The sequence below is a fragment of the Lagopus leucura genome, unplaced genomic scaffold (assembly GCF_019238085.1).
Source record: "Lagopus leucura isolate 7727_CA_CO unplaced genomic scaffold, USGS_WTPT01 Super-Scaffold_806, whole genome shotgun sequence".
Taxonomy (NCBI): Eukaryota; Metazoa; Chordata; class Aves; order Galliformes; family Phasianidae; genus Lagopus; species Lagopus leucura.
The window spans coordinates 9,699,487-9,770,210 of NW_024962260.1; the positions used below are offsets into that span (position 1 = coordinate 9,699,487).

A 70,724-nucleotide genomic window follows, 5' to 3' on the forward strand; every position below is an offset into this window, starting at 1 on the left:
GAACATAGGATACTCAACAACAACAAAAACCACCACAGTAAATAACTCAGTGTAGGTTGAAATCGGTCCTCATTTATATGCAGATATTTCAAAATTAATTTTTTTCCAAAGTCAGACTTCACTAACTTGCATTGTAGATTGATGTTTTTTTTCCCCACAAAGTTTGGGTTAGTGGAGGAAGAGTGTAGCTAGATGATCTTGTTGTGTTACATGAAATAAATGCAGAGCTTGATTCCCAGCTAAAATTTTAGTTTACTTAATTGAGTGTTGCCTTAACAATATGTTGTCTTTCTAAAGCCAGCTCTTCATGTTTTTAGTTTAAGTTAATTTACAGAATGAACTCAATTGTTTTGGTCAACAGCTTAGCTGTATCAGCATTACTAAACGTTTTGCACATCCTGAATGTCTTTGGCCTTGAAAACACAGGCAAAGAAGGGGAATAAAAAGAAATTTTTAAAATCCGTATTTCTGCTTTGAGAGCCTTTTAATCCAAGCAGACTAAAATCTCCAACATACAGAGGTTATACAGAAGTCTGACTTCTCACGTCTTTAACAGTTTAATTCATTGTCTCACTAACTTGTTGTAATGCTATAAGATGATGGGGAAAGCACAGCAACAATAGCAGGGTGACAAAATCTTTAGACAAAGGAGGAGGAAAAAAACAAAAACAACAACAAAAAAAAATCCAGCTGCTTACTTTTTGAAGGCTCAGGGAGGAAAAAAACCTCCAGCAAAACATCCTTGCTTCCACTGCCGACCCTTAAATGAGGCCTGGGAGTAGGTGGATCCTGGTTCCAACTCTTCAGGTCACTCAGGTACATTGTATGCACCTGAACTCCTCTGGGCTGGCTCTGCTTTCCCACCAGGTGTTCTGTCACTGCTTCAACCTGTGACTTATCATGTGCACTGTGTGTCATTATTTTTTTGCTACTTAGGCTTTTCTGTTCCGTTTATTATTTTTGGTGGTTTTTTAATAGCCTTTTTTAAATGATTGCTTCAGATGTGAGTTTTCTTTCTTAGGAAAAGAAAAATGTTGATGGGAGTTATTAATATTTGCTACTGACTGAATTACCTTTCTCAACTTTCATGTTTTATGTTTTCTGCTAATTTACATGAAGAAACAACAGTATTTTGTACGTGATATTTTTTTCTCATTAGAGTAACTTCTTCTCCTGCGGGAAGGTGGAAATTCCAAGGTAGGAAAAAAAAATGCCATGAGCATTGCTTTTCCAAGAATGCCACTTTATATATGTAATGATAGACTTTCTGTAACTTTTTGTACTCTTTTCTGTGAAGAAGTACGATTTTATTTCTTTTTGCTGATATTGTTGAAAAACTTACTTTGTATAAAGTATAGGACTTTCAGAAGACTCAAGTGTAACTTGATAATTTAAATTGTTTTGTCTAGGTTTGTGTTGGCATAAGATGTTCTTGCAGCAAAATAGCTCTAATTAGTATTATTCTTATTGGCTTGAGTAGAAGCCTAATACTAAGCTCAGAGTAAGAGAGGAAAATATTATTTTCAGTCTACTTTGTAAAAGGATACATATAGTTTCTCAGAAAGTTTGCTAATGAATTTTTGAAGAGTTGTTAAACACTGGAAACTAGTATATACTTTCTAACGTATGTGTAATAAGAGATATGCTAAAAACAGGAAGGAGGAAAAAAAAAGTGGGAATAGTCAGATATGTTTACTAGTTTCCTCTATGTGTATGATTTGAAGTTGCTTGAGTGTTGTATTAAATACTGTAACAAATTATACATAGTTGAATTTTAGTCTGTGCTACGAAGATGTGTTGCTGCACCTGAACTCTCTTCTTACTGAAATTACTCAGACACTGGTCTGTGCCCTATTGGGGTGTGCCATGTGTGCTATCCAACATTTCAAAGAGAAACTACTGCCTTTATTTGGGTTATATGTAAATGCTCTCTATGTGAATCTGGTCTTTCCCTGAAGAAGGTTTTACAGTTGTTGGTGGTATTTTTGTTGTTGCTTTGATTTCTAATTTGCGAAATTTATCTGAAAGATTTTGCTGCCTAATAGCTTTTCTGAAGTAATGTTGTTTGATAAATGGTGAAATAGATAATACGACCTCTGCCTTCTAAACCAATAGACCTTTATAGGCATTTTTAGAAGTATACTTTTTTTTTTTTTTTTTTTAAACAAGACTTTATGTCTGTACCATCCAGGTATATCACTTGCTTTTTCTTTTCTTTAAATGTTAAAATGAACTGCAATTTAGAAGATTGAATTAAATGACTACTGAGTGGTAAGCTGATTAATAAAGATGTTTATTGTTAATTGTGGGATTTTGCATTTATTTCCTTTTTTTTTTTTTTTTTTTTTTTTTTTTTTTTTTTTTTTTGTTACAACTTCAGATAACTCCTTCCCGTAGTAAAATCTATTAAATTCCTCAACATTTTCTGTAAATTTTGAGTCAAAATGGAAATTAGTTTGGAGCTGGTGGGTTTTGCTTTCTGAGCATAAAAAGACAACATTGCATTTTACTTGACTCTTGAGTAGATTTTCTTTGATAGTGAAAGTGGAATGCAGATAAGCATTCGTTTATGTAAAGCCTTTACTTGCAAAGAAGAAATAATCCGAGATGTTACTTGAGGAGTAATCTAGCCATAGACTCTGATATTATCAAGAGTATAATAAACGGTATGCATGAGGAGGACAAGTAGGATAGGAATAAGACACAAATAATTGTACCATCTTGAAAACTTAAGAGCAACAGGTATATAATATTCCTGTATGGTCCCAAATTTTGTGATGGCAAAAGTCTTCAAAATGTCCTGGTGTTTAGCTGGGTTCTCACCTGTATATGAGGGCAGGAACTTGGCTTCTGTGTTGTTTGTTTTTCATAATAATTTTTTGGTTGGTAAGATTCTTGAAAGAAAACATTGGCGCCCATGGAATAAGTGGACTGCTAAATTAGGAAGATCTCTGGATGCCAGGCAGGGTTTTCTAAGTACAGTCACTTTGGAGCCCTGTTTCAGTTATTCTAGATGGACTGTGACTTTGTTCTTGGCAAGACAGAACTTCATAGAAAACGGCCTTTCAATTCTATTTGTGTATATTTTGGGGAAAGTGGCTGTCCTCCTTGGCATCTTAATTCTAGATGATCTTTCATTTTCCTTTGTGTTAATTCTAAATCTATTCATTCTTTTAACGATTAACAGTCATTTGCCAATGATGTGTGTGATACCTGTGTGTAAGTACTCTTAAAAGCTGCAAGATTTTCTATTGCTTAGAAAAAAACCTTTGCTTGGCTTCAGTGTGTCTCACAGCCCTCGCAGCTAACACTGCATTGAGTTCAAATAATGTGAACACTAAAATCTGACTTGCTTACCCTGGGATTTGAGCCTTAGACTTCTCTTAGAATATATGTGTAACACCAGTATTTGTTTGCATCTATGAAATATTCATCTGCTATACAGAGATTGATGGGTAGTATGACTGAGTGTGTTTGCCTTCAGGAATTACCTGATTTGTATTCACCTGTTGATGGAGAGAGCTTTCTGAGGGAGGCACACCATCACTTTCTATTTTACCTACTGGAATAATGTATGCAGGCAGGATGACCTGGACTGAGTATCCAAGAACTTGTTTCTTGTAATTTGACTCTTGTGGAAAGACAGGAACTCTTAAAAAGAATTTGATGGAGACATTGAGACAATTGCCAATTCAAGCTTCTGCAACCTGCCCTGACAATTCTTGTGCCATTAACTGCGCCACAGAGGGGATGTGAGTAATTTCATCTGCTACATTGTGTGTTGTTAGATTACAGCAGTTGATATTTCTTACTTTATTTTTATTCCTCAAGTAGCATGCAGCAATGTAGCATTCATGGGAGCTAGTAGAATTTGTGGATGCTAATCATCAATCCTGGCCTTTGGGATTATGCCCACTTCACTGTACATGTTCAGAATAGCACCACAGACATAGTTGTCAACAATGCAGTCACCTGCTTTGCTATGGTCACCTGTGAGCTCCCATCAATAGGCCATCAGGCAGATATGGGTAGGTGGGTATTTTCTCCATAAGGACACAGCTGCAGTAGTTCAATGATGTGTTAGTTTTCGTTGGTATGTGAGCTAATGCACTGAAACTGAGGTGTGCCTGTAAGCAAAGCACAGGTGGGGAAACTTGTCAAGGTCCTGTCATCACTGACACAGAACAACTCAAACTCACTACAAACTGACATTTATGGCACAGCAGGAGCAGCCTAGGATCCACATCCAGGTGGATTATTTGTTATTGGCTGAATCCCTGCTCTTGGCTCCTTTGCATGGCTCTTTACTGAGCAGTGTTTCAACTGCTTGTCCAGCTCAGTGCAGTTGAAAGTGATGGAGAGGAAGCTCATTCTTAGGACTCTGAAGCACCTGAGTGCTCTAGCATTTTCAGCTTCATATTTCTGAAATTGTTTCCTTTCTGCATAGATACATAAGCTAAAGAAACATTTTTTTTTTCAATTGCCTGCTTTACAGATGAGGGTTTGGGACATCATTGAGGTCTTATTCACCTCTCAAGGTAATGTGCATTCTGCTGGGTTTACAGTGGCAACCTGCCAGAAGCCTGAGGGCTTCATGTGTGACCAAATGAGATAAGATGAGCAACTCAATCAAGGCAACTTTTCACTGTGATGTATATAGTAGGATATCACTTATTTTCTAGTGTCATTAGACACCAGCAGCCAGTGGCAATGACAGAACAATGGGGTTTGGGTGCATTAGATTGCAAGGAGCTAAGTCCTTAATTCAGAAATGAACTTAAATATAAGCGTATGTTTGTGTTGTTGAGAATCACATTGAAACCTTTTAAGTTCTTTCCACTGTTATGGTTAAGCACATGTAGACATACTTTTTGAGTCAGTCCTACCATGTTAATGATCTTCATGAATCTCTAGGCGTGTCTGCTTCCTTGGATCTCATGTGTCAGGATTTAGAAGGTAAGTACTGAAAGAATACTATTTGAGAGAACCATTAATTCCAATTTACCCTTCCATGGATCAGTGATAAATTATGGAATTGATAACATTTGGAAATATTTCTTAAGCATCTACAACCTTTCACATGTCTGTTCAGAACTACTTAAAATGAATGTTCTTAAGGAAAGGAACTTCTGAAGACAGTCTCAGATGCTCTGTGATTTGTTTACTCAATTATTCATAGGCCATGTGGTATAAATATATAATTTATTTCTATTTTGACTCTCATCAACTGTTCTGCTACCTTAGTACCTCTGTTGTAGTATGAAAGAAGTATGAAGACTGGAAGGTTGCTGGGTAAAAGAAAAGTGTCTGTGTGAACAGCTGGAAGCGATAATATATAGAACTAGTGGAAAGAAGAATTAAAGATGATGTTGAGATAGGCTCAATATTGTCTATTTTCCATTCCCATCAGAAATATCAACATAAACAGCTGCTACCTTACAAAGTCTCTGAAGTGAATTCTGCTGCTTTAAGTAACTGTATTCTCCAGAAAACAGATGGGTTATGCGGTCTGTGAGCAAACTTCCGGGAAACATCTTGGTCTTTAGGAACGTGTCCACGTTGATGCTCATCATACCCTCCTAGCACAAGGGGGAGAACAAAAGGCTTATTTTTCCTGCTGCTGTATTTATATGATTCAGACAAGAGCTGGAAGGTTGGATTAAGTGCAAGCCAAATACACCTGACAATAATACCACAATGTCCTATGCAACTATGAAAGGAGATGACTAGAGAGGAAGTGATGTCTGAGATAAGCAGTATAAGAAATGCTGTTTTGTCGCTTCATAGCTAATCATTTGAGGAGACAACATACAAACAAGTCAGAGAACCCTGACTAACCACACCAGGACCATGCCACTCATTTACCAGAGTCTTAGTATCACCAGCAAGTGCAGCTGCATTGTTTTTGAAAAGAGCAGTTGGACAGGGAAGGTACAGACCATTCCAGAATGTTCGACTTTATATTACAAATGAAGATGGATTCAGTCTGTGTTTTGTGTTTTAATCCTATGGCCTATATTTGGCTATCTCTGTTTTGATATTATTGGTTGAACACAGAATTTCCACTCTCTTAGCAACAATTTGTTCTCTCGCTTTGTGAATGAGTATGATCAGTCACAGTCCAGACAGAATCAAAGGATTTCTCAGGTTGGAAAAGACAAATCCAAGCTCCTGTTTACAGGCACAAACTTGGCAATATCTGCTAACTGAACATACTTCTTGCATTGGGCAACACAGTGTATGTTTTCTCAATAACATTCTGGACTAGGAAAGAAGCATGTAGCTTTTTAAAGATCTTCGGGAGGGCAGACAAAATCTGTGGTTCTTTCATTTATTTAGCTCTCACATTCCAGCATAACCAAAGAAACAAAAGAAGAGTTGCTTATTAGTAGTAGTAATTATGTTTCATAAAATGACAATAGATAGAAATGCACAAAAAGTTTGGATTTGCCCTGATAATGCAACCTTACTTGATCCAGTGTTCACACCAAGCTCTGGTTGAATTTCAGCAAATGATTTGCAGATAGCCAGTACAGAAGGGGGAGAACTCTGACACTTACTTACTTCCTGGGTGCAGTATTTCTTGGTGCAGAATGAGGGTGACAAATAAAAGCCACTGCTTATCTGGACCTTCACACATTCTTTTGAAATTAATGCTTCATCTAGTCATATTACTCTATGATGAACACCAAACATCTGCAAATTATGGCAACAAAATACTAAATATATATTTCAATTACTACTTTCTATGTTTTCACCTTTCCTTTTTTTCTTTTCATTTTCTAAAGATACATATGTGGCATAGCATATTTTGCTGAAATTGATATTGCTTTTGTAGATGTTCTACAATTTGCTGTTGTAGATATCTTGTAGGCTTATAGAAAAAGCAAGAGTACCAAACACCTTTTTTTTTTTTTTGGTAATCTGGGCAGATCTTCTTAAAAAATGTGCATCTCTAAGAAGATTAACTATACTCTAAAAAGACAGGATTACAAATTCCCTTTCTTATTTGTTAAGGCTGCCTCTGCATAAGAGCTTTTTCCCTTTGCTTAATATGCCTGACGCAAGAAGTATCAGTTACACTGAAAGCACTGGCATAAAGGGGCACAGCTATCTTAATCGCTGTGTCATCTAAATTTATTCTAATGGCAGTTAGCAAGAAATGCTTACATATTGCTTCTGTTAGCTCTGGTAGGAATATTTTTAAAGGTGGTTTAGACATACTGTTCTGATGACTTTGTGTAAATCTGTGTAAATCCTACACTTTATTCTATGTTGTAATCTCAAAAATCTGGAAGGTTTTCTCAAAAATCTGGAAGGTAGCAATGTGTATGGCTGTTGAACCTCTCTGGGAAACATCTGTGTTGGTGTCTTGAAAATATTACTTAAGACTGAAGTTCCAGAGAAGCCAGTCTATTACTTTTAGGTTGTATATATCACAAAGAACTATGAAGTGTGGAGAACTCCTATCGAAACCTGTTTCACAAACAACTCTCAACTGAGAAAGATGAGAGTAAGAAAACTAGTGATTTCATCTTCAGCTTTCTGTAATCCTACAATGTAATGGGAGAGGTAAAAAGAAAAGTGGGTGGGTGCTCTGTTACCTAAGATAGCATTACACGGTCTACTAAGAACCTGTTTTTGAAGAGGGTAAACTTGAGAAAAATAATGCTCTTTTCAGGAGGAGGTTGAGGATTTCTGAACCTATTTGTCTCTAAAGTTAATGCAGAAAAGCATACAGGTTTCTACAAAAGCAGGAATTTGTGCATAAAGTGGAAAAAGCATTTCCTTAATAATAAAATTAATGCAAAAGGGTGTAAGCATTGATCAAAGATTTTATTTTTCCATGATTTGGGTTCATTTTTTTCACAGATTTACCAGTTAGCCTGTCTAATTAAACGTCTCCATTCTTTGGCTGCCTATTCTCATGAAACTTGCAGAAATCTATTGTCTTTGAGTCTATTCCTCTCCATCACATGGCTGAATTTGGCCAGTGGTCTGGAATCTTGTTATGATGAAAAAGAGCAAACCGGAAAACATAGTGGAAGCATAACCATAAACGACTTGTCTGCTCCTGGAGATGAGGGAGAATTCATAGCTTATGTTTTTAGCAAATGTTTCTTTCCAGGATTAATTGAAGAGGATGAATATTGTAACGGCCCTACAGAAAATGAAAAGTCTGTTTACCATCTGCGTGTTTTACTGCTATCAAATATAATTAGGTTTATGATTTTCTTGGCTTTATTCTGTTTCCTGGAAAATAGAATTATGTTAAGAAAATGAACACTGAAGTTTCCTTGTCAAGGGTCTATTTTGAAGTAAATTGCTGAAAGGCCATAACAGTCAATATAGTCAGTATTTCCTAATTCACTTTATTAATCTGTGATTGGAAAACATTGGTTCACTAAATCTTGCTGTAGGGCAGAGGTAATAACCAAAGACCTCTTTAGACCATTTCCAGCCTTTTATTCCAATAGTCTATTTATGCATGCTGACTAGTTATTCTGCTGAATGGCATTTAAGCCCATTTAGGCTAAGATTCTATTTTGTCTACTTGTAGGTACAGTTAGGTTTCTGTCATTCCAGAACTAGTGAAATTAGTGATAGAAGCGCATTTGATTTATGTTAGTTACCACCTTTCTTTTCACTGGTTGTATTTTCTAAGAACATATAATCTGTGTCCATTTCATGGATGTATTGCCTGTGAAAATTCTCTAAAGGAATTCAGCTTCAAAAAAGTTTTGTGCAGCAAGCAGCCCTGATCCCTCTATCTCAATTTTGAAGACAGATATTGATTCTCACACCCTTTCTTCTGCTTTGTATCACTGACCAATAGATCTCTGTTTTTACAAGGCTAAGATGAGGAAGTTGCAATTTCAATTGCCCAATACATTACCATGCAAGCAATTCAGCATCTGCATTGCAAACCTGGAGAATGCAGATGTCCAGAGAAGAACCAAATGATGATGTTGAGACAAAGGGAGCATAAATGTCACTGCTCTATGCAGAGAGAGACAGAAATGGCTTCTTTAAATGAAAACATTCCTTGGAGGAAAGACAAGTGTACTGCTTGCAAGTCACAAGTGAATTACCATCATGGCTTTAGCTCTGTGGGGAATCTGAAGACCCCCAGCTTGCATTGCTATTACCCCTCAACACTTCTATTCATTTTTACATAAAATACCATTAGAATTTATCATCTCCAGCTTAGCTTTCCATACATAGGGAATACAGGATGGGACTTCACATACCAACCTATAAATTCATGAAGAAAGTGTCTGTAGTAAATCCACCATAAAAGATTTCCTTTCAATGCTATGTGTGTAAAAACTCATGTCTCTGCTGGAGAATAAACTAGAAGGAATTTAAGCATGAAACATTCACCTATTAAACAGTGCTGCAGCAATTATATATATATATATAATATATATTATATATATATGAAAACTTTCAGATTATTTTTTGAAAAATGCAGTATTTACTGTTTTCACCAACCTGCTGCCAGGAATGTGCACAATGACGGGTGAAAACCACAAAACTTCGAACACTATCAATGTTTCAGAGCTGATCAGGCTTCAAACAAGCCAACCTATATGCTCAGCAAAGCAAGACGTTAAAAGAACAGTTCTTTAAACACAGAACTGGATGGAAAAGGCAAAAATTAGGAGGAAAACATGAGTGGACAATAGAGTGCCAAAAACAGATATACAAAGTAAGATGCCATTTTTTTTTTTAATCATGAAAAGGATGGGATGCTGTAATTAGCAGGATTTGGCCAGTGGGCATGTGTATGGGAATTGTTGAGTCCTGGTCTGAACCACTGATTGAGCACCTGGGGAAAGGACCATCTCAGCCCTGTGAGCACAGGTGAAGGCAACTCAGCTATGTGACTTTATAAAGCAAAAAAGCCCCATCTCCACCTTGGCTCGATTTTTCCTCGGTGCCTGCCACCAGCAAGGGACGTAGAAAGTGGACTTCCTGAGGGATTTGGCTGTACAGAACCACAGAGCTATTGAGGTTGGAAAAGACCCCTAAGGTCATTGTGTCCAACTATCAAACCGCACACACTGAACTACATCTCTCAGTGCTACACCTCCATGTTTCTTGAACACCTTCCAGGGATGGTGACTCTAACACCTCGCTGGGCAGCCAGTTCCAACACATTATCACTCCTTCTGAGAAGTATTTCCTAATTCTTCCTTCAGCGGCACCTCTGCCCCTGTGCCTTCTACTCATGGTTCCCCAGCACCTGCAGCCCTCCAGGTTCCCCTTTAGGCTGCGCGGGGCGTCCCCCATTTGATGGGTCGTCGATGGGGATCAAGGTTTTAAAATAACAGAAAGCTCTGATTTATGGCTTGCATCGGACCCCTCACTCCTCAGTTACTCAACAACTTTCTAATTCACGATGTCATCTCGTGGAAAGATCTGTGTTTCCACTTCAAAGCTCAACGGCGGGGGCTCCACAACACCCGATAGCCGTCCTTCAGCTCCTGTCAGCCCCTCTCCCTTTTTGGTCAGCGGTGGCGGGTAGCGCTGAAGGCAGAGCAACACCGCTATCGGACCCTGCCTCGAAGGGCAGCCTCCGTACCACCGGCGGAGCAAGGAGTCAGCGGGACAGACCCCCGCCCGCTTCCGCCGTATGGAGCCGGGGAGTGGGCTGGGTCTCGGGGCGCTGCGGAAGAATATCGCACTTTGACGATCCGGAACGGAGGAGCCCCCTGTCTTGGCAGTCGTTTCCCCACTGCTCAGCGGGAGCTATGTGGGATGGAAAGGCGGTGACGGTCTGAGAGACAGGCGGGAGACAAGGGGGTGAGAAACGGGAGGGAAGGTGCGGCGGCACGGGACTATTTGAGAAGACCCTGGCGGAGCTTGCGAGGAGCGGAGTGATCCCACCTCCGGAGTGAGCGGCCCCGCGAGGCAGAAAAGGGCAGCGGGGCGCATTCTCTGTGTGAATATTGCGCCTGCGTCGCCCTTCGTTTCCATTTCTTCCCCCTCCCCTTCCCAGCTCTGTTCCCCCGCGCTTCTCCTCGCCTTGTGCGGGGTGCAGCTGTATCCTCTCATCCGCTTTATTTCCATCTCTTGTTCCTCGCACCCATCCCCGGAGAGTTTTCCCCTAGCCATGGCCCAGATCCTGCCTATTCGCTTCCAGGAGCATTTCCAGGTGAGCTCAAGGGAACGGGGAACACAGGGTGGGGGCTGTTCCCGTCTGTCTCCCCGTGCACCTCGGAGAGGGGCGGCCGCGGCCTAGTCCGGGGTGAGGGGAGCGTGCGGTGCGGACCGCGGGGCGCAGCGCCCCCATCCACCGCCGGGCGCGATTTGTGCAGAGTCACTCGGGGCCGCTCCGAGAAGGGAGAGTGGCTCCCCACGCTTCTGAGGGAGCCGTCGCCTCTCGAGGTGCGCGGGGCTTTACTCTTCCTCACAGCGACCTTCAGCCTCCGGGTTTCGGGGAGCCGTGTGGCTGCGGGTTGGGGGTCGAGGGCCCGAGGGCTTCTGCCTCCCTCCCGAACACAACGATACAGAAAAGAAAGAAAGCCCTTCTTCAAAACGGCGCAGTTCTGATGGCCTATGAGTAGCATCAGTGCTGGAAGAGGTCCATCTCTAATGGGTGCCGTGCAGCCAAGCCGGTTTCTCTGTTCCTTTCTTAACTTGGTGCTAAAGAAGGGTTAGAAACGGAGTGGGAGAACAACAGGCAGCGAGCATGTAGTGTAAGGCAGGAAGGAATTAAAGGAATTCTCTAAATGAATGAGGGAACGGGAAGTGGAGTTGGCAAGTCATCCTGCTGTCTCTGCCCAGCCTTCTTCTGTCAAATCAGTCTTTCATCTCAAAAATGAACTGTAGACCCATCCTCTGGGAGACTTGGTACTACTGCAGTTCCTTTTTGGGGAGGGATTTCGTGTGACTGTGTGAACTGCCTTGGTCATTCTGGGAGGAGACCAAGGCTGGAAAAAATGATTGGGCAATGAGTTCCAGAAATATCTGCTCTGTGCCAGCGTGAGCACACACCTGCCTACTCACTGGAGCTGAGAGTTTAATATAGTGAAGAATTATTCCTCCTCCCCCCTTAACCCTACAGGATAGTAGCGATTGCTGTAATACAATTAATTCATGGTAAAGGGCAGCTGTCTGAGTAAGAAAGTGAAGATTCAAGGTATTTTTAATGTCGGGCTCACCTTAGGAAGAAGCATTTGGTTCTCACAACTTAAAGCTAGCAGGTGTCACTGATCCTGCTGGTTGTTTTTGGCTGTGCAGTGATAAGTGGATGTTATGGTTGATGTTATAGGTGTAGTGTCCTGCTTTGCATGTTACATGACTGTTTCTGAGGGCTAAGTTCTGTCTTACGACACTGTCTGTGTGAGCATTAGAGCACTTCTGGTTTGAGTCTGGGGCTAGTAACTTCCCCAGGGAGTCCTACTGAAGTCACATGCTATTTTTTGCCACCACCTGCTTTTGCTCCTAAATGTTATGATATTACTGGAAGGACTGAGCCTGTGCTGGAGCGGACTGCACAGAGGAGTGTGGGAAACCTTAGGACCATGCCACTGATGTGTTGAACTGGATTGTTCCGTGGGGCTCACGCCTCCCCACTCCACTTCCACTCCCTCAGTCTGAGAGCAGTGGCTCCAAAGCAGTGTTCCACACAAGGAAACTAAGATTAGCGAATGGGACAGGAATTCATCGGTCTCCTTAGTGTTACTTCAGCACCTGTTTTTACATGACAAGTGTAATGGGGAGAATCAGAAGACGTGTGGGAGCTGGTCGTGTTTGTTTTGGCTGGATATATGAAGTATGGTTTTATCAACTCTAACTTACATTATATGTGTCTACTCTAGATGCGTTAGCTCCTTGCTCCTTGTTGGCCAGTAGGGAGTTTTCTTATGATAAGAGTAGGCCTTCACTCCTGTTCATAATGCTTCATTATCATCCAGCTTAATTTTTTTTTTTTTCTTCTCGGATTTCTTCCAAGGAATAGGTTTGGCTACAGTTAAATTGTCATATTTGAAATGAGTAGTATGACAGATCTACTACACTGCTTTATGATGTTAAATCAAAAACAGTTTCTTACAACTGCTGTGTATCAGTAGTTCTATATTGATTTGTTCTGCATCTCAATTCAAACTGTACTGCTTATCTGTAGATATTTTAATTAGTATGTTTGTAAGTAGCTAGAGTAGCTGGTTACTCAATTTCAAATTTAGCCTGGTGCTGATGGAACCGTATTTCCCTTATACTAAGTCTTCTCTATACTCAGCTAAAAGGAGAAAGGAAGTACGCAGGAAGTGGTCTTTGGGGAAGCTAAACAAGTTGTGGTGCTAAGTACTGAACTCTCCCAGTCTCTACCTGGATGAACAAGTGTGGGGAAAAAAAACTGTGATCTTGGTTCACATAAAATTGAAGGAGTATTAGGTAGACTGCTTACATTCCTCATGCAGCTTGTTTTGATTTATGTGGTTAATTTTTCTAACTGAACTGTACCTCCAAGGCTGTGCAGGAGGAATGTACGCTAGTCACAGTGCGTGTGAAATTAGAAGTTGTTACAGCTTGCACCTTCAACCCTGGTATGAGCTTATGAGGAGACAGTAGCTACTGTAAGAGATACAGAAATTGATCAGCTTAATACTGCCTCAAGTTTTACTGTTTAGGTCCACATAACGCAATTAAGATACTGTTTTTAGTTGTAAACTGTTCACAGTTCCCCAAAGAACTTGCTTATTCTTCCCTCAGAGAATATAATAGTTTAAGTCCTACAACAAGGATTGGCAATAAGCTAGTAGCTGATCAGCTGTAACAGAAGTATAGACTACTGCAGCCCTGCTGTAATGATGAACTGCTGGGATGTACTATTAGGGTATAATTGGATTCTTAATTCCAGTGCTTCTGTTGGAGCAGTGGATTATAAATTATTTACTGGATTGCAGTTTACCGTGTGTTTGGTTTGCCATTGGGCTTGATGATCTCTAAGGTCTTTTCCAAACCTCAATTCTATGATTCTATGAATGGGAATGCCATAAAAGACTAAATACAAACAGAGTGGGACTGACATTACTGGAATTCAGTGAACAAAATGTTCTAGGTCTGAAGTCGAACTTTCCTTTACTTAATCATAGGCTTGTTCTTAAAAGCTTAATTTCATCCTTTATTTTTTAATTTTTTTTTTATTTTTTATCTCTCACTATTAAAAATCTCAGCTAGCCCTGTAGAGAAAACAACAGTTATGCAAAGTCTTGGATTTCTTGGCTCTTTGTCCTGTAAATGGACAGGCACAGTGATCAATAGGCAGGTTTCTGCTTTCTCTGGAGTAACTAATACAAACTCTTAAGCACAAACAGCTGAAAAAACCTGTGTGCATGTTTTGTATCCTTTATGTATAAATTCTATACATTTTAGTTTGGTACTGAGAAGCTAAAATCTGGTCTTAAAGTGATATAGATTTACTTCTGTCACTTCATGGGCAAAACCACTTTCTTTTGATTAGTCTGAGATCTCTTAAGGATTACTGTCTATTGTGGGCATGAAATAGCCTGAGGCAAAAGGCATGATTAAGCTGAGCTGTAATGGATTTCCAAAGTTTGCTTTGGCTAGACATATGTGAATGTAAAAGCATTCAGGATGATTCCAGCTGTAAATAACTTCTTGGACTTGTATTCAGAAGGTAGAGCTAAATATTGTGGTGACTCAGCTATTTAGTGTTGAGGAGACCATATTTGCCCGAAGGATTGGGAAGTACCCTGTGTGTGTAGAGACTCTTTGAACAGATGATCTAATCACCATCAATGACATAAAGGAATGGGTTTGTACAGGGAGTGACTTTTTTTTTTTAAGAGAAAAGTGTAATTGCAGCTATAACTAAACACTGTGATCCTGTGGTCTTGCATGTTTCAGCTGACGTGTGCTTCCTTGATGTCCCTTGCCTACCAAGATGGGGAGCAACAACAGGGGGGCTGGCAGTGGGGACAGGATGTCTGATGGCTATATACAGTTCCTTACTGGGCATGTTGTTTTAACTTTATATAACTACACAAGCTACATAAGTGCCCTGAGAAATTACTACCATGTTCTTAGTTTGTATTGTGCTTTAAATGATATGTTCTTACAGAGCTGCTAGTGCTTAATATTTAGATACCCATAGCCTCTGCCCAAGTCTTACTCTTCTGTAGTGGGATTGAAGCAACTGTTAATTGAAACCTCTGAAAAGTGTTTCTGTTAGAGCTGAGTGGAACTAAGCTGAAGTGGGATATTTTCTGAACCCCATCAAGTTATGTGAGCTCCAGCATTTAGCTGATGGTATGTCCCAAGTATTTGGAGATAGTACTAGGCAGACAGTAGGTTGGTCTTAAGAACTTACCACTAGAGAGAGGGGTTTAGCTTGAAGACTGTGTCAGTGTCTGAGTTGGTCGTTGCTGGTTCGGTATAGATCACTGTTTTTCTGCAGAAAGAGAGTAGCACTAGAAAGCCCAATGCTTATTAAAATTCTCGTATTACAAGCATCAGTAAACTGGAAGGGGAAAAAAATTATTAAATTTCAGGTGAATAGTCACATTTTATCCTACTTGTGGCATTTAAATAATATATCTCTGGCTAATTTTTTTTATCATTACAGGGGTTATCAGTATCTTAACATTCTTAAAATTGTTAGATAGGCAATGATCTAATCTAGTCTATAGTAATATTAGATGAGTTATCTGGGTCATTCAGACTTACAGTGAAAGAAGCAATGCTGGCTAAATATTTGTTTCTTATGGTTGTAAAGAGTATCTGCTCCTGTTCTTATGTGTAGTCAGAAGGAACATGCTTGTTGAACAGTTTCCATGGAGCACTGCCCTCTAATATGGATGCTTACTGTTGCACTGATGGAAGTAAATCTTCAGTGCTTTCAAATTGCAAAAATAAGAAGCTTTTTTTTATTAACTGAGGCAGTAATTACATGACCATCCTTTAGGAAATAGTAATATTTTTGCCTTAAGAAGTTTACTTGCTAGCCTAATAAGAGGATGGCGGCAATAGTTACGCACCATGTATAGTTAATTTCTGAAACTTTCTGTAGATGTTATGGCAGTTAGAACAGGAAGTTATGCCAGAATTTGAGGCAAAAACTTATTTCTTAGTAAAGATACTTAAAGCATTATGGTTCTTCAGTAGGGACCAGGTTTTGCAAGGGGTAAGTTTGGGCTTAAAAGCTGAACTTGAACTAGACTAATACCTCAAGATTCTCACTGTACAGAGTGTCAAGTGGCTGTCATGAAGAGGATGTCAAGCTGTAGCACAGTATCTGAGAAGAGGCATTGGAGAGGCTGTGTGCTACTTCAGTGCTCTGAGTTAGGGCTAATTAAAGCAAGACAAGCTTGGCTATCCTATGGTTAAATCACTTGTGATGCTTCACTTTATCATCTTTCATAACAGGTTATATTTTGGCACATGAACTGATTTCATGCCCAACACCAAAGCGTGAATGCGTAATTTTCAGTGAGTGGATGTTCTCAAGTCTAGAGCATATAATCAGGAACACTGAATCTAAGGGACTATGGCTTATCCTCCTTGTTCAGGGTCATAGATGACTTGGCTACTACTTGAGCGTTTATTGAGTAACAAACTTTCCTATTGCATGAATCTTCTTAATGTGGAGACGTTTTACCTTATTGATACAGAAGCCTGTAATAGCTACATGCTCTCTGGACAGTTCTTGAAGCTCTAGTTACAAGTTGCTTCTGATACTTTAGTGTCTAAACTTTGATAACCTTTTGGCATGAATGGCACCTACTTCTGTTTACTAGCTTGTATAGAAGTATGTATCTATAAGCTGAGGATACAGCTGAATGGGTCTTGATTATTGTGCTGATGTGTTTGTTCCTTCTTCAGATATCATCTTACACATGCATACATTTAGCTTGTATTGCATTTCTGAAGCTTATGTATGTCAAGATTAGCAACTACTAAGCTGAATAACTCTTCTTTAGTAAGCTGAAAACTATTCCTGAGATTTTTCTTGGGTATGGCTCCAATGCAGTGCTGCATTATCTCAGTTACGTACCCAATTTATGGGTTAGTAGCTTTACATAAGCTGCAACAAGCCATGGTCAGTGTGTTGGGGACCTAACAGCCTCTGACTGAAGAATGATCCTGGGATGAAACAGCGTTCTGTTTTAAGGGAACTGATAGTTGTAGCTGTAGCTGCAAGTATCTTGTTTTGTAGATAGAGCAGACCTTGGTAGTTTATCTTGTTTATGCAAAGGCTTGTTTTGCAAACAGTTGTTCCTCTTGGGCTCTGTATTATGTGTTGGCTGCATGGGCACAGCATGCAATGGAACAAACCTTGAAGACCCTGGGGAAATCAAAGCAGGAGAGCGATTGCAGAGGGGATGAAAGGCCAAGTGCCCTTTGAAGCAGGGGATGCCCAGCTGGTGCTGCCTACAGTGTGCACTGCCAGCAGTCTTTCTCTCTCCTTTTGGTGGTTTGCTGTCTCTCAAGGGTCAGAAAGTAATAGTGCACTTGCTTAGGGAGGTTCTGCTTCCTGCTTGCAAGGATTATCTAAAAATGAATGCCTGTGTGTGTATATGTGTATATGTTGACTAAAACTTGTAACCCTCTGTGCTGCTCTGAGTGCATAGTTTGCTTGCCTCTGCTCCTGAGACATCCTGTCTCAGATTGAAATGTGCCCTGAAACACTCAGCCAGATCAGAACATACTGAACAGCTTGTGACACTAGGTTGGTCCTGAAGTCCATGAAAACTACAAGAGATTCAGTGAGCATAGTAACAGTGTTTGGGAGAGCAAGTTTGGAACTACAGAACACCTGTTTTCAACAAAATCCCAACCAGTAGCTGTGCATCTTTGCCAGTGATGAAGAGCCTGCATGCTATGCTTGTGAAAGTCCGCACCTGTGGGTTTGAACCACTGCTGCTGTTGTCACTGCTGAAATGCACCACCCACTCCCACACTGTGCTCACATAAACTGGTCTCGATAAATGTTCAGGAAGCATTGATTAATGCTTTAGTGGGTGGTGTTTTTTTTTCCTCCCTAGAGGACTTGAATTCCTCAACTTTGCTTCATACGCACTTCCATGTCAGACATCATTTTGTGAGATTGCCCTTCTACTGCCATCTGTCGCCCAGCAATGAAATGTAATGGAATATTGGCAGGAAGGTTCAAACTCTACTACCATGGCACCAACGTCTCCCTCTAATGTTGTGGGCCAATATAATAAAATAGGAGGCATTACTTTTGGAGCAGCCCTCTTGAAAACTATTCCCAAATGTCTGTATCAAAACAGAAAGCAATTTTTTTTTTTTTTTTTTTTTTTGGCTTATTTTTCACTTTTCCCAGGACTGTGTTTAGCCGATGTATCAAAATACAAAGTTATTTGCCATAAGTTGAGTTAGCACTACACTGCATCCTCCCTATGGCCTAGACAGTGCCTGTTGCACTCTGATGTTTGGCTGTTGCTGAGGGATGGGTGTGTGCCTGGGGCAGGGCCAGGCTGTTTGTTCAGCAGAGAATAGCTGCTGCCATGATGGTGCAGGGCAGAGTTTGGACTGTAGGATGGGGTTAATCTCTTAAGAAGCTTGGGTAAAACTGATACTGCTGTTCCTTTGCTTGAAAATCTGTGCTCTGGGGCATGAAGCAGGTCCTTGGGCTTGTCACAGTTACTGTTGCATGAAATGTAGCTTACGACCATACCAAGTTGCCGCATTAGGCACTGCTAAATCTGAGATATTACAGACTAGTTGAAACACTGATCCACCTTCACTGCTGCCTCTTCTGACTAATCTGACACTGGAAATGGATGGAGACAAAGCTAATGAAGATGAGTGAAAGTGAGAAATCCAGGCATCTACTCAAAGATATGGAATGACTTGAAGTTGCTTTAAGAACAGCTAGTTTGTCATGTGCTTGAACTCAGGTGATTGACCATAAGTGGTGAGGAGGCATCTACATTGAAATCCTTGCTTGTGCTGTTAATCTAAGTGATGTGACTACTTGGGCAGAGAAAGATGGAATAAGTGGTTATTTTAACACTTTTCTTAGCTTGCAATAGTAAGAGTAAGTTCAGAGGAGTGAGATGAACAAGTCCACTTACAAAATTAGGCCATTGAAAATAGTGTTGAACTGCATTATTTTTGCAGTCACCCAGCATTTCTACTAAAGCTATTAAATAACCTGGAGGCTTTAGTGCTGGTTTCTTTGGGAGAAAAAGGAAGAGGCTGGATAGCAGGAAGTAGCTGCAAATTAAACAAAAAAAAAAAAAAAAACTAAACAAACAAAAACACCCAACGGCAGCAGCAAACAAAACATGCACAAAAACCCAAACAAAAACATTTGGAGTTGGTATGATTGTAACATAGGATTACAACATACAACACATACAACATTCCTATTGTTGTATTGACTATGTCTAGAGGTTTATCTGAAACCTAAATTAGCAAATATCACTACGGTAGCATTCACATTTTGGTTGATGTAACAGAAGGTATATTTTAACAAGCCATGGTAGCTATTACCAGGTAAAAAAAAGGTAGCATAAATGCTGTATAAACACAAGCTATGACTGCAATTCCAATGCATTCAGGTTATTGTGTGCTTCAAGGAAAGTACTTGGTGCTATACTCTAAGCAAAGGAGAAAAGATGCGTCTGAGATATTCTAAACTGAATTGGGGATGCTTGGACCTGCTAATCATAGAATCACCAAGGTTGGAAAAGACCTCTGAAATTATCCTGTTCAACTGTCAATGTATTGCCAATATTTCCCAGTAAACCATGTCCCTCAGTACAACATCTAAATGTTTCTTGAACACCTCCATCATTGATGGCTTGGCTATCGCCTCTGCCAGCTCCTTCAGCACCCTCAGGTGGATCCCATCTGGCCTCATGGACTTGTTGCAGCCCAGTTGGAGCAGCAGGTCTCTAACAGTTTCCACCTGAGTCAGGGCATTTTTATTCTGCTCCCCATCCAAGTCTTTCCAGTCAGGGGTTAGGGTACCCTGAGGATAACTGGTCTGGCTTTTAAAGATGGATAAAAAGAAGGCATTGCTAATCATGCACTTTGTCTGCAGATGAAAATAAGAGTTGGCTTACATCCTAATTTTTAGTCCTGGCAGTACTGTGAAGATAGAACCTGGTGGTCTAGATTTGCCAAGGTAGACGTGGTGTGGTCTCTGCAGTGAAGGACAGGCCCTGGAATGAAGTATGTTTTTCATCTATCTATTGCTCTCTCAGCTTTCCTTTTCCTAAAGAGATGATGTGGAGTTGACAGTTGGGAGGGAGGTTAAAGGACTTAAGACTGCTTCTTTAATTGTATTATAAAAGCTGTAGATGTTGCAGTCGGTGTTTCTGATGTCTTCAGGCCATTCCTTGGGAAGGAACTCAGCATTACAACCTTACCTTGGTATGCTTGTTACAGTATCTGTTTGAGCAGAGAAGCTGAAGTAAAACCTGTGAAGATAAGTGGTACTAATTCAGTACTTACCAGTTCCTGAGTATATTCAGATCAATGTAACAGTCTGTCTTAGACTGGTAATTGAACTACTGATGCCTTCCTTAAATATTATGGGAATTCTGCAATATCGATCCCTTCTAGAGGGAGAAGAAAATAAGTCTGTCTCTACGTATGATGCGAGCAACTGAAACAAGGGATCAGGTGAGATAGCAGGAGGGGATCTTATGTACAGGAACTTAAGTTAGACAGATAAATCTTCATGATAAGAATATTAAAGGACCGTTCCCTCTTTCTAGCTCCAAAATTTGGGCATTAACCCAGCAAACATTGGATTCAGCACCCTAACAATGGAATCTGACAAGTTCATTTGCATCAGGGAGAAAGTGGGAGAGCAGGCACAAGTAGTAATAATTGACATGAGTGATCCAACATCACCTATCAGACGTCCAATTTCTGCTGAAAGTGCCATCATGAATCCAGCCTCTAAAGTAATTGCACTAAAAGGTGAGTAACCCTTTATTCTTGTAATATGAAACCTACTATTTAGCTTCATTATTGCTCATGTAAGCTCTGAAGCATAAGAGCTGTGTAAGGTTTATACGAAGAAAGTACAGTAAAATAATATCTTGCCTGCTAGATCTTGGTTGTGAATATTTCAGTAATGTTTGGATGGTTTGCCTACCACTAGGTGAGAGATGCTTGGCACTGCTGCCTGATGTTTTCGCTGAGTACAAGTGGATGTTCAGAGAATAATGGACACTTGTAGGGATGAGTGGGGAAAGACTAAAACTGCTCGTGCCCTCTGCTCTGTACTTACCTTTGCTGTAAGTGCTTACTGGATACAAATTGTTATAAGGCTGGCCAGTAACTACATGAGACAGCATGAAAGTCTGAATGCATGAATTTGTTTAGTTTGATAACCTTGAGAACCTACAGATTGAAGACCTCACATGTGGTGTTTATTTTGTTTTTAGGTCTGAGTGCTCCCCCCAAATATTTTTTTACTATATTTCTTTTCTTAGCTGAGTAATTTCTAGTACTTAGCTTCAATAACTACTTGTCACTGGCTATGTATTTTCTTCTTGCATCTTATGTAAACAGATGGCGAGTGAACTTTATTTCATGTTTAGTACTACAGACTGGTCTAATCTCATAAAAAGTACTGAACTTTGAGATAGCCATTTGACAGTTCACTTCATAGCCATATAGAGGATCTTAGTCTTCATTTGTCTGTTTTGACTATTGACTGTACCAAGTGGAGGAGAAGAGTGTTCTGTGTGTGTGAATATATATAATGGAAGTACAGTTGATAGACAAAACCACGTGCAGTACTTTCGAGAGACTTTTGTTAGCAGGTCATGTGTGCTATTCATTTCTTCCTAAATGTGATATCCAGTGTGAAAATCTGTGATGAATTTCTGTAGGGGTCTAAGAAATAACATTCCTCAAACTGACACAAAATGTGTATCTTGCTGTCTATAATATTGGACTTACACTGACATTAGGTGAGAACTGATGTGTTAACATTTGACTTGAGCTGGTTTAGTTTGTGGTTTAGTTGAGATGCTTTTACATCTTGCAAAGGACTGCATTACTTGGGATATGATTTAAGTCAACAACGAACAGATTTATTTCAGATTTATTTGATTTCACTATCCTTAACTTCAGACCTCTTTTAACAAACCTTATTGGCAGGGAAAGCGCCTTTTTTGTACTAGCAGAACTTAATCTAGCTCTTAAGGAAACAGGATCATCTGTTTTTAAAACTCACCTATTCATGCTAACTGAACAGATTATCATCAGATTGTAACAATATCACTTTTCTTGCCAGTGTTAGACTTGCTGAAAAGTATCATCCTGTCCATGCAGAGTGAGTAAACTTGTGCTCTGAACAAAGTTATTTGTGTGATGTCACATGGACTTGCAAAATTGCCAGGTATTGCAAACTTAGAGCTTTTCTTATATCATGTCTAGTAGCCAAAGATTAAAGGAGAAAAGAGAACTAATAGAGCCACCTAGCCCACATGCTATTGTTCAAGATAACTGGTAGAATTACAGTAAACTGCACTAAAGACATGGTTGAAGTTAGCCTGTCACAACAGACTTTCCCTGCTGACTGACAGGCATCAGTAGCTGAGGCATCACTAGTTAAAACTGTTGTGTGTTGTGACTGAGTGTACTGTGACTGGGAGCTGCTCATTATCCAAGAATTACTGAGCAATTAACATACGATCCTGTTCAAACAATAAATGAAACAGTGCATACTCTCATTTTAACTCAAGAACTGTTTAATTTCTGGATTGCATGTGGCATTCTCCTGGCATTACCAAGCTTCACGCGTTATCCTTGTTCCAAGGTTCTGTTGCTTTGCTTTGCACTGAAAGTAGTCTCCAGTTGTTACAAGTGGAGGATGCAGTACTCAAGGCATTCTTCGATTCTTTACAGAATGGAGAAACTTAATGTTCTGGTGAACTGAAATGTAAATTCTTGTGCCAGTGTTTATAAGAACAAATGGAGCAGCAATCAAAAACCCCAGCTTCCTTGACTATATCTGCAGACAATTATCTTAAATATACCAATCAGTCTGGTGTCTTGATAAGGAAAACCCATGGAAGTCTGACTCTTTGTCTCAGGTTTTGGCCTGAAACAGCAGTCAAGTTCACAGAAGACTCAGTCACTTGCCCATGCTTTTTGTGATCTTAGTGCAGGTTCCTCTCTCTCTCTTAATCCAAATAACTGAATTACTGTGGTTTAATTACAGTTTAGAGCTCTGAAGCTTGAAACTGTGTTGCCAAACTTAAGAAATAATATTGCTGGGGACCTTTTGATCACCATCAGAGCTAGTTCAACTGATGAAGCCTTTAAAGCAATTTCCAACTCTATTACAACAGTTTTTTATTCTAGAAAATAGACTAGCACAAGCTTTTAGGTAATTTTGTGGCTTATTGATTCTTTCCATATTCTTAAAGCTAGGGTTGTCTTGCTTTCTTTTGAGCAAGACAAAGCAGTTTCTGTATGCACATACTGGCGTTCTTGTTTAGATGGTGAACTAGTGCTCTTTCTGAACTGCTTATCTGTCTTCTGGATGCCACACACTGTAGCCCACTATAGGTGTCAGTGCTTTGATAGCACTAGTCTTTTGCCTAGGTGCTTCTTGCATGCATAATAATACAGTAACTGCATGTGCAGAAGTTGCAGCATGATCAGAAGAAGGCTGCTTTTTGTCTAAATAATATAATAAAGCTCACAGGCTGTCACTGGAGCTAGCTGATCAGATTAATAGATCTGCTTGCTGTTAATCTGAGGAGCATAAATTCAGCATGTAGTAACTCTGAAGTCTTGCTTTGTGTTTTGGCACTGTGTTAAAGTATTATGATCAATTTAATGTGTATGTTATTCTAGACTTTTACAAAGCAATCAGATAGGTATTAGCTTGGGATTATTATCTCTTGGAAGCAGCTTACATCTATCTTTCCAATATTGCAGAATCATAGAATTGCAAACTTTGGAAAAGACCTGTAAGATTACCTGTCCAACTGTCCACCTATTGCCAGTATTTCCCTCTAAACTATGTCCTTCAGTACAAAATCTAAGCATTTCTTGAACACCTCTGGGGCTGGTGACTCCACCACCTCCCTGGGAAGCCTGTTCCAGTGCTTGACCACTCTTGGAGAAGTGTTTCCAGCCTGATTCTCCTCTGGCACAACATGAGGCCGTTCCCTCTAGTCCTCTTGCTAGTTACATGGTAGGAAAGGCTGACCATCACTTCATCACAGCCTTCCTTCAGGTGGTTGTAGAGAGCAATAAGGTCTCCTCTGAGCCTGTTTTCTGGACAGCTCCCTCAGCTGCTTTTCATAAGGCCTGTGCTTCAGAAGACCCCTCACCAGCTTTGTTGCCTTTCTTGGAACACACTCCAAGGCCTCACTGTCTGTCTTGTTATGCGGAGCCCAACACTGAATGCAGTACTTGGTGTCACCTCACCAGTGCTAAGTACAGAGGACTGATTACTTCCCTGCTCTTGCTGATACAAGCCAGGATGCCACTGGTCTTCGTCACCAGCTGGGCACATGGCTGGCTCATCTTCAGCTGAGTGTCAGCTGATACCCCCTGGTCTGTTTCCTCTATGCAGTCTTCAGCTACTCTGCCCCAACCCTGTAGCCTTGCCTGGGGTTGTTGTGGCCAAAGTGCAGGACCCAGCATTTGGTCTTGTTGAAGTTCATTCCATTGGCCTCAGCCCAGCTATACAGCCTGTCCACATCCCTCTGTAGGGCCTTCCAACTCCCAGGCAGATTGACGCTTCTTTCCAACTTGGTGCCATCTGTGAACTTACTCAGAGTACGCTCAAGGCCCTCATCCAAGACATCAATAAAGATTTTGATCGGGACAGGCCCCGGTACTGACCCTGGGGGAACACTAATTATGACTGGCCACTGGCTGAATGTGACTCTATTTACCGCCACTCTCTGCATCTGACCATCAGGCAGTTCTTTACCCAGAAAGGACATTTCAGAAATATGCAAGTAAAGGAAATACAAACCAATACTCTAGCGGTCTGAGTGGGTATCTTGTGAACAGTAAATGGTATTTCCTAGAGCTAAATTCTCTTATTGGAAGTTAAGTAAAACAACACTTCGACTTCCTGCAAGACATAGAATTCGTTATTCTTTGAAAAGGATTTGTCTCAGTTATATAAGTTGTAAATCTACCCGCTGCTTCTTCTGGTGATTCAGGGTTGGCTCAGTTATTTTAGTTGTAATTCTACCCTTGCTTCTTCTGGTGATTCAGAGAACCGCTGAAGTCGAGATTAAAGTTTCAGTATAGTTACCCAAATTGTGAAACAATAATCTTTTATAGAACTAAAGCTCCAAGCCTTTTTATAAACTTTCTGACCTTTTTAAAAGCCTCTCCAGCAGGTAGTTTGTACTACTGTTTTACAGAGCCCATCCATTTCCCAGTTAAGTGCAGAGCCTGTTTGGTTCCAGCAAAAAAAAAAAAAAAAAAAAAAAAAAAACCACAAAAACCATGGTCTAGCCATTTCAAGAGCTGTTGCAAGTCTGTTGCTGCTGGCTTCAGTCTGGGTGATCTACAAAAGCTACTAAATTGATGCAAACTGGAGCCATTCTTTCTACTATACTAAATTACATCAATTAGACAGCTATAATTTGATATCCCAGTGCTCCTACGTAAACCAGAATTTACTCAAGTAAATTATATAGGTTAGATAACTTATTATCATATAGATAGGTATCTTATAACTATCCATACATAGGTATCTTATAACTATCCATACATAGGTATCTTATAACTATCCATACATAGGTATCTTATAGTTTATTATTTATTATATATAGCTTAGATAGTTTATTAACTACACCTTGTAGTTAGAATGCTTTTGCTTGTCAGTTGTTGGTTGGAATGTCATGTAGGTGTCCATGAAGACTCTTTTGCTTCGTGGCTGGAGGAAGTTAAAGGTTGGGAAGGGTTTCCATTTTGGTACAAGTCTAGTATCAAAGTACACTTGGGTGTAACATGGTACTAGCTCTGCCTGTAAGATCACCAGAATAGCAGGTTAAGCAGAATTGTAAGTAGGCGAACTACAGGATGGTTATTACAATAATTGATCAATGATGTTTCTTGGGTTTTGTCATACCAGCTGGAAAAACGCTACAGATTTTTAACATTGAAATGAAAAGTAAAATGAAAGCCCACGCTATGGCAGAGGAGGTGATCTTTTGGAAATGGATATCTGTGAATACAGTTGCCTTGGTGACAGAGACAGCAGTCTACCACTGGAGCATGGAGGGAGAATCTCAGCCCCAAAAGATGTTTGACAGGCATGCTAGTCTTGCAGGCTGCCAAATCATCAATTACAGAACTGATGAACATCAAAAATGGCTGTTACTGATAGGAATTTCAGCGCAGGTAAGTTACCTGGAATTATCATGCTAAGAAAATGGTCAGGAGAGCTTTGTTCCATTTTCCTTTGCTTATAGCCGCTGTAATTTCTTAACTTAGTTTCTATAGATCAAAGCTTCAAAAATTCCTATTTTGGAAGACTAACCTGACCTTTAATATGATTAAAACATTGGTGGAGGGGATGAGTGGCAGTTGTCTCTCTTTAAGTGACTGTCCCTAAAGTCTTGTTCTATAAATATTTGAAATGTTATCTCTAGAAGCTGATGTTTTTCCTTTTTCCTCTAGCAAAATCGCGTGGTTGGTGCAATGCAGCTCTACTCTGTTGATAGAAAAGTCTCCCAACCTATAGAGGGCCATGCAGCAGCTTTTGCAGAATTCAAAATAGATGGAAATGCCAAACCTTCCACCCTCTTTTGTTTTGCTGTGAGGAGTCCTGCAGGAGGCAAGGTAAAGTTTGCATCTGTTTTCTTGTTCTGGTATAGCACATCTCATTACTAGTAGAACTTCAGCAATCACATTCAGCTGACTGAAGAACAGCCTGTGAACCATACATGCAGTATATTCAGTTGGTATGTAAATGCTTTATTTTAATATAATAGAAACTGCTAAAAGTCTGAATTCCTTTAGTAAAGCTTAAGCAAAAGAACCAATGTAGATGTAATAAGAATTGAGATCAAAGCATTGAGTTATGGTCACATTATGTTTTGTGTAATGAAATCAAGTCATAAAGTAGCCATTTATGTCTAAAATTTAGAAGAGACTAGGTAAGCCTTAGCAGCTTGGGTAGGTTTGTATGTAACTGATAGTGAGACTCAACAGCAGGTCAATATCCTACAACGTTTGTTAGCAGTCTGTAAAGGGTAGAGGTCACATTACAATTTTTTATTCTTTCATTCTTATATTTTACACATTGTTGATAAATTGACAAACTCACTCAAAACATCTGGAACAAGTTGAGTGCCTTGAAATAGAAATACACACTATGCTTTTATAGAAGACATTCTTTAGCTTTTCCTGGTATTTACATTGTTAAGTTCTGGTTAACTTTATTCTTTTTTCTCTCATAAAAATCTGGAGCACAGTTCTCCAGAGTATTTCTGAATTGGACAGATATTTAGTGGCCAAGGGTGACAGATGACTTCATCAGCTTATCTGAAGATTGAAACTTCTTTCATGTGACTGGATTTGCTAGTGATCTTGTGACATGTACTCTTTCTTCTTAGCTTCACATAATTGAAGTGGGTCAACCAGCTACTGGAAATCAGCCATTTGTTAAGAAAGCTGTTGATGTGTTTTTCCCACCTGAGGCACAGACAGACTTTCCTGTGGCAATGCAGGTAAATGTTTGACCAAAAACGCAAAGCAGCGTAATAGCTGGCAAGTAGCAGGCATCTGTCATTAAAAAAACAAACACACTTTCTACAATTGCTTTGCTGTTATTCTTCCGAACTTTGGAAATGGTATTAATGGATTTATGGAAAGCATACTAGACAGTAAAACAGTAACTCTCACACAAATATGTGGGCTGTATTTATCTAAATATATGAACTTTGATTATATTAATAAATAAAGAAAGAAAAAAGCCACAAAAAATTATTTGTCTTCTGGTAGAATGTCTCTGACATTGGTCAGAACTCCTTTTGAATAGCTAAAAAATTTGATGAGCTTTTGCTTTGTCTTAATAACAGCAGTTCGAAAGTAACTAGATACCAAGCATTGAAAGCAGTCTGTCAGAACAGCAGTACTCATAAGTTCTTGTCTAATTTGATAACGCTTGTTGATAGCAGGATAATTCTGCTTTTTTTCAGGCTATTGAACTGTCTACTATTGAACTGGTCAGGGTTTTAAATACAATTGTTACAGTGCTTGGCATTTCATCTACAGTTAATGTCATAAGACAAACAGAGCGGAGAGCCCTATATTAGTCTATCTCCTGTAGTAGCAACAGAGAAGAAGATACCTTAGGATATTAATAGGAAATTTTTTTTTAGGAAAAGAACATGAACGGTTACTTTAACAGACCAAACTTACAATATGAAAAACAAACCGTCTTGGAGCATGCAACTGCTGTCCAATCTAATATACCAGCTTTGTGAATAAACAAAGATAAGCCTTAATGAAGTGAGGTAAACAACACAAAGTGTGTGCATGGCAGGCTTCGTGTGCTCTGAAGTCTTGCTCCAAAGTGGAAGTACTTCTGTCTAAATACAGTGTTGGCTTGAAAGTTTCCTTGGCTTTGAGACTTGACAGCTAAACAGTAGCCCTCAGCAGCGGAGCCTGGTTCAGGTTCTGCTGGTGCTTTGATTGGTTCTTGCTGGAAAAGAGTGGGATTATCACACAAGATTTCTGAAAATGAACTTGTACTGGTGTATCTGACCTGAATACTAATTATGCCCAAATTATATCCCTCATCTTCACTCATTAGAACAGTATGGTCTTTGTTGCAGATGAATCTTGGTTTTCCTTCTGCATGTGTTCAGTGGAGGTATGGCTCTAAATGGTTATCAGAGCCATTCATTGCTCTGAATTTGTAACAGAGAAGCCTGAAGCTGTATTAGTTCCTAGTGTTAGTGCAAAGGCATGTCATTGCAGTACTGTCTTGTGACTAGGCTAAAGGCAGTTGTCTTAACTGTTGCTGTGTTAGTCTATACTAGTAAAAGATTATCTTTTAACAGATTGGAATTAAGCATGGTGTTATCTACCTGATCACAAAGTATGGATATATTCACATGTATGACTTGGAGTCTGGAGTTTGCATCTACATGAACCGTATTAGTGCCGACACTATTTTTGTCACAGCTTCTCATGAACCTACCTCAGGCATTATTGGTGTCAACAAAAAAGGACAGGTAACTAATCCAGTAGTGTGTTTTTAAGTCTTCTAAGGCTGTGATGGAATGTAAGTAAACCTAATGAGTGACTTGATATAAAAAACATCGTTGCAGGGATTGAGTAACTACTTGATTTTTATCCGTTTTTTAACCTCTCCTAGTACAGACTGCTTGAAAGGAGAAACTGACTTGTTTTCCTTTTGGATAATCTGCTGCTTTGCTGACAGTCTGAATAGATATTCAGTTGTTATGTTGTATACAATAGTATTGGAAAGGGCAGTACGTCTTAGATATGCCTTTTATCCTTTCCAGGTGCTTTCTGTATGTGTCGAAGAAGACAACATTGTGAACTATGCCACAAATGTTCTCCAGAATCCTGACTTGGGTCTGCGTATGGCTATACGTAGTAATCTTGCTGGTGCAGAGGAATTATTTGCCAGAAAGTTTAACACACTGTTTGCTCAAGGAAGCTATGCAGATGCTGCTAAAGTAGCTGCATCTGCACCAAAGGTGAGTTATTTTAAGGGTAGAGGTTAGAATCCATTTAGACCGCCTTAGCTTAGTTGACTTGCACTTCAGCACTTGACATTCAAGAGCTAAAATGCTTCAATACTAACCTAAGCTGTCTGTAGTTCATTTCATTGTTCTGTCTAATATGTTCTCCTGTATACCATCAGGGAGTATCTGCCATACTTTTCCAACACAGACTTGACTTGCTGTGGGCACTGACTTCTTTCTAGAAGATCTTTTGGTTTAGGTTTGATTAAAATCTCCACCCTGAAAGATTAAGAGTAAATTCTTCAGTGTGTAGCTGAACTTAACACCTGCTTTGGTTTTTGTTGTTTTTTTCTTTTTCTCCTCTAACGCTATTCAGCTTTCACAAATTAAATGTTACTTCTCTGTATTGTATGCCTCTACAGGGAATTCTACGTACCAGTGATACAATCAGGAAGTTCCAGAGTGTACCAGCTCAGCCAGGGCATGCCTCTCCACTGCTCCAGTACTTTGGAATATTGCTTGACCAAGGACAGCTGAACAAGTTTGAGTCTCTGGAGCTCTGTCGCCCTGTTCTACAGCAAGGCCGCAAGCAGCTTCTGGAGAAATGGCTGAAGGAAGACAAGGTAGGCTTGATCTTGATGCTAACTTAATTTGGCTGCCTTGTAGCAGTTGAGTGTGAACAACTCTTTCACTCATGCTACATATATGGATACTTGTGCTTGACAAAATATCGCTTCTCTTCAGCTGGAGTGTTCAGAGGAGCTGGGAGACTTGGTGAAGGCAGCTGACCCAACGCTTGCACTCAGTGTCTACCTTCGTGCTAATGTGCCAAACAAAGTGATTCAGTGCTTTGCTGAAACTGGTCAATTCCAGAAAATAGTACTGTATGCTAAAAAGGTAAAGTTGTTTATCACAAGCTGCCGGACTATATCTTATGTTTAATGTGTATGTGTTCTCAAGTTATCTTCCATGAGAAATTTGATTTTTTTTTTTTTTTCACACAAAAACAGGATCACTAGCAAAGACTAAGAAACAGCAGAATTCATAGTATGTGATTAACGTCTAATAACATGGTCTATAAAAGTTCAAATTAGAACCTCCAGAATTCTTATACTATCAAATTATGAACTGGCTCAAGCTGCTTATAAAAAATGACTCTTCCTAAATCGTTAAGGAAGAGATTTTTTTTGCAAATTACAAAGTAGTTTGTGGGATATGCACTTATAAATTTAGGACTGTGTATGATAATGCCTTTAGACTCTTGATTTGTTTCTAGTAATTTTCTGAGTCAACAAGAAAATTGCCCTAGAGTAAGTTCAGTTGCTAAGTAAGCAAATACTGAATTTGTGTTAACATACAAACAATGCTTTTGTCTGAGAATTCCTGGAAGATGGAGAATGGGTGTTACAAGCTTCAGTGTGGCTCATAGCACTTACACTACAGATTTAGAAGGCTTAAAATATTTAAAACTTTCCAGACATGCATGACTCTTCCTGAAATCTCTAGGTTGGCTATACCCCAGACTGGATCTTCTTGCTGAGAAGCGTGATGAGAGTCAGTCCTGAGCAGGGCCTGCAGTTCTCTCAGATGCTGGTACAGGACGAGGAGCCACTGGCTAACATTAACCAGGTGATGCCTACAACAAGAGCACTGGTCTCTTTCTAGACAGAGGTAATAGCATAGTACCGCTTTGGGAACTGGTAAGGCCAGTTCAGATCTTTAGTTGGCTTGGTTAGAAAAGGGAATAAACTAGTCAAGTTTGGTTGCCATTAGAGGCAAGTGTTCTTGTGCAAGCTGGCTCTATTACAATAATCTTGATCCTGAATCTGCCACAGTCTTAGTCTATGCAACGAAGAATGTTACTGTCAGTTTAGAAAGCTCCTGCTGACTTTAGAGCACGTGTGAACTCTTATGGTAGCAGAGAATTTATAGGAAGATAAATGAGCACTTGCTCACAGAGGCCACTTGTGATTAAATCATTAGACAACAACTTACTTTATTAAATAAGTGAAGTATTTAGAAAAAGTGTTAACTTTTCTTGCAGAAACTTTCCTATCAGAAAAGAAGGGATGGGCTTTGCTTGCTTTGTTAAAACTAAATAGTTGGTGGCAAAGTCTGGCATAATAGGTCAAAGTAGTGTACACCTCAAGTTCTAGAGAAAAAGGAAGTGTGAAATTTTTGTCATCTTTATCATCTTATGATAAAAAAAGTAAATATAGCACATTAAGTGCTGGAATGAGCTGTCTTTCTAGACAGGCTATTAGGTGTGTACAGATAAAAATATAAACGTGTACATATATAGAAAAGGGAGTCTATATATATATATATATATATAAATATATAATTATATATATATATAATATAGAAATATATAGAAATATATATATATATATATATATATAGAAAGGGAGTGTGTGTGTGTGTATATATATATATATATATATATATATATATATATATATACATATATTTTCAACTTGATGATTCTCAACAGATTGTGGATGTGTTCATGGAGAACAGTCTTATTCAGCAATGCACATCCTTTCTATTGGATGCTTTGAAAAATAACCGTCCAGCAGAAGGCCACCTTCAGACTCGTCTGCTGGAAATGAATTTGATTCATGCCCCACAGGTAAGACTCTTACCCTAGTTCCTCCAAAAAATGAAGGAGAAAAATTGGAAGGCTTGTGCTGATATTCTGCATCTGCACTTCTTACAACAATCTGATGTCTATATATAGTTTACCAACATGAAAGACTATGAGTCAGTCATTGCTATGTCTTTTCAACAACTTTTAGTCTGAGCTGTTGTTGTTTTCTAACAGTCTGCATATAAAATCTAATCTCGTAGGTTGCAGATGCCATCCTTGGAAACCAAATGTTTACACACTATGATCGTGCTCATATTGCCCAGTTATGTGAAAAGGCAGGCTTGCTCCAGCGAGCTTTGGAACACCACACTGATCTCTATGATATTAAACGTGCTGTTGTTCATACGCATCTCTTGAATCCTGAGGTAAGTCTGTGCAAATGAAAGCCTGAGGTTCTGTATTTGAAGTGACCACTGCTTAGCACTCCAGTAGCTGCTAAAATTCCTGCAGCAGCTTTAAGATGTTTTGTAGGTACCCAACCAGTACATGTAACTGTGACTCAATAACATTTATTCAGTTAATTATTAGACCTCGGTCTATATTTTTGATGGCTTAAGTTTGCCCTCAGTTTCCTCGGTGGGCATTTCAAATCTTCCAAGCTGTGTTTTTGCTTTAGTTGTGTTTTAAAAAAAAAAAAAAAAAAAAAAAAAAATCAGTCTGTTTCATTTCCAGTCTCTGGTCTTAATGTGTGAAAGATTTACCTACAGTAGCTGGGGTAGAAACTCTAGCTATTTGTCACATTTTAAAAAATTGGTTGAATCCTCTATAATTTACTGAGTGAAGCTTCTTTCTCTTCGCAGTGGCTTGTGAATTTCTTTGGCTCTCTCTCTGTTGAAGACTCTGTAGAGTGCTTGCGTGCTATGCTGTCAGCCAACATTAGGCAAAACTTACAACTCTGTGTACAGGTTGCTTCTAAGTATCATGAGCAGCTTGGCACCCAGTCTCTTGTGGAGCTTTTTGAGTCTTTCAAAAGCTATGAAGGTACAGTATTAAAGGGAAGAGCAGGTACAAAGGGCATCAGCTTTTATGGGAAAGGTACTTTCACTTGGCTGGATCCTAGCATGCATTTATTCAAGTGCGTTCTTGGGATAACTCTTGTTCTAGAAAGTCTTTTTGCCCTCTCTCAAAGAAAAAGAAAAATCTGGAAAGGAGGAAAAAAACCAAAACTGGTTTTCCTGTAGTTAAATGAAAACTGCTCTTAGCAATGTTGAACTAAGTTATAAAATGAAGTTCATAAGTCTGTACTTACTTGACTTGTCCTTCTAACTGGGTTAAAAATGTAATTCTTTCTAGGACTGTTCTATTTCTTGGGTTCCATTGTAAACTTTAGCCAGGATCCAGATGTTCACTTCAAATATATCCAGGCAGCTTGCAAAACTGGTCAGATAAAGGAAGTGGAAAGAATCTGCCGTGAAAGTAACTGCTATAACCCAGAACGGGTGAAGAACTTTCTGAAGGTAAATTCTCTGTCCAACAAATCAATCTCTGTAGAGTAGCAGAACTTCAGCCTTCTAAAGGGAGGATAATACCAACTCAAGTTTTAACTGACATGGCTATAAATAGCCAACTATGTAAGTGGAATAGGAATCCAGTCCTTTTCCAGGCATGCAGTAGCTCCTTTTTGGCAATCTCTGAAAAAACCACAGTTCCTGTAAAAATTAACCCATAGGTCATAGAATTAGTAAGGTTAGAAAAGACTGGAAAGATCATCTAGTCCAACCATCAGCCTTCCCTCATGCCCACATATTGTTCATAAGTCGCTTTCATGGTGTTGAATTGGCATGGTCCAAAACATGTCCATTTAAACAGCTGGACTGTCGCATACCAGCCTTCATGCCTTTTGCTTGTTAGTCTAGACACAGCTCCAGTGTCTGAGCAGCTTGGAGATGTGACAGAGTGGACAGAAAGCATCCCAATCCCACTGCTCTCCTCCTTCAACTGGTACAAGCTATCGAATTGGTATCAAACTGGTACAGAGATCGAATGGGGTACAAGCTATCTTCACTTAACAGTAGGTGGGTCAGTGTTGGCAGAAGGAAGTAATATGTTGAAGTATTCAGCTGAAACTTTAGCAACGGTATTGATTAGACAAAGCTTGGCAAAACTGGAGTCAACTGTCAGAATGTTTTGCATACTTTGTGACTGGTAAAGTGGGATTTTAATGCCATTTGATTTTTGCACTAAGTTGTTGCCCAATAATCGCCTTCTGAATGGATATGTGAATAGATAGTTCTGCTGAAGCTAGGGATGTAGGCCTAATGTGCGACTTCAAGAGCTTAAATTTAAAACTCAATTGCTAGACTGACCATATGATTTTCATAGTGGCTAACTTGCTTTTGAAGTTAATTGTTTGTTCAGCAGTCTTAAATTTGAATGTTTTGTGATTTCTAGCTGTGAAACAACTCAATTATGCTATACTACTTTGAAAATGCTTTAACAAACAGTGAATGCTATCCCCCTTTTTTTTTCCACACAATATAGGAGGCAAAGCTAACAGACCAGCTTCCTCTGATCATTGTCTGTGATCGATTCGACTTTGTTCATGACCTGGTGCTCTATTTATATCGCAATAGTCTGCAGAAGTATATAGAGATCTATGTGCAGAAGGTAAGGCAAATGCACTTTTAAGGTGTTGCTCTTTCCTTCCTTCTAAGAAATTTAACTTTTTGGTTTGCTAATCATGGAATCTTAGAGCGGCTTAGGTTGGAGGGAACTGTAAAAGATCACCTAATCCCAACTGTCAGCAGGATTGCTACCCACTAGATCAGACTGTCCAGGATTCCATCCAATATGGCCTTGAGTGCTTCCAGAAGTGGGACATCCATAGCTTCACTGGGCAACCTGTTTCAGCACCTCAACATCCGCTGAATAAAAAAAGTCTTTCTCATGTCTAACCTCAGTTTTCCAATTAGTTTAAAGCCATTCCCCTTTGTCCTATAATATCAGACTGTGTAAAAAGTCCGTCCCTCTCCTGCTTGTAATCTTCCTTCAGGTACTGAAAGGATGCAATGTGGTCTCCTTATTATCTCCCCATTACCTTCTTTTTTCCAAGCTAAACAAACCCAAAATTAAAGTAGATCTAACTGTGTATTTCATGCTCACACTTTGTCTATCACAAACCTACAAGCAGAGTTTTTCCTAGAATTCATGTAAAAATGCATCAGTAACTCAAAATACACTGCTCTTAAAGCATAGTTTAAACTTTTAACTAGAACTTTGTGTGGAAGATAGGGGATGGGTTATTAATAGCACTAATAACTGATTTTAATAGTGGTGGCTTATTCCAGGTGAACCCCAGCCGCATACCAGCAGTAGTTGGAGGGCTTCTTGATGTGGATTGTTCTGAAGATGTCATTAAGAATTTGATTATGGTGGTTAGAGGCCAGTTCTCAACAGATGAGCTGGTGGCTGAAGTGGAAAAAAGAAATCGGTAATGAAGATACACCTGTAAACACCGTTCACAGGCTTTCCTAACCCTCATATATACCCAAGTTGGATGCAGCTTTTTTGAATGATACAATATTAAATTGCTTTTGTGTCTTATAGAGCAACAGCTTAGATTTTCTCTCAAGTCTCCTGGTTGTTTGAGCAATATAGGAATGCCCAACAGCACTGCATGATGAATAATACAGCGTTTGAACTCTAAATTTGCCATCCATGAGATGTGCCTTTGGGGTAAATCTAGATAAAACTGTCTTCACGGTATCATTTTTGGCACATAGCACCTTGTGTAATTAGTTTGCAGTTACCTCTAAAATGAAAAAAATGATTTCAAGTGTTAAGAGCCACGTAATAGAACAGAAAATGAAAAGAAAGATGATAATACTTAGTGGAACCTGCAGGCTTCTCTTACATTTAACTGAAGGTCAGATATGGCCAGATATTTGTTGATACCTGTCAGGCTTCCTTAGCCCAACTTACAAAGCTCAAATGTTTGCTTCTTCAAAGGCTTAAATTGCTGTTGCCATGGCTTGAATCAAGGATTCATGAAGGCTGTGAAGAACCTGCGACTCATAATGCATTGGCCAAAATCTACATTGACAGTAATAATAATCCAGAGCGGTTCCTTCGTGAGAATCCATACTATGACAGTCGTGTAGTTGGCAAATACTGTGAAAAGAGAGACCCTCATCTGGCCTGCGTTGCATATGAGAGGGGCCAGTGTGATCTGGAACTCATAAAGGTTAGCAAAACTGCATTTATAAACATGTTAATGAATGTACTTGCTGCCTGAGGTGAAAGCTGAGTTAGCAATTTGTCCAACATTTGCAGAATCCTGTCTTGCTGTCTCACTCAGGATTTGAGGTAGACATGAATCTTCTGCATGGAGACAGGAACTTTTATCACAACAAGGAACTATAATGCTCTGCGTCCCAACTAAAATTATGTAATTGCAGATTTAAGGTGCCATTCATGTTTTTCATCCACAGGCTGCTCAAAATTAGATCAAGTTTTCTGGACTCAGCTGATAAGTATGACAACTGTTAAATCTTTGTTAACTTCAGGGTTTTTTGTTCTTTTGTTTTGAGCCTTGAGTACTTGATCAGCAGAAAGGACAAGTTGCAACCTAATTTAACACTACAGGAGGAGGAAGAGTTTCCCTGAAACTTCAGTTTGAAACTAGAAAGGGGGATGTGGTTTTCCTTTGTCGTGATTGACCCTCTGAGAGCTGCTCTGATGCACAGCTAGAACAAGAAAAAAATAAATGTTGGTAGTTGAACTGCAAGGACCAATTCAGATAGCATTCCTCTCCTATCTAAAACTTATTCATTCCTCAAAATTCCCTTGGAAGTTCAGGGGAGAGTGAAATTTTGTATGGTTCTCCAGACACGTAGTGTCTCATACTGAGCATTAGAGTTTAATGTCAGACTGCAATGCTAGTGACTGCTGTGAAAGAAAGCATTCTCCTACCTGTACTTCTATGACAGTACATGCAAAGATTGCCAGCTGAGTAGGGGTAAGAACTGATTTGTTTTTACCCTGTTTAAAAAAGGAAGTAAATGTTATTTCCTGACAGGACTGGCACTGTGGCTGTTAGAATGGTGGTATTATCTAGTTTTTCCTCTGAAAAGGGAGAGCTTCCCTGTCTGAAGCAACTATGTTTGAAGTGATACTTTCTCTATAGTTGTAAAGTTAAAATGTGTAGCTAGCTGTATTCAGCTCATTTCTTCAGGATATGAAGGTGGCTCTCAATTGTTTTGATAGGAGATATTGCTGGGGTAAGTTTTAACTTTCTGGGTATGTATGAAAACTCTTCCTTCTGTAAGAACTATACTTAAAAAAACATTGCTCTTTCCTGGGAATGGGCTCAACTTCTGTAACTAGGCAACTCATAAATGTATATTGAAAAATAAAAGTGAGCTACTACTAATTTTCTTACAGCAAAGTACTTTCAAGAACTAATTCTGGTACTAACAAAATATGATCTGTTGGTAGAAGAAAGTGTCTGGTCCTTCAGATTTGTACTCTTCCAGCTGGAAATATAAACTAGTGGCACCAATAGGGTCATGATTTATAGCTACTTGTTGCACTTCTGTAGGAAATCTCACAATTGTTTGCATTTTAATAGGGGGAACGTAGCCACTTGCTACTCTGAACATTTCTAGAGCAAAATTAATGACACCAAATATGTAACCTATTTCTGGCTTTAAACACAAGCACCATTCCTCAATTCACTATTAACATTCCCCAATTAAGTGACACCCTTTTTAGATTTAAAATGTAAGTTCTTCAGGCTTCTGCAGGTCTTCACTTCAAACAGAAGCAAATAGTTACTGTGAAACCACTGTCACAGTATTTGTGTGTCGGGCAAAATCAAGAGAAGCTATAGGAATTCTTCTGGAGACCTTCTCCATGAGCCTTCCAGATCAAAGGTTGGGTAAGAACATTGTGGCATTAGCATTGGTCAGCAACTAGTTTTAGTCAGTCTTTTAGAATGTTTGACTCATAGCTAGTTAACCTTGTCATGTGATACTTACCCTCAATATTAATTCTAATATTTGCATCTTCTCCTTCAGGTATGCAATGAGAACTCACTATTTAAGAGTGAGGCTCGCTATCTAGTACGCAGGAAGGACCCTGATCTCTGGGCAAATGTTCTAGAAGAAAACAACCCATTCAGGCGACAGCTTATTGACCAAGTACGTTGCAAAAGACAAGCTATTTCAGTATAAGAATTACTCAGACCCACTATGGAACGTTAAAGTAACAGGCTTCTCCGACAAGGTCCCCTGAGGCCTCGTCTCAGTTGTGCGGAAGCTTAAGAGTTTGAGCGTCGGGTATTAGCTCAGAACTTCATGGTCAGACAACTTAGTAAAACATTGCTCTTTCCTATGGAGTGATGTGCCTCTAGTTCATTTGCTATGCACTCTGGAAGTGCGATTTTAGTAGCCATATCCACTTCAGAAGCAGCTCTTTCTTGCTGAGGACGACAGTTCTGAAACCTTATATTGTTGCTCACTGAAATCTCATTTTGGAAAGACTTATACTCCTCTCCCACCTTCAAATCCAGGTTGTCCAAACAGCTTTATCAGAGACACAGGATCCAGAGGAGGTTTCTGTCACTGTGAAAGCTTTCATGACTGCAGACCTTCCAAATGAATTAATTGAGTTACTGGAAAAAATTGTCTTGGATAATTCTGTATTCAGTGAACACAGGTAAGAAGAGAGCATTTCCCCCCCAAAATTTAGCATGTTTAGTATGTCTGTTTAGGTTGTGAAGTAATCCACATCTAGAATCCAAATCCTTTATTTGTGGGTTTCTTGAATCTAAGACCTAAACACTCCTAAATGTGAATTGTCAGGTGAAAAAGCAGAATTGGAGGTGTTATGTGTTTTAAATATAAAGCTCATTCAGGCTATTCAATTTGCAATGACCTATTGAAAGAGAACAGCACCAACACTGGCAAGCCATTTCTTTTGCAAGGCAAATATCAATACTCATCAATCTGGGGATGAAAGGTTGTTGCTATCAACAGCAAGCAGCTGTATGTAGCTTTTGTTGCATGTACGATACGTGTCACTTAAGTAGGTGTTATTTTGCATTGCCTATGCCTTTTGTTAACCAAAGGAATCTCCAGAATCTGCTGATACTGACTGCCATTAAAGCCGACCGCACTCGTGTGATGGAGTACATTAATCGACTGGATAACTATGATGCTCCAGATATTGCAAACATTGCCATCAGTAATGAGCTGTATGAAGAAGCCTTTGCTATATTCAGGAAATTTGATGTTAATACTTCAGCAGTTCAGGTGAGGTGTGGTTCCTTCACAAAGGTATAGAATGCTAGTAATAGAAAGCATGGGAAGAAGTATATTACTGATTCTCTCAGAGCAGCTGTAACTTAAATCTCTGAGATGTAACAGTATGGTTCCTGTATGATATCAAATTGTAAGGAGAAATGGGAATATGTGTGAAGAATAACAGAACAAATTCAAAGTAATAACTTCAGATGCATATCTGTTAAAACTAATTAAGAATATCTGTGTGTTGTGCTACTTGCTTGCATGTGTGCTGTGTTTGATTCTGAGTGGCTACCTCAGAACCTTGCACCTGAAGGGGATAGGAGGATTGAATAGTATCAGGTGTTATGCTTCAGGACAACATGCTGATTTCAAGGCAGAAGAGAAATTATAGCAGCAAGAGTTTTATTCTTGCTGCCTCTACTTTACTGGATAGAAATAACTTTTTCTAAAGGCAGTTAGTTTTGCATTGCTTGCTTAAAACAACCTGTATACTTGAAGAAGGACAACTTAAGGCTTTGATTTTTTTTTTTTTTTTTTAATTTTTCTTTTAACTTGCAACTTTGACTTCAAACAGGTGCTGATTGAGCACATTGGGAATTTAGACCGTGCTTATGAATTTGCAGAGAGATGTAATGAACCATCAGTATGGAGCCAGCTAGCCAGAGCACAGTTGCAGAAAGACTTGGTAAAAGAAGCCATTGACTCTTACATAAAGGCAGATGATCCATCTGCCTACATGGAGGTTGTTCAAGCAGCTAATAGAAACGGTAAGCCAAATCATCCTCAAACTTAAGGATGCTCAGATATGAATTGGGTTATTTCATCTACCTTAAACGGTAAGGGTTCTTGAGATTTGCAAGATATGTTTCAGAGTAAATTGGATCAGCTAATCTATGGATTAGTGAGATTCCTGTCAAAAAGCTTGTCTGTACTGCTACATCGAAGAGAGACCTTTTTTTGTAGAGATAATTTAGACAGTTATGGCCTAATTACAGCAAAGTATAGTGTACTGATTTAGCTGTATGGCAGAATTTGATGGCTATGTGAAAATGCCCCTTGTTTAGTGGGGAATACCTTATCTCAAGTGTGAATGGTTTAGTATCGGTATCACGGAGTATTCTAGTAGAAACTGTTCCTAATATGGGCAAGGGGAGTGATACAGAATAACTAAATAGAGGACATTAAATATTTCTTCTTTCTTCAAGATAACTGGGAGGACCTAGTCAAGTTCTTGCAGATGGCCAGGAAGAAGGCTAGAGAGTCTTATGTAGAGACAGAACTTATTTTTGCCTTTGCGAAAACTAATCGTCTCTCAGAACTGGAGGAATTTATTAGCGGCCCTAATAATGCCCATATACAGCAGGTATGCCTTGATCACTGTTCCCACATCTGACTTGCTGCTTAGCTGACTTGATTCTTGCTGTTACCCCTGCTTACTTTGGACTTATAATCCAGGTTGGTGATCGTTGTTATGAAGAGGATATGTATGAAGCAGCAAAACTACTTTATAACAATGTATCTAACTTTGCTCGCTTGGCATCTACCTTGGTGCACCTTGGAGAATATCAGGCAGCAGTGGACAGTGGCCGCAAAGCCAACAGCACAAGGACTTGGAAGGAGGTAATTTAAAACTTGTTTTTTGTTTATAGAATGTGTTCTGGTATTGCTTTTGAGCATAACTGGACTCCTTTGCTCTGTCAGTAATGTGGGACTTAAAGAACGGTTGATTCATGCCCATCTACAATGATCTCTGCTTGCTAACTGTTTCTAGCTACAGAGCATGTCTGTATCTATCAACTGTAACCTCCCCAAAATTATAAAGCTGGATTTTTATAACAGTATGAAATGAATGGCACAGACTTTAATTATGGAACAATTATAGTAATACCTGTTTGGAACTGGAATAAACCTTGAGTTTGGTAGAGCTTTGTTAATCAACTTTGTTCTTTGATATGAGGAATTGACGTAAGCATTGCAGTATTCTGCTGTGCACTCACCATTTGTTACCTCTCATTGCAGGTATGTTTTGCCTGTGTGGATGGAGGAGAATTCCGCTTGGCACAGATATGTGGCTTGCACATAGTCATCCATGCTGATGAACTTGAAGAGCTGATTAGTTATTATCAGGTAAGGTCACTGTTTATGCCCTAGAAAATTTATACTGCTTGGTTATATCTGCTGATAAAATAGTTACTGCTAAAACTTGACACCCTGTGAGACTGATTTTTAATGACTAAAGAAGTGAATTGAATACGTTTTTCTATTTTGCAATAGTTGCATGCAATTTTTTTTTATAGTAAATGTAAGGATGGTAGTTTTCAGTTTCCTATCTCTTACAATTCCATTGCCTCACTGGAGTAGTGTCTTAGAAAACTCATTTGGGAAGGAGAGTTTATTGAATTGAGCTTTAAGTAGTAGTTGGCCATAAATTTGCAATTAACTGTTATTTTCTTAATATCCAGGATCGTGGCTACTTTGAAGAATTGATTGCCCTTCTGGAAGCTGCTTTGGGCCTAGAGCGTGCTCACATGGGAATGTTTACTGAACTTGCCATCTTATACTCCAAATTTAAGCCCCAGAAAATGAGGGAACATCTGGAGCTCTTCTGGTCTAGAGTTAATATTCCAAAGGTATTTGGCAACTACGTTGCAAGCAAAGTTAGGAAGATATCAGTAAATGCAAGTGAAGAAAGGAAGATGTCAGTAAATTGGATTGACTATTTTCTTCTTCTATCAGGTGCTCAGAGCTGCAGAACAGGCTCATCTCTGGGCAGAGCTTGTATTCCTCTATGACAAATATGAGGAGTATGACAATGCAATAATTACTATGATGAATCATCCTACCGATGCCTGGAAGGAAGGACAGTTTAAAGACATAATTGCCAAGGTAAGTGTTCTGTTTTCAGCTGAGACACTCTGGAATGACTAGTTAACTGAATTAATTCTATGATTCTATGAAGGTACTGAAAGACTATTTCAGAGCTGTGGCAAAAATGTACAACAGAATCCCCTTTTAGAAAGACTTGCTTAAGCTACTTTTTCTTGCTATAGTTAAAACAAAACTTACAAATTTTTAATAAATACACGTTAATGGAAGCTTGTATCCTTTGTTTTCTGTTGTGCCTCACATCCTGTTGAGTAGCATCAGACAGGACAGTGTTTTCAGGGTCTGTTCAGGATCATACATCACAGGCAGGAGGTATGACCTCTGTAGTTTCTATAACATGACCACTGTCTTAGAGGGTGTAACAGTTCTTGAGAGACTTTTGCAAATGTTTCCAGCTGTGGGAGAACTGGGGTGACCAGTCCTATGAATGTAGTGGAGAATAGCGGGATAATGAATAGTTTAGATAGCATTCCAGATTGTGTACCTATTCTTACTGGTTTTACTGGTTTCAAGGCAAAAAAAAAAAAAACAAAAAACACCCCAAAACTATATAAAACTATATTTATCTATATATAAAACTGAGTGGTTAAAACCATAGTCTTTAGGGGTTCAACACAGCCACATTACCTCCAAGTCTACTGGGGTGCCGATACCAGGATCTCTTAACAGTAGATGAGTTCGTATTGGTTTGGACTACTCCTGGTAGGTTGTGACTTCATCTGGAAGCAGATGACACAAAGAGCACTCATAAAATTGAACAAGAATTCTGAATGCAAGTGTAAAGCTTCTGGCTTGTAGAAGGAAACTTACTCCTTTAAGAATCAGGTAAACTTAGTACTGAGTTAAGTTGCTTAGTTTGGATCACTTAAATTCACTTGTATTTGAAGTACTAACTAGTGTGTAACCACACAGGTGGCGAATGTGGAGCTGTATTACAAAGCCTTGCAGTTCTACTTAGACTACAAACCTCTGCTGATCAATGATCTTCTGCTTGTATTATCTCCACGACTGGATCACACCAGGACAGTCAATTTTTTCTCAAAGGTTAGTTTGGGAGATACTGGATAAACAGAAAGTCCAACTTCTATCTGGGGAAGAAGGAGCTGGTATCTGTCAGGTGGTTTTATCTCCAGCATGAAGGACTGAGAAGCAGTCCAATCCTAGTTTGATATGGGAAGCACTAGAAGAGTTAGCATAACTGGCCTAAGAGGCCATTTGATTTTATTTCTGGCAACTCAAAATGACATGTTGGCAGTTCTGAAGGATCCTGGAAGTAGGCATAAACTTTTGTAATAATGAATGGGAGTTTGTTGTGACACTCAATACTCCTGGTTTAATTGTGTATTAAATTATCTCAACTCCAGGTTAATCAGCTGCTACTAGTAAAGCCTTATTTGCGTTCAGTGCAGAACCACAATAATAAAGGAGTTAATGAAGCTCTAAACAACCTTTTAACACAGGAGGAGGACTATCAGGTAAGCCTCACAAAAGATACCAGTACTTCTGAGGTGCGCATCTTGTTCTTCAAAAAAGATGAAGACATAGTTTGATTGTTTCCAAGCTAACAAAGCATGTTTCCCTTGAGCAGAAGGGATCTTATGCAGTACAACAGTAATGGGGTTGTAGAATCAGACCATTTGGGGGCATGGGTGGGGCTTGAGTCATAATGTGATAACCTGAAAATGAAGCAGATATCAGTTATATTAGAGACAACCTTCAAGACAAAAGCCTGAAATGTGCATGGCAAAAAAGCTGTAGCCAGCCATATCATCAACATCCAGCTGGAAAAACCTAAGCACTTGTGAGCTATGTTTGGATGCTTCTCTTCTGTAGTGCTCATCTACTACCATCTGGAAGCATGGGTAACAATTCTATCTCAAACAGGGTTTGAGAGCTTCCATTGATGCCTATGACAACTTTGATAACATAGCTTTGGCTCAGCGTCTGGAAAAGCATGAGCTCATTGAATTTAGGCGTATTGCAGCATACTTGTATAAGGGTAACAACCGCTGGAAGCAGAGTGTGGAGCTATGCAAGAAAGACCATCTGTATAAGGTGAGCTAATGCAGCCTTTCTTCCTAACTGTGAAAGTCTGATCTCAAAGCATAGATCTTCAGGAAATCGAGTGAATTCTGTTCTCTTCATATCTTTAGTTTGTTCTAATAAATCTTAGCTCTTTGCTTGGAATTTAAGGAAAGAATCTTAGAATAGAATAGCTTGTAATTTCAAATCTGTATCTTAAATCTAATTAGATAAAGTTATCCTGTATTCCGATCACTCATATCTACCAATAGCATCTGTACAGTTTTCACTCAAAATAAGAGGACTTAATTGAGCACTTATGTTGTGACTTAGCTCCTACACAACAGTGTTGATATATAAGACTAATTTCATGTTTTGCCTAATACCCCACTCATCTAGCTAGTAGTAGCGTGTACATAAGGTGGAGAGCAAGAAGCTGACAGGCAAGGGTCAAGCTTAACTGTTGTCCTTTTCTGCAGGATGCAATGCAGTATGCTGCAGAATCCAAAGATATAGAACTAGCAGAAAAGCTGCTTCAGTGGTTTCTGGAAGAAGGCAAGCAGGAATGTTTTGCAGCCTGCCTTTTCACATGTTACGACTTGCTGCACCCAGATGTAGTCCTTGAATTGGCATGGAGGCATAATATCATGGACTTTGCAATGCCTTATTTCATCCAAGTCATGAGAGAATACCTCACCAAAGTGAGTATTGCATAGGCTGAGAAACTGTAACTTGTAGTTCACTGTACAATTAGTTTTATGCAAACTGAGTAAAGCTACTTGGAGCGTTATTATTCCTCACGCTAAATCCTCTGGGAATTTCTCTGAGTTCAGTCACTTCAGGCTAAATAGCTACACTTCTTAATAGGCAGCTTGGCACTTGAAAGAGATGTAGTTAACTTCTGCTTTCAACAGGGTACATAAGCAATGGTCTACTTCTTAGAATGTCTCCGTAGTTGATTAAACTACAACTTTGTTAGAGAGAACTAGTATCACTTTTTGCTTGATGTAATTGTGAAAGCACTCAGTTTTCTTGTTACAGAAAGCATAGCTTCGGTGTGACTAACAGTACACCAGCCATAACGGTAGACTGCTGAAAGTGAATTTTCACTGAAAACAGAATTTCAGTGCATAATCTGTACAATACCAGTTTGATACCAGTAGTTAGTCCTGAATTGAGAGAGGAGAGATTCTGATCGTGTGCGGTCTAGAAATGCTTGTCTCAAACAGCTCTAGCATATTAAACTAAGATTCTTCCTTAAAAGGCTCTAGGGTTGCTTAGATCATCAGAATTAAGAATTTTGTTGAAATCAGTAATCTAGAAGTGATTTCTTCAAATTGCCTCTAATCAGTCATGTTAAGAATTCCCCTCTGAATTCTCTTGCAGGTTGATGAGCTGCTCTATAAGGTGACACTCTGATTTCAAACTTTGTTTTCATTTGCGTTTCTCAATGTCCTAGGATTCTCTTACAAGAATCTAGCTGTAGCTTCTGCCAGAAGAGCAGTGTCATTTAGCTCTAACTCATTTTCTGTTCATTTCTAATGCTATGAGGATGACTGATCATAAATAACTTGAAAATCCAACCAGTCTCTGCCCTTTTTTCATGGGAAATGGAAGCAAGTGATTGAGGACTTGACCATTGGGACTCCTGATTATTGTATCACAAATACCTTGTGGCAGGGAGGATGATATTCGTAAGATGAAAGAAGTTAATACATAACATGATGTATTCTAAGTGCAAATTGCTTGTTAAAATATAAATTTCTAGGGTTTGTAGCTTTCCAGGCACTGTGAGCTTGACTAGTAACCTAAAGCATCAGTAAAAGATTTGCACTGATCTTAAACTCTTCATCCTCATATTCTACTGAAGGAAAACTTGCCACAGAAGTCCACTTGTATTCTTCCATATAAGGTTTAGGTTAAGATCATGGTTTTTAAATTGCTGGTTGGATTTACAAGCGGTTACTTACTAAACACTAGGTAACTTGCCAGAAGGAAAATGTGCGTGGTGAAAATGGTTTACACTGGAACTAATTTAGTCTGAATTAACTACAGTCATAGTACTAGAGAATGGGTCTTGAATGTGGTATGTCTAAAATTTTGTCACATGTCTAACTTTAAAAGCCCAAAACAAATTGTTAGTTTATCAGCGGAGTGTATATGTTTTCTGGAACTTACCTTTGGTTTAATGCATAAGCTTTGGTTTAATGCATAAGAGAAAGATTTGAAAGCATAGGCTAGCCTGTGCCCCAGAAGAAACTAGGCACACACAGTATGATAGCGTTCATTTGGAAACCTCTTGAATAACTTCACTTTGAGGCAGCAAACCAGAAAGATGTTTAGCCTCTGCTGCTTTTGTCCATTCTTCAAGGTGTCTGCTTTCAGCACGCTTGCAGATTTTTCCAGCAGAGGGAGTAACTGAACTTCTGTTCCAAGGTCCTTAGTGCTTTTGGGGCTGTAAAGAGTAAAGACTAATTCAGGAGAGTGAGAATGAATGGTCATAAGTACAACAATGCACCTCATTTGAAAATGGTAGATCTTAATTACTTTGGCCCATATTAATAGGGATAGTATTCATAATGCTAATGTTTAATGTCATTCTAAAGAACTGTTAGGTTGACAGCTGTAAGTTTGTGATTTAACCCTGCAGATGGCTGAGCACTACAGTCATTTGCTCACTCTCCCCACTCCCACTGGGATGAAGGACAGACCAAGAAACAAACGGCAACTCCAAACCAACAACAAAGTAGAATTAGTGGGTTAAAACTATTTACTAAGATTAGGGAGAAGGAAAATAGTTACAGCTGTGTGTGTGTGTGTATAGGTATATGTCAAGTGGTGCACAAGAAACTGCTCACCATCCCCTAACTAATGCCCTGCAATCCCCTTGAGCAGCAGAAGAGTGCCAGATAAACTCTTATCCCCTTCAAAACTCTTCATGTCATATGGTATGGAATATCCCTTTGGCTGGTTTAAGTCAGCTGTCCTAATCCTGTTTCCTTTGAGCTTCTTAGGCCTTTCACTGAAAGTGGCCTTAGCCCTAAACAGCACTGTATAGCAGTCAACTGTAAACATCAGTGTGTTTTCAACAGTTTTTCTCCTAGAACCAAAACATAGTATCATACCAGAAACTCTGAAGAAATCAATTGCATCCCAGCTGAAACTAAGACAAAGTTGAATGAGTTAAAGGCCTGTGGCTGCTTAAGTTTTTGATGAGCAAGCTTCAAAAATTCAGGGAACTGTTAAGAACTAGGTAACCTCTTTGAAGTATATTAGAAACACCTTTTGCAGCACTTGTCATACTGGATGTGATTCTTTTAGTGGGAAAGGAGGCCAAAAAAAGTACTGAGCTAACTGAAATATTTTTTCAGGATATTAGTACTGCCTGCATCTGGGTATGAATTTGTATGATTTTGTGGCTTTGCAGCTTTCATTCTCAGTGGTTTGCCTATGGAATATGCAACTTTTTAAACCTGAAGGAAGGTACTGTTGCCTTTTCTGCCCACCGTTTCATTCTTTTCCCAGTTTAAAGCTGTGTTCAGGTTTCCTGTGCTACTGTAACATTTGGCAAAAGACTTTGTCATTAACAGCTTTGTTTCTCACATATGGGTTCTATATAGAAGATGGTACTACTAGAACACACAGCTCTAAAGTTTCTTCCAAGAAGAGTCTATGTAAATATTAATGCAGTTAAACCAGTACTCTGTAACACAGATTTCTAGTTGTAGATATTAATGGATCTGGAATATTTGCACATATCTTGGTGCTCTTTTTGAAATGAAGAGGGCTTGCAGGTTAATAGGTAACTGTAGATTAGGCCCGTTTGAGATGATCCTTGGAACTACAATCTGTTGGCTTGTTTTCTAGGTCACTGAGTTAACAGTGAATAGAACAGCGCCATGAAAAACCATGCACTTTTGGAGGTAATGGTGGTTTTTCTCAGCTACCCGTGACAGCAATTGCAGTAAACTTAAAGCAAACTGGGAGGGCAGGTTTACAATATGTGGAATCAGTCTGCACGACTGTGTGTACCCAGCCAGTCTCCAACCTACATTAATAATGAAAGGATTCCTTGATAGCTACAGTACCAGACATGAAAACTCTCATGTGATGGTACAGTTCCTAGACAAGTCCTTCATACATCTCCTGTTCACTTCAATGTAGGTGGATAATCTTGATGCTTCTGAAAGTCTAAGGAAAGAAGAGGAGCAAGTAACTGAACCTACTCCAATAGTATTTGGTACGTGAGATACTTGGCTTTAATTGAGAACCTTTTGTCACCCTGGTCTCTCTGTGGAGGTAACTTAAGTGACTTACCTCCAAAGTACACTGGTTTCCAGAAGCTAGCAAAGTCATTGTCTCTGCTAGAAAAGCTGTGCCAGTTGAAGGGACGTCTCACTCTTAAAGTGCAGCTGAAGACCTACTTCTCTTACATGGCTGACAACACTAGCTTAGGAATAGGCTTTCAGTATAGTAACAGGAGAGGGGATACCAAGGTGTGCCCAACTCCAGAAATAACTTATAAAGCATGCTAATTCCTCCTACTGTTCGTGTCAAAGAGGAATGTGTCTGCTTTCTGCTCTTCCAAGCTGAGAGGCAGACTGGCTTTCTATTTCATTCATTTTGAGACAAAAGCAGCCAAAAAAAAATGTAGCTGTCCTCAAGTGTGCTGCTATTTTAGAAGCCCTTCTGAAGAGGCATTCTGCTAACAAGCATCTAGAAGTAGCTGGTAAGGGAAGGATGTGAATGGTTCACTGTCTGATATAAACATGAACTTTAAATCTAACATATGCATGAAGCATGTGTGCTCTTAGTTATGAAAACAAATCTGTTGAGGTGTGTTCAGATCTTTTGTAGCACTCTCTGGATTGAGACCTAACAGACTGAACTAATTGCTTGAATTGCTTTACTATTCAGTTCTGACCATGCATGGTGTTTAAAGTATCAGTTTGGCTTTTAATATGGTCTCTTCAAAACAAGCCATCATTATTGTACCCTCAAAAGCAGTTGATATTCCTCTTTCATCTGAGTCCTGTCTTGCTTTTAGTTTTCTGGTAGCAAGAGCAGATGGCCTAAATGCCTGCTCTGCTGCATGTTGAGTAATAGTGTAATTTGCTAATGTGTGCTTGCACTGTGGCCAATTTTTAGCAAAAAGTCTCATAATCTTGTCCCATAGTACAGCTAGTATTAGGAAAGCTTGGGTATGTAAACTAACTCTTTTTTTTTTTTCTTTCCTCATGCTTTTCCAGGCCAGCAGTTGATGTTAACAGCAGGCCCCAGTGCAGTACCTCCCCAGACAAACTTTCCATATGGATACACAGCACCAGGATTCACCCAGCCACCTGTTTATGGTTTCAATATGTAACTAGTTCTCTGACAGACAGACCTTCACTGTCTCTTCTTTCTTCACTTCCCTTTTTAACTTCTCTAAGGAGTGTACGATGGTCCTAAAGGCACAGATGACCTTCTGTTTTCTTAACACACTAGCTGCCCTGCTCAGTGAGGAGACTTCAACAGGATGCCTGTTACTGTTATTTATTGATTACTGTCCGATTACATTTCAGCCTCTGAAAGGCAGCTTTTGTTAATGACATTGTGAGATTCTTGTCTGAAGTTAAGGCACTGCTTCACTAACCCATATAGCAATAACTGCTTGAGGCCAGGGAGAAGAGAGCATATTTTTCTTTCTTTTGCGAAGCCCATTAAAGGTAGCTGGGAAATTGTATGGTACCAAGTTGTTAAAAAGCTTTAGCTGAAGCTGCTGAAGTAGCAGAGTTGTTAACAATTCAGTGAAGCATCTCTTTAACGAATTCATCCAACTACCCCATTTTGTTTGCAGTCCTGTGTGTGGGGGGGAAAAAAAAAAGTGCTTTCTAATACTTGTGCTCTGAATGTTTAGAGGAATAATGGGGAAGTTTCCTTTTCTGGACATTAGTGCTGTTGGAGTTTGATGCTGTTTGAGTCTGTTCTATATTTTCTGGAGTAGATCTGAAACTCAAAGAAAATAAATCTTCTCATGGCAGAGAGCAAATATTTCCCAGATCCTTTTTGTTTAACAAGTGCGGGACCATGTTACTTGTTGACATTTAATGGTACTAAAGAAAACTTCATCTGTGTGTGGCAAGTGAATGTGGGAGTGCATATGGCCTGCCAAAGTTGTTGAGGTGCAAGAGCACAGTATCAGAACTAGGAAGGGAGATATATTATTAAAATAATGAGGTAGTAGGGAAATGATCCTGTCTTTTTATTTGCACGTTTAGTTGGTTCTGGCATTGGCTTCCTGCCACACTATGTTCTGACCTCGTCTGATGGGCAGTAAGCTCTGTCTGAATCAACAAGATTCAGAGATTCAGTTCTGCTGTGCTGCAGTAGCATCAATGGTGTCTACCACCCATCTCTTTCTTTTGAGAATGCCTATGAGGCTGTATTACTGTTTTGTGCCGCTCTTCAAATACCTGTATCATTAACATTTTATGTACTTAGATAACAGTGTATAATTTATGGTTATGAATCTTGTGCTAATCTTAATTATTATAAAAGTCCAACTATAAATGTAAATCTGCAGTATCTATTGTGTGGCTCTAGTCTTCGTGTCCTGGGGATGGGGTCTGGTTATTATTACTAATCTGCCACATCTGGTATCTTAAACTGATAAATAAGGATGCCAGGCAGCAAAAAGGGAAACTTATACCAAAGCACATAATATAGAGGGCTCAGCAAGTGACTTAAAAGGGAGTAGCGGTCTCTTCACCAGACACATCAGCACACTTTGTCATGTGCAGAGGTAATGCTGCAGGAGGCAGTCACACGCTTATGTAGCTTCATTCATTGGTCTGGAAAATCGTAAGCGTAGTCCCATGCCAGAGGAGATGCTACTGTTAGTCTTCTAGGCTTTCTCCGATGAAATGCATTAATTTAGCAGCAATAGCAGTGAGCTATACCTTTCATATCATGTTCTACTTGAATGGGGCAAATTGTCTTTAAATGCCAACAAGTACAGAATTAATCATAGAATCCTGGAGTAGTTTGATTTAAGGGAACCTTTAAGATCATCTAGTTGCAACCCACAGCTATAGACAGGAGCACCTCCCACTATACTAGATTGCTCAAAACCCCATCCAGCCTGGAAAGTTTTAAAATCAGTAACTGTAGACAGTGTTGGCACAATTCTAACAATTATTTTGTCTCTTGCTTGCTGTACTGTGTGATAACAATGGCAAAGAGATGTGGTATCTACCTTTCTAATGAAGGCCAGAATGTTCCTAGTGCTTATGTAATGCTTTCGTTTTGTGCTGGTCAGCACTTAATGGCTAAGCTTGCAATACTGAGCAGCTAATGATTTCAAGTAAATCTGCGCTTCGTCCAGTCTTAGTCCTAGCAGGAGCTAGCTGGATAGAGTGCTACTTTCCAGACAAACAGCGCTTATACTCTGTAATTGGTTTCTTGTGGGTCAACAGCGGTTTGGGTAAGGCAGCTGGAATTAAAGAGAAACTCTAAAATTAGTATGACTGTGGAAGTTTCCTTCTCCTCAAATTGAAAATTCAGTGCAACTTTATAGTAACAATTACAAGCTCATGTTGGAATACAGTAAACTGCTAGATTAAATACTAGAACAGCACATGACCTGTAGAGAACTGAACTAGCCTGAGAATCTTTAATTGCTTTAGTCTAGAAATTTAACTACCGGAATGACTGGGTTCACAAAAAGGGTAAGGCAGTCAGCTCTCTTAAATAGTTCTGCTTCAATTGGTCTCCTGGTATCTTAAGATTTTGATGCGTATAATGGCTTTTATAAGTTCTGGAACGTGTTCCATTCTAAAAAGCATCCGGAATCCAGAAGCATACTCTCAACTGTTACTGTGTGGCTGTAGCTAAAATATGCAACAAATTCTTGCCCATCATTTAGTGGTCTAAGTGGAAGAATTAAACAGTTTACAAAGTTGTAGTGTTCATCCAAGTTTAAAAAAAAACTCATTGTACCAAATCTCCAATCAAAACTCCCCTGGTTTTTCTGAGTTTGAATGCTATCATGCAAAATGGATTGTGATAGGCTTGTGATACTGCTAAAGAGTAATTTGCTTAAGGATCTACATAATGTGTTTTACACACACGCTTTTTTTTTTTTTTTTCCGAGAAAGCAGGCTTTTGTGATTTCTCAGATGTTAGGGGGGATTTTCCCCAGAATGATGAACTTTGCAACTATGGGTCTGGCATCAGATGACAAACAATTCACAAGCACTGCACTGCAGCCATTTTAACGTCTTGTGACCTAGGTGGAAACGGAGCTCTCATCAAATAACTGTAAGGGCACGTGCTTATCTTGGCATAAAATTCCAACCTGTGTTCAGTTGCTCATTCTGAGCTGGCACTTACTGATATCCTTTGTTCCCTCACATTTTCAAGTGTTTCTGGGTTCTTTTGGTATAAAAGCAAGTAAAAGGAAAAGGAAAGAAGAAGTCCAAGAGCTACTTTTGGAAGCAGAATTCTTTTATAGCTGCTGCTGTCTGCTCTGTTGAGCCAAATAAGCCAGCCCTGGAAACTGAGGAGGAATTCATCACTGGGGTAAGTTCTGTTTCTTTCTGTCTAAATTAAGTTGTGGTGTTTTACAAAACTTCTATTTCCCACCCTTCTTTTTAGTCTTTTTAGAGAACTATACCATTAGATGGTAGTGTAACAGAAGAAAATGTTCTTAAGTTGTTTCATTGCATTAAAAAAAAAAAAAAATCTAGGTAGATAAAGTCTTCAAATGAATACTAATTATGAAGGCGATACAGGAAAGATGGTAGTGGCTGTAAGGTGTGAAACTGAATTTTCTTCAGTTCCTTCAACTGTAAAACTGACAGGGAAATTCAAATAACTTTTGTATTTGAACATACAATATGTTTAGGCAGTGCTGTTCTTAAGCTTCTGCATGGTTAAAATTTCTGCTTGTTTGTGATATTTTAATTGGCAGGCTGGAACTTAGAATTGGGAAACTGTTAGTGTGATTAAAAGGTGTTGTACAACGCTGATTTTCATTGAGGAAAAAAATGGAGGCAAATCTTAGAACAAGTCGCATTGTATGTAACAGGTTTCTGTAACAGTTTGGAAAGTGTGCATAAACCTTTATAATAAAATATGTTTCTTATCTGTAGAAGTATGCTTCCCATACTTCTTCATCCTCTGTGTTCTATGTAGTTTCGCTCGTCACTGTTTCCAGTCTGAATACATTTCCCCTTTTGTTTTACAGTGTACACAAAGAGTGCTTCACTCTCATTTATTCCCACAAAGTCAAATTGGGTCATCTTGAATATGTGATAAAATGTTAAGGAACGTAAAGCTGAAAAATGATTAACAATAGGAGAATTGCTTTGTAACATGGGTGTGCAATTAGGTTATGTTTTGCAGAGTGAATCACTACTTTCATAGCAACCTGCAGGTGTACCAGTTTAATGGACCTGGAGTTTTTAAAATTCTTTATATATATATATATATATGTATATATATATATGTATATATATATATATTTTTTTTTTACTTCAACAAGCTTTCAAAGAGTTGTGTGGGTTTTTTTTTTTTTTCTTTGTTTTGCTAGTATAGCTTTCTTGTTTTTCTATACTGCATGTTTTCTGTGGGTATATTTCCAAAGGTAAGGATAGATCCTGACTCATGTTTTACTATTAAAATGCCGTAAAATTGTTAGCATGCCTATGTCAGTCTAGGTCTTTCAGTCTGGAGCCTTTTAGATCTTTCAGAAAGGTAGCAGAAACCATCAGTTTTCTTTCTTGCTTAATATAGATAATGTCAGCCTTTTAAGTATTCATATGAATTTGAAATGCAGTCAGTGAAAAGTAAATCTTGTCTACCTGTTATGTGTCAGAATTTGTTTATTCAGTTACGTGTTCTCCTGTGTTGTTTGAGTCGAGGAGAGGTGCTGCTGTTTTTTTTTCCCTGTTTGCTGTGGTTTTAATCAAGACTTCAAAATCTTTTTAACAAGGATTTCTAATGGGCTGTTAATAGAGACAGTGTTGGTAACTGCATGTGTGTTCAAGTGGTGGTAACACAAGTTGTTTCAGAAGAGTATCATCTTTCTCATTGTCACAGAGGTTCCTGCTGCACACACATGAAAGCTAGTGAAACATTGACTCACAAGCATTCAATATGATTGTTTCTCATTGAAGTCTGTTATGCATAAGATCTTCTTTTTATGCCTAAGAGAACCTGAGAAGAAATAATGTTTATTAATGTACTATAAAATTCCAAGTGATGTGGATTAATAATGCATGAGGAAACTTCTAGTGGTTTGAGTTGCAATGGTTCTGATGGTAGTGCTGTTTGTTTAATGAGATGAAGAAATTTTCTGTTTCAAGGATATGTAATAGAAAACTATTGGTCACTTCTGGTCTTTAAAACCATGGTGTGCTTGCAAGTTGTGTCAATGATGGGGGTCAGTATGGTCAAAGAAGGGATAAGTAGGAGCTGATCAAGCATCGTCTTTGTTTATGGGCTTTCCAGAATCCAGAATATTATTTCTGCAATCACTGCGTTTTAAATAAACAAAAAACTATGAATGTTGCTTTCATCTGCAGTAGTTCTCTTCTCTGTTCCAGTTGTTGGTATCTGAGGAAGGAATACCACAAGGTGTACAGGCTATAATAGCACTTGGCTATGTCTTTAACAGTTCTCCTCTCTGTTTCTGCGGTGGCAGAAACAAGTCACAGCCAATAGCAGAGAAAAGTGTATGACCAGGTGGTTGCTTCCTTGAACATTCCTGGATTGAGAGCTGTAAAATAGAGGACTTGGTATCCTGTCTCTAACAGTTTGTTATATACTTTTGACTTTGGGCCTTCTTTCTTTGCCTTTATTGTTGTTTGAGGTGAACTGGCTCTGGAGGAGCAAAATTACTTTAAAGCACTCTTTTTTTCCAGAGAAGGTCAAACGTGTCTTCCTTCAGACACAGGGCAGCGTTAGGAAAACCTCACTGGATTGGCTTATAGGAGTATTCTTCAGTAAGACCTGACTGCAATGAGCTCTGGGGGGTTCTGTTTGCAGACAGCAGTTTGTTGCTTTGCTTCAGCGAGACAAAGGCAGCGCCAGCAGAGTGACTCAGTGCTGCCTGGCAGACATCTCCTTCCATCCATCGGACGCTTCCCACGTAGTTTAAGGGGGAGTGTAGGGGGTGGGGAAGACAACCGCACTGGTGCCACGACTGCGCTAACGCTGCGTGCCGTCCCCTGGAGTGGAGGGCCCACTCCCGCCCCGCAGCACAGCATGAGGATGTGACGCCACCTGGGCCGCCTCTCAGTAGGCGCGGCTCTGCCGTTCCGCCCTGAAATACGGCGGTGGCCGCGAGCAGTGTAGGAGCCGCGGAGTTCCGCGGCCATGCTCGTCCCCGCCGCGCCTCGCAGCCTCGCTGCTGCTGCCCCCGCCGGCAAGGCCAAGCTGACGCACCCCGGCAAGGCCATCCTGGCGGGTAAGCGTCCGCAGGGCGGGGTGCAAAGCTGAGGGCGTGCCGGTCGTCTGCGTGTAAGTGGGGAGCAGCCCCGGTAGTTGGGCTGGGGGTTGGGGGGGCACCTCAGCGTTGCTCGAGAGCCGCGCGCCCGAGTCCCCGCTTCGGAACGCGCCTTCCTGCGTCCATGGGATCGCGGCGGGCGCCGGGTAGCTGCCGCGCTTCTGTCTGCCTGCTCTGAACAGAACGGAGCTTAGGGCGGGGGCTCTTTCATCTTCTTTTGTGGCTGCTCGTTTGCTCCCCACTCGCAGGACGGCTCCCAGAGCAGAGCTCAGCGCTCGTCTTTGAAACGTGCTCCCGCCGACCTGACCTGACCGGCATGTCCCTAGCTGCTGTGCTGCAACCGACGTTCTCTCCTCCTCGGCCGACGCTTTGTTCATCCGCCCGCTACCGGCCCTCCGCTCTGGGAGTGGCCCGGGACTGAGAGAAAGGGCTGTGCCCCCCGGCACTGAGCCTGGGCCTGGAGTGGCCGTCGCGGGGCCGTGGGGGAGGGGGGGGGTGGAGGAAGAGCAGCGTTGGGATGCGAGTCTGCTCCTCGCTTACAGCAAATCAGAGCAATTGGTGAACGGGCATACATTCAGTGGGCTCTGTGGCACCTAATTACATTACAAAGCACAAAAATGGGCAAAGAGCTGCAGTTAACTCCTTGTGCCCTGTCTGTAACTCCTAACTGCCTGTTCCTGGGGTGTGCTGTGAGGCTCTGGGATCTGTGCTGACCTGAAGGCATTTGCTTTTTTTTTTTTTCTTTTTTCTTTTTTCTTTTTTTTTTTTTTTTTTTTTTTTTTCCAGAGACCTTCCTGCTGTGCTCACAGCTCTGCTGTCCGAGGAGTTGAAGGGGCTGGGAGGCTGTGGGGCTGTGGTCCTTCTGCATTAGGTACCTGACTGCCATCCTGGGCCATCTCTGGCCCTCTGCCAGAGCCAGCACTTTGCCACTGCCACACAGCACCTTGAGCTTGGCAGTGTGGGTCCGGTGTCCTTGGAGGATGCCAGCAGAGCTCTTGCTGCCAAGAATTCTCACTGTCGTTGAAGGCAAACAAAATGTTAAAAAAAAAAAAAAAAAAAAAAAAAAAAAAAAAAAAAAGATAATTTGCAAATGGGCTCTTGTTTGTTCAGGAGGCTGCTGGGTGCTAGGGCGGCAGTTACCTTGTTGCCTGCCATTAAGCTGCTGAGTGCCACAGCCAGGGGGTCGAGGGCAGCCTTCCACACTGCTGCATGATAGTGCTTTGGCTTGCTTAAACTTAGTTAAAATCCTGCTAAACAATCAGGCTCTGCGCTGAGATGCACATTTTGTAGTTATCTGGCTGCAGAGCTGTCTAGGCTGCCCTGGAGCTCTCCATGCGTGGTTTTCTGGCACTGCACAGCTTGAGGCTGGCTCTCTGGAGCCCTGTGCAGCAGGTGAATGCCTTGCTTGGGAGGCCTTTGATTATGGTGGGAGGCTATGTTTGGCTAGAACTAAGTGCAGCTCAATTTTTAGCTGGCTTTGAGGCCTGGAGTCTGCTCCTTTTCACAGAGAAGCTGTTGCTGCTCTGCTCTGCTTTCGAACACCTTGGTGGTCTCCATGCTTTTCTGTTCTTGGATGCTGTCCAATACGGTGCTTGGCTTTGGAAGAGCCAGAGCAGTGAGTGCTGTTGGGAGCAGCAAGTGCACAGCGAGAGAGGGCAGGTGGTAGAGCGAGAGTTGTGTGTTAGGGCAGGGAGCCTCAGGGTCAGAAGAGGAGAAAAGCAGCAGCAAAAGCTTCAGTTTCCTCTTGTTTGATAATCTCCTGATGTGATTTTTCTTAGGAAATGATATACCTGTCAAAGAGAGCAGTCAAGGCCTGGGTGTGAAACCTGCAGCTCACTCCTTGCAGAACCAGGCTCCTTCCCCAGTGTTCTAAGCCCAGGGCATTGCCCCTCCTGGCAGGGAAGAAGCGATGCTTCTGGGTGCTGTCTACTGCTCCCCAGGCTACAAAACTGTTTTGAGGTGCTCAGGCTGAACCCAAACATTGGCAGTGGGTATTCAGTGTTCACCTGCCTGCTGCTCCCCAGGGCACCATCATCTTAGGACTGATGTCAGTGGTCAGAAGGAGCTATCCATCCTCCTGGCAGCCATCAGCAGCATGCTGACAGCTCTGGGATGTTGCTGTGCCTCTCATTGCTGAGGGATGTGTGCATAGCATGCCAATGCAGGGCCCCCCTCACACCCAGCCAGGAAGTGGTGACCCTGTTCATGTACTGTGTTCTCAAAGCTGACTGTCTGCAAACTGTGTTTTGCTGTTGTTGTGCTCTGGTGCGCTGTGCTGATGGCTGAGAAGTGTGGACTGTCCCCCAGGCCCTTGAGCCTAGCAATGCTTTTCTATTTGAGCTTAGTTTTGGAACTGCCACCTTGGGGTGCTCAGAACTTGCACCAAGGTGAGACTGGGTGGTGCTGGGGCTCTAATCAGGAGACAGTGGATCCTGCCATTATGCTTGTAGTCAAGGAGTTTTAAATGCTCTGTAACACATTTTATTATAATATTAGCCCATTAAGAAGCAAATGCAAAGAAAAAGTGAATGAGTTGTGGTAGTTCAGGGAAGGTCTGGGCTCCCTGTCCCTAGGGTTGTCAACCTAGGGACAAACAGCTCACTATGACGCAGGGGAACTCAGTGTTGGCACTGCTGTGTGTGTCTGTGAGGTGCAGGGCTCCTGTCAGGCATGGGGCTGTTGCTGCAATGAAAGCATTTCCCAATTCACATGATGAAATGCAGCATTCCCAGCTGGCCTTGCACCTATCAGGAGGAACTTTTCAATGTCTTTGGTAGTGAAACAGGTAGTGAAGCCCTTCCGTACCCCATGCTATAAGTGGATGTGTTCTGAGGTTCTGACCCATTGCAGGATGCATTTGCTATTCAAATAATACTGTAGGAGTGATCTTTGGGTGACCTGGTTTTTAGGAAGGGGCCATGCTGTCAGTGCATCCCCTCTCCGCCCCACTGAGCAGCCCGGTATTGCCTTTCTCCAGACAAGGTGCAACAGGGAAGATAAGGAGGGGTTGGTCTATGGGGGTATGTTGCAGGAGGAGGTGGCCAAGCAGTGGGAGGGCTGCCAGATGCTGCTGCCATCCCACCCACAGCCCATTTCCTTAGAGCAAACTGGCACCATTGAGTGCCTGGTGCTGATGTAGGAACTGTTGGAGCCTGTTGCACAACAGGGAGTAGCCTGTGGAACCTGTTTCACTACCAAAGACACTGAAAAGTTCCTCTTCTCGAAGAGCATAAGTTGTGCTGGGGAGATTTAGATTAGACATAAGGAAGAACTTTTTCTCTGAGATGGTGGTCAAACACTGAAATGGCCTGCCCAGGGAGGTGGTGGAGTCGCTGTCCCTGGCAGTGTTCAAGAGGTGTCTGGATGAGGAGCTACAAGATATGGTTTACTAGCTTGTGGTAGTAATGGTAATGGGAGGACAGCTGGAGTAGATGATCTTGTAGGTCCTTTCTAACCTTGTAATTCTATGATTCTGTGATTCACTGCCCCACTGTGTGTATGGGGTGGTACTGGTGTGGAAAGGACATATGCGGGGCACGTGGAGGTCTCTGTGGCTGCAGGAGTGAATGAGCTGTGGTTGCGATTCCTAATTTGTAGCACCCTGCTGCTGGACTTTGTGCTTTTTTTGTTTGTTTGTTTGCTTGTTTTTCTCAGCTCTAAAGACTATCTGGGCTCACAGGGAAGGGCACGAAAGTCCCCTGGCAAGGAAACAAGCCAGATGCTCTGGGTGCATAATTAGTGTGTAGGGTAAAGCTCAAGGCACAGATGTGCACCAGGGGCTCCATAGAGGTCCCACTCCTTATCAGCAACGTTGGGCATGGACTAACCTTGCTCTTACTGCCTGATGGGCCATTAGAAATTATGTCTCTCAAGAAAGGATAGCTGAAGGCAAGAAGAGCTCTTTGTTTGGGAATGATGTGCTTGTGTGTCTATGTGGGAAATTGCCCTTAGAATGGAGAGGCTGAGATTGCTCTCCAGGTGCCCACTTGTTATCAGAGCTGTGCAGGCACCTGCTGCTTCTGCTGATGCTTGCAGGAGCGTGGAGCAGAGCAGCATGCTGTGTGCAGGGTGGCAGAGCTACTGCCACCTCCCGCTCCCTAGTTCCCAGAAGGGCACTGGCTACTGCCTGTGGCTTTGCAGGGGTAGCACTCACCTTCCTTAAAGGTGCAATCCTATGGCTTTGTCATTCTGCCCTCAGCCAGCCATCCTAGGAAATGTGGTTGCATATCCCCAGAGCGCCCTGAGGAGCTACTGGTGCTGTCCCCAAAATCCCTTGGGGTAGTTGCTCTTGTGCTGTCCTCACAATCCTTTTTCTCCTTCCTGCTGAGTCCTGGAGCTGTGACCAGCAAAGCACAATCACAGTTATCCTGGGGAAGTAATGGTGAAACAACACTGAATTCATGGCAGGGCTAATACATGATGATGAACAAAACTAATAGGCTCGCTGCAAATTTGGTATCCAATTTGGGTTCTGTTTGAAGGAGAGGGAGAAAGGTTAATGTAGGATATCCCAGCCCCCCCAAACAGAACTCAAGGCACTCATGACTTTCAGGTGCTCATCTCTCCCTCTGCAGCAGCGTTGTCTATGCTGGCTGTGCTGCAGGGTTCATGGGGGGGGGGGGGGGGGGGGAGGAGAAGGGGGGGAGGTTTGGACACAAAACCCTGGAACGGCCCTGGAGGACGTCCTTGTGCTTCCTCCATCTCATCAGCTCGTGGCTGAGGACCTTGGCTCGGCAGCACAGGGTGGGCCCCATGCTCTTTTACCTCTTGTGCACTCACTGCTGGCTGCTTGTGCTTAGTCAGCAATGTTGCAAGCACCAAAGGTCTGCTGGGTAAAGTCCAGGTAAACAGACTGCAAGGTCGCTGCACCCCTGTGAAGGTGGCACATGAGAAGGAGCTGGAACCAGGCTTGCCTCAGGGGATGGGGTGATTGATTTGCGTAGAATGTGGCTTCTGCTGGAATTGAGTGACTCCAGGAAGGGAAGCTGGGGCAGCGGTGCAGGACCTGTGTTTTGCCTTGCTCTGCATCTGCAGGCACAGCTCCGTGAGGGAAATGAGGTGTGCCAGGGTTCCATAAGGGATGCACCCAAGATGCTGCCAGTCTACAGCCTTGGAATTGCATTCTGCTTTGGCTCTCCCACCATGGGAGCATGCACCCAGTGCCTTGCATCTCCTGAGGTTGGTGCTGCTGATAGCTGAATGCTGCCATGGCCTTGGCTGTGCTGTGCACTGTGGCTATCCTAATGCTGTAATCAGTGTGGGGCGGCCAAAGGGCGCTGATTGCAATTGTGCTTCCATACCTGCATGGTGCTTCTGTGAGTGGTCTCCTGCCAGGTGTGGCTTGGCAGTAAGTTCAAGTGGCTGTGCAGGTTTGTAAATGGCTGCATTGACTCCTCACCTCTGCATCTCCAAAGGGAGCAGCATCTTTGAGTAGAGGCACTGTAGTGCTAACTGGGTTTGCTGTGCCTATTCCCCACCACTTTGCCTGATGCCTTTGTATTAACGCTGGTCACAGGGCCCTGGTGAGAAGGAGGATGCCACGTCCTGGATGGCCCACGAGCTGTGAGATGTTGGGTCGAGCATTGTGAGGCCACATCTGTAGAGTCTGTAGTACCCATGAGGTCGGGGCTCAGTGCAGCACTACTGGAGCTCCAATTCCATCTCTTTTCTAGGTGGCCTCGCCGGAGGCATTGAGATCTGCATTACTTTCCCCACTGAATATGTGAAGACACAATTGCAGCTAGATGAGAAGGCCAACCCGCCCCGCTACAAGGGCATTGGTGAGACCAAGGGGCTTGGAGGCATCCTGGGGGGGCTAAGGGTGTCCCTTGGTGTGTGCTAGGTGACAGTGACACTGCTGTTCTCTGTTCCAGGGGACTGCGTGAAGCAGACTGTTCGCGACCATGGTGTCCGAGGGCTGTACCGTGGGCTCAGCTCACTGGTGTATGGCTCCATCCCCAAGGCTGCTGTCAGGTAAGTGTGTCATGGAGGTCCCTGGACTGTGCTCCCCTGGCAATGACCTTGGTCTCAGCATCCCCAGTAGCTTCTGGTCCCTTGTTGCACACCCCAGGACTGTCACTGTGGCCTCTCCACAGGTTTGGCATGTTCGAGTTCCTCAGCAACCAGATGAGGGATGAGCAGGGCCGGCTGGACAGCACGCGGGGCCTTGTCTGTGGGTTGGGTGCCGGTGTGGCTGAAGCTGTGATGGTGGTGTGCCCCATGGAGACCATCAAGGTGGGAGGTGGACAGGGGCCCCCTGCTTGTGGCATCTCCCCCAGAGGAGTCCCAGGCCACGTCACTTTATTTGGGCCCAACTCATCGTCTCCCCACAGGTGAAGTTCATCCATGACCAATGCTCCTCCAAGCCGAAGTACCGTGGCTTCTTCCATGGTGTCAGGGAGATTGTTCGAGAGCAGGGTGAGTCATGGAAGTAGTGGTCAGGGGCTTGGGTCATGCAGGAGCCCATCGAACAGGCCAGGTCTGTGCATGGGGCTGTGGATCCAATGGGAGGAGCTGGGGAGCAGGGCTGGTGCTCACCTTCAACACCTTCAACACCCTTCATTGCTGTAGGGCTGAAGGGGACCTACCAAGGCCTAACTGCAACTGTCCTCAAGCAAGGATCCAACCAGGCCATCCGCTTCTTCGTCATGACATCCCTCAAGAACTGGTACAAAGGTACTATGTCCCTATGTTCCCACAGTGCTGCGCTGGCTGTGCTGTCAGTCCCTGGATTGAGTTCCCCTTGCAAACCCCCAGGCTTCCCAGGCCTCTCACAATGGAGTGAGGTGAAAGCCAGGGATAGGGTGTCCCAGCTCCAGGCTTTGTCACTATTTCCAGACATCTCTTCCTCTACAGGAGATGATCCCAACAAGATCATCAATCCCTTCATCACAGGCGTGTTTGGAGCCCTTGCAGGAGCTGCGAGTGTCTTTGGCAACACGCCCTTGGATGTGGTTAAGACCAGGATGCAGGTGCAGCACTGTGGCATGAAGATGCCATGCACTCCCTGTTTCCACCATTAGCCCTAATCCTTCTAGTGTACCCCAGCTCCAGTGCCCGACCCTTCTTTTCCTTTCCTGCAGGGGCTGGAAGCACATAAGTACAAGAGCACGTGGGACTGCGCCTACCAGATCATGAAATATGAGGGGCCCCTGGCGTGAGTGCTCCTGTAGACCTGGGGCTGGGTTAGAGGGTGTCATGGGATAAGCAGATACAGAGTGAATGATACAGAGCAGATTAGCATGGGCCCTGTAGAAGGATGATATGAATTTGTGGTTTTTTTTGTTTGTTTGTTTGTTTTTTAGCAGAAATAGTGTGGTCAGCAGGACTAGAGAAGTGATTGTCCCTCTGTACATGCCATTGATGAGGCTGCACCTGGAGTGCTGCATTCTTTTTGGGGCCCCTTGCTGCATGAAAGACATTGAGGCCCTGGAGCATGTCCAAAAAGGGCACAGAAGCCAGTGATGAGTCTGGAACACAAGTCTTGTGGGGAGTGGCTGAGGGAACTTGAATGGTTCAGTTGAGAGAAATAGGCTAAGGGGTGATCTTACTCACCTCTTCAACTTGTTGACCGCTTCAGCTACCCAAAAGGAGATTGTATTGAGGTGGGAGTCAGTCTCTTCTCTCAGATAATGATGATAGATTGAGAGGTAATGGCTCAAGATGCACCAGGAGAAGTTCAGGTTGGATATTAGGAAAAACTTGGAGGCACTGAAGGAGGCTGCCCAGGGAGGTGGTGGAGTCACTGTTCCTGAAGATGTTCAAGAAACACATGTGGTACTGATGGACATGGTTGAGTGGGCATGGTGGTGATGGATTGACTAGATGATCTTAGAGGTCTTTTCCCACCTTAATGTTTTTACGATTCTGAGCAAGGATGAGAGCAGTGAGGAGTGACTGCATGTGGAAGGATTGAGGCACTGCTGGTGCATTCCCGTGATCCTGCTTTGGCCCTTAGCCCTCTTCATTCCCACAGGTTTTACAAGGGCACCGTACCCCGCCTGGGCCGTGTCTGCCTCGACGTGGCCATTGTCTTTGTCATCTATGATGAGGTGGTCAAGTTCCTCAACAAGGTCTGGAAAACAGACTGAGTGGCTCTGCCAGTACCGCCGGGCTGCAGCTGGAAATTGATGACCAAGCGCAGAGCTGCCATCAGCGCGGCCAAGGGTCCAAGTCTACTGTACGCGTCTGTGGACCGGGAGCACCACTCAGTGCCCCCATACATCCTGTGCCCTTTATTTATAGCAGTGAGCTGAGGAGCAGTTACATCATCAGCTGTGTGTGTGAAAATGGCCCAGGGAGCAGGACAGAGGCTTTGCCAGCACCCCAGGCTATGCCCCCAGACAAGGCTGCAATCCTGACATCCCACTCCAGGTATCACTCATCCTGGGGTGCTGAGCACAGCCAATTCCTGATACTACCCGGACCCTTAATTTTCCCTACTGTGGGGACAGCATTTGCGTGAACTAGGTGCCCCCACTTGCAGTTTACAGTTGAGACGTGTGCGAGAGATGGGGTGCAGAGGCACAGCCCCTGTCTCAGACTTGGCTCCTTGGCGTGTCCCCTTGGTGGGGGGCAACCAACACAAAGCCCTTCTTCCACATTCCCATCCTGTCCTCTCATCACTGTCCAGGGCAGCTCCTAGCTGCCCCTATAGCTTTCAGACCCAGTACTAACACCCACGCTACTCCTGCCTTTGTGCCAAAACCTCCCTCGGGGGAGCAGATGCAGAGCTGGAGCTGCCTCCCGCCCCCCAGATTGTGTTGTAACATGTGCAGCATTAATACTAGTTCATGGGAGGGCCAAGGAAGAAAAAGAGAGCCTGGGAGCAGTTTTCCATTGGCTTTCTTCTGTGAAGCCAGTGAGGGCTGGTTGTTTTTTGTTGTTGGTGGTGTTTTTTTTGGTTTTTTTTTTTTTGTTTGTTTGTTTTTGTTTTTTTTAATTATTCTGTTTCACACGCAATTTGAATAAAATCAGTCTGGCTTCAGTGGGTGCAGTGCATGGAGCATCGCTGGCCATGGAGGTTGGGAAGTGCTGTCGTTACGCAGGTTGGCGATGCAGTGTTGAATTGGGGTATGTGTACAGCCAGCTGGGTGCCAGGTCACTGAAGCAGAAGGAAATGTACTTCCCACATCTGGGCAAGGGCATCCTCCACAGCTACACCTTTGCACCTTCACCAGGGTGCTCCAGCTACAACAAAGGGAATTTCTTCCAGAGAAGCCGATGCCACAGAGATGACTGGGGTTGCCCACAGTCTCAGTCACACCCTATCATTTGCAGCAAGAAAACAGCCACATACTAAAATACAGAATAGGAAGAAACAGACCAGTGTGAGAGCCAGAGTGCAGTGCAAGAGTAAGGGCTGGCAAGCAGCAAGGCCAGGAGCTGCTGGAAAGCAGAGGGGGGAAAAAAAGAACCACACCTTCAGTGAAGCTGCAGCCCCAGGTGATTGCTTATGGGCCTCAGCACCTGTGCTCAGCAGCAGGGAGAGTGAGCATGGTGTGTATGTTCCCTCCCTCCAACCAGGCCTGACTTGAGAGCACAGCAAGGTACGTGCCCTAGAATGTGGTTGGAGAGGTCCCAAGGATGACAGTGACACTGCTCCCTTTGTACACAGCTCACTTGGTACAATCGGGTCCTCTTTTTTGTTAAGGTCTCCAGGTACTATCTCAATGTTACCTCTCTAATAATAATGTTTAATTGATTTGATTAGTTTAGACTCATTTGATTTTTGCAAAACACTTTTAATCACTCTGCAAATTCTCCATCATTATGAACAGAACCACCATGTATATTTTCAGCAAGCCAAGTTTAATTTTTGGCTTTTTTTTTTTTTTTTTTTTTGTAATGCAAGAGCAGTATTTGTGGAAAAAAAAATACATTAAAAATATTGTAGAGGAAATGCTAAGTCATGGCCTGAAGCACTGATTGAACACCTGGTGGGAAGGCAGGGCCAACCCACAGGAGCTCAGGTGTGTGCAATACCACAGAGTGATAAAGGGGTGAAGCTAGGATTCACCCCTTCCCAGCCCTCGTGTAAGGGCTGGCAGAGGAGGTGAGGATATCTTGCTGGAGATCATTGCCTACCTGAGGCCTTCCAACGGTAAGCAGCTTTGTTTTTTCTTTCATTTCTGCAGCTACTGCTACTGTGTTTGGGTGTGTTTTCATTTGCTGCAGCCTAGGATTGTACCACCCTGCTACTATCACTGTACATCACTTTACAGCACTACAACAATGAACAAGACAGGCTGAAAAAACACAAAGCTCTGTGCTTTCTGTTGATGTGCCTTCATTTCATTATCATTGAATTTACCAAGTAGTTAGATTTTGGTGCATGAATATTTAAAAAAATGTAATATGCTGACAAAGCAAAGTGCAACAACATCAGATTTTTTTTTTTTTTTTTTTTTTTACAGGTATATATAAGCAGTTAACACAGGTTTCCTAGGTTTTGAGAATTTTTCCTTTCTTCCTTTTTTTTTTTTTTTCCTTTAATATTGTGTTCTTCACCTGAAATCAAAAGGAAAAAAGAGAACAGAGCACCTGAGGCTGTGCTATGGCCCCCACCCAGGAAAGACATGAAAGGGGCCAGAAAATCAACCCTATGCCATTGCTGTGGGGAAAGAAAACTTCACGGTGTGCCTCGTTTCCCTCATGCTTCATAGCAATGGAAGACCACACTTCCTGCAGTGTCCCAGAACCCAACTTTGCTGATGGGCTGCTGGGTGCCCAGGGAGGTATGGGGGGCACACACATCCACGCATACACTCACTGTATGTGGTGACACTGCAGATGAGCCCAGAGGTGTTCAGTACGCTCCAGGACAACCTGGATTTGTTCAGGGAGCTCGGTAAGCCATCTATTGTGGCCCAGGATATAGTGGGATGTGCTTAGAGTGCAGCAGGCTACACTGGAAAGTCTCTGGGGAACCCTTAGAGTGCACTAAGGAGCTCAGGGAATATTGTAGAGTGCTCCAGAGTCCACTTTGGCATTCTTGTAAGCCTCTGGGACTCAGTGGAAAGCTTATAGGGCTCTGGAAGTCCATTAATGTGCCCTAGAGTATGTTGGGTCACAGAGGTTTTTTGTGCCCTGAATTATACTACACCTCAGAGTAGAATAATTAGATCCAATATCCCAGAGCCACTGTTGATAGTGAATCCATGATCATGAGTCTGAGTTGTATTCAGGAGTTACTCCAAGATGAGGAACTGCTACTGGTCCTCAAACAGGTTGGAGTCTTTAATTAACACATAATACAGTGTTCCTTTTTCAGCTTCCCACCCCCAGTCTGTGGCAGCATGCAGTCTGATTCAATGCGTTTGAAAATATTTCATGATTGTTAGGTGACAATGGTAGCAGAACACTGGGCCAGTGCAGGAGGAAGAGAGGGGGAAGAAAGGGGGAAAACACGAAGAAGGAGGAAAGGGGGAGGGCATTTTGAGCTCCTGCAGTGGGAAGAGCTTGAGCAATTGGTGCAGTCCATGCAGCCCTATAGAATTGGAGAGTGTTTGTCAAGGACAGCCCCATAGCCCCAGGCTGCAGCTGGACGAGCTTCCTCTGTGTGCCCAGACTGTGGGCTGTGCAGCTGTGCTTGGCTGCACTGCTCCAGCTGAGAGCCCTCTGCCTGCACTGCAGCTGCATCCCTGCTTCTTTTCCTTCCACACGAAGCCCCAGGGGTTATCCTGCAGGTCCGTGTTTGCCCTCAGAATGCTGGTAAGACCTTTGGCAGTAGGACAGAGAAGTCCCAGCTTCCTGGTTTCCCTCTGCTTAGAAACAAAGAAATCTCTCTCTACTTGAGAACCAGCACGTGCACTCCGATTGATTAAGATGAAAAGGACGAAGTAGCACAGCAATCTGATTTTTTGGGCTGAAAAGGCTATTGTGCTGTGCTCTAATTGGTTGAGATGAAAAGGGTGGGATGCAGCAACGTGCTCTGATTGGTTAGTCTTAGAAGGGTGGGAAGCTGTACTGCTCTTTATTGGTTTGCCTGAAAAGTGATTGAAGATCCGTTATGCTCTGGTTAGTTGGGCTGTAGTGGGCTGGTGGTAATGCTGCTCTCATACTCATCATACATCATACCACGTACCACCATACAACATCATACTCTGATTGATTGGGCTGAAAAGGATGGGAATCTGTGCTGCTCTAATTGGTTAGGCTATAATGTACAAGAAGAGGTGCTGTACTATGATTGGTTGGGCTGAAAAGGGCTGGATATGTTAATATGGTATGGTTGGTAGGGTCTCCTGAAAAGAAAAGGAAGCTCTGCTATATTTTGGTTGGGCTAAAAATGGAGAAAAGCTGTGCTGTGATTGGCTGATCAGCAAAGCAGCAGGAAGCAGCATCATGCTCTGATTGACTAGGCTGAAAAGCACTGGCTGTAGCAATGCGTTTTTATTGGCTGGGCAGAAAAGAAAGGGAAGCAACACTGCTTTAATTGCTGGGGATGAGAAGGGCAGACACTGTGTTCTAATTGGTATGGCTCAAAAGGATGGAATGCAACACCATTCTCTGCTTGGTCCAATAAATGTTGGCTGCTGTGCCATGCTTTGATTAGATGGACTGCAGTAGGTGTAAGGTGATTGGTGGAGTGGAAAAGGCCTACAAGCAGTGCCACACTCTGATTAACTGGACTGAAAAGGATGGGATGCAGCAGTACATTATGATTGCTTAGGCTGAAAAGGTTGAGATGCAGCAATATGCTCTGATTGGTTGGTCTGACAGTGGAATCATAGAATGGCCTTGGTTGCAGAGGAGCACAATGCTCATCCAGTTTCAATCCCCCCTATGTATAGGGTTGCCCACCACCAGACCAGACTGCCCAGAGCCACATCCAACCTGGCCTTGAATGCCTCCAGGGATGGGGCATCCACAACCTCCTTGGGTAACCTGTTCCAGTGCCTCACCACTCTCTGGGTGAAAAACTTCCTCCTAATATCCAACCTAAACTTCCCATTTCTCAGTTTAAGACCATTCCCCCTTGTCTTATTACTGTCCTCCCATGTAATCAGTCATTCCCCCTCCTGTTTATATGCTCTTTTATATGAACAGGATGGAATCTTAGAGTGATGAAGCAAAGTATGGAAGCTGTTGCTATGTTTTTTTTCTAAAAGTTGCTTGGCTGTTTGGTGCTGCTCTGTTAATAATTTCAAACCATTCTTGGCTTCACTGCATGATCTGTCCAATCAATAACAGATTTGTTCATCATTCCAGGCACTGTGAGAAAAAAAAAAAAAGTAAGACAACATGAATTATTTATTAATTTATAGATATTCACAAGCACTCAGAACAGGTTTTCTGGGTTTGGAGAAGTTTTCCTTGTTTTTCTTAGTGCTTTCCTTTTTTTTTTTTTTTTTTTTTCCCCCTGTATGTCCCCTTCCCCCTCTAACTTTATTACTCTGCCAGCAATAGAGAACGGGCAGCCACAGAAAATGACGCGGGAAGGGCCAAGCCCATTAAAGATTTTTCTGCGGTCTCTGCTGCCACCCAGTGGCCAAAGTGCAAAACCGCGACGTTTATATGTGGACTGCGGAAATCAAGACACATGCGCGAAACTAGACAAACGCATGCGTATTGCACCACCACAAAAAGCGCATGCGCAGCGGGATGCCGACACTGGCGTACGCCAAGTAAACCGTCGATGCTGGCGCATGCGTATTGGAGTGTTGAACACAGAGCATACGTAATACAGTGCGCTAAGTGGCCCAAGCGTGGTGCTCACGCGGAAAAGAAGGCAGGTGCATACTGCTGTGCTGGAACTGACATATGGAGTATCGACAATGGCGCATACGTGTTGCAGTGCCGAATCGGACGCATATCTATTGCTGAACAGAATCAGGGGCAAACGCAGTGCTACAGCAGACCTGGCACATGCATAGTGGAGTGCTTCAGTTGGCACATGCATAACTGCGAGACTGAAATACCCTCAGCCCCAACATTACTCCCTGATTTCACCCAATCATTGATACCCCAACATCATTCCTTAACATCACTCTGTCTCCCCAACAATATCACCTCCTAGTGTCACTTCCAACATCATCCCAGTACCTCTGCCCCACATTACACCAACAACATCACCCCAGCTTCACCCCACTGTTCCTCCCCAGCATTACCCCAATGTAACCCCTGTCACCCCCCCCCCCCCCCCCCCCCCAACAGTGCCCCAGGGTCACTTGTATGTGACTTTGCAGCGTTACCCCCTAGTAATACCCAAAATCACTCCCTCAAGACTGTCACCCCCCTGAACATCAGTGTCACTGTCAGCCCACAGTCACCCCCCAGCATCACTCTAAGAACATCCTCTACGTCTCTCCCCAACAATGTTCCCCCACACCATCAACCTTCACCACAATCATCACCCCATCCTCTCTCTCCCCCATCACCACCACCATCATTCCCACCCCACCACCACCCACGTCACTGCCCCTCCACTGTCACCACTATCATCACCTCCCCTCCATTACCCTCATAATTGTCAACTCCCTCACCACTACCATTGCTCCCCATACCTCCATCACCCTCCCACCACCATCATCATATCCATCATCTCCATCACCATTATACCCCACACCCTCCCACCATTCACCACCACTGTTACTCCCTATCACCTCCCCACCTGTCACCATCACCCCAGTGTCTCCCCTCAATGCCACTGTATAACCAAGATGTTATAATCACAATATAATTGAGTATAATCAATAGATATCAAGATGTTATAATTGCAATATAATCAAGAGAGTAAGGTAAAGCAAACA

At 41.8% G+C, this 70,724-nt stretch overlaps 3 protein-coding genes across 8 annotated transcripts in view; all 3 read left to right on the forward strand.

The window, feature by feature from the left end:
• The window catches only part of SNAP29 (synaptosome associated protein 29), a 9,446-nt gene extending 7,143 nt beyond the window's left edge, over positions 1–2,303 (forward strand). Inside the window, exon 5 of the mRNA XM_042865796.1 lies at positions 1–2,303. This exon is cut by the window's left edge and continues 2,267 nt beyond it. The gene's annotated coding sequence lies outside the window, so the exon portion shown is untranslated.
• Positions 2,304–10,891: 8,588 nt separating this feature from the next.
• LOC122176946 (clathrin heavy chain 1-like) lies at positions 10,892–50,506 on the forward strand. 6 transcript variants are annotated; one of them, XM_042865960.1, is made up of 35 exons: positions 10,892–11,161; positions 20,727–20,934; positions 26,084–26,352; positions 26,632–26,793; positions 27,570–27,683; positions 29,022–29,195; positions 29,490–29,687; positions 30,098–30,298; positions 30,420–30,572; positions 31,182–31,304; positions 32,170–32,307; positions 32,526–32,690; positions 33,126–33,306; positions 33,619–33,782; positions 34,807–34,932; positions 35,613–35,755; positions 36,274–36,508; positions 38,343–38,465; positions 38,837–38,982; positions 39,395–39,578; positions 40,147–40,339; positions 40,778–40,935; positions 41,028–41,192; positions 41,592–41,699; positions 42,035–42,202; positions 42,309–42,458; positions 43,371–43,502; positions 43,823–43,933; positions 44,343–44,513; positions 44,960–45,181; positions 45,867–45,887; positions 48,645–48,720; positions 48,854–48,855; positions 49,119–49,209; positions 49,730–50,506. In XM_042865960.1, the coding sequence occupies exons 1-35, from the start codon at positions 11,120–11,122 to the stop codon at positions 49,843–49,845; spliced, it is 5,133 nt and encodes a 1,710-aa protein (XP_042721894.1). In that variant the 5' UTR covers positions 10,892–11,119; the 3' UTR covers positions 49,846–50,506. The 6 variants fall into 6 exon arrangements, 4 of the variants coding, with proteins under 4 accessions (XP_042721894.1, XP_042721890.1, XP_042721892.1 ...); XR_006177891.1 differs by lacking the exons at positions 48,854–48,855; positions 49,119–49,209 and adding an exon at positions 48,348–48,403 and having other exon boundaries at positions 10,893–11,161; positions 49,730–49,745; XR_006177892.1 differs by lacking the exons at positions 45,867–45,887; positions 48,854–48,855; positions 49,119–49,209 and adding an exon at positions 48,348–48,403 and having other exon boundaries at positions 10,893–11,161; positions 49,730–49,745.
• Positions 50,507–55,826: 5,320 nt separating this feature from the next.
• On the forward strand, positions 55,827–64,957 carry SLC25A1 (solute carrier family 25 member 1). The gene is made up of 9 exons (XM_042865961.1): positions 55,827–55,932; positions 61,644–61,751; positions 61,845–61,944; positions 62,067–62,205; positions 62,304–62,388; positions 62,542–62,646; positions 62,827–62,942; positions 63,054–63,127; positions 63,947–64,957. Exons 1-9 carry the CDS (start codon positions 55,842–55,844, stop codon positions 64,059–64,061), a joined length of 933 nt encoding a protein of 310 aa, XP_042721895.1. The 5' UTR covers positions 55,827–55,841; the 3' UTR covers positions 64,062–64,957.
• Positions 64,958–70,724: the final 5,767 nt, after the last annotated feature.

What these genes read in the sequence shown, in the direction of transcription:
- SLC25A1 (XM_042865961.1), top strand. Translation starts at nt 55,842, where the DNA reads ATGCTCGTCCCCGCCGCGCCTCGCAGCCTCGCTGCTGCTGCCCCCGCC. An exon ending in GCCCCATGGAGACCATCAAG is followed by an intron (nt 62,206 to 62,303) that starts GTGGGAGGTGGA and finishes GTCTCCCCACAG; the next exon opens with GTGAAGTTCATCCATGACCA. An exon ending in GGAGATTGTTCGAGAGCAGG is followed by an intron (nt 62,389 to 62,541) that starts GTGAGTCATGGA and finishes TCATTGCTGTAG; the next exon opens with GGCTGAAGGGGACCTACCAA.
- LOC122176946 (XM_042865960.1), top strand. Translation starts at nt 11,120, where the DNA reads ATGGCCCAGATCCTGCCTATTCGCTTCCAGGAGCATTTCCAG. An exon ending in ATAATGCCCATATACAGCAG is followed by an intron (nt 40,936 to 41,027) that starts GTATGCCTTGAT and finishes CTTATAATCCAG; the next exon opens with GTTGGTGATCGTTGTTATGA. An exon ending in CACAGGAGGAGGACTATCAG is followed by an intron (nt 43,934 to 44,342) that starts GTAAGCCTCACA and finishes TATCTCAAACAG; the next exon opens with GGTTTGAGAGCTTCCATTGA.